We start from the raw sequence: 72089 nt of genomic DNA, 5'->3' as shown, positions 1-72089 counted from the left end.
TATAAAATGTATTTTGATAACTGAATCAAACAGAACAATGATCAGAAACACAATCATTGTGTTAAAATAACATTTTTTCCTCTCATTCTCTATTTTAAAGTAACGATGGAAGTGTCTACTCAGACTGTTGAAGGAAATGTTTTAATTTCAGATAAGCTTTAGGGTTACGTGCTTGAATTCGTAGTCTTATGCAATTGTCTGTGATCTAGATAAGGGCAATAGTTCCATTATTTCTTGAGAAATTGAATGATCCCTGGTGCGGTTATCTTTATATATGACGTATGCAGGCAATACAACACTGTTGTCTATACTTGAAATTGAAAAAATGACTTTTTTCGACTAAAATAATTAACATGACATTTTGATATAAAATCGTCTTAAACAGAAAAATATAAATCTTAAACATGATTTTTATTTTATTTATAAATATCCTGGTGATACTAAATACTGGTGATGTTATTTTTAGATCGAATTTTCAGATAGCAAACAAAATAATACAAACATTTTATATTTAATGTTTTATCTGTACATACCTTCTTTACGTGTTACAATAGTCAATTGAAGAAAATCCTCACATAATTAGGTCAATGTCCACCTTTTTTTAACACTGGTGGAGGCCGCCATCTTTGTTTTCCAATATACTAATTACCGGTGATGAATTAAAAATCTCTCAATGTCAGTGACGTCATATGTAAACAGTAATTTCCTAGTACTGGGTTAAACGTAGCAGTTAAAATAGTAACAGTTTTACCTCTGTTAGACGTGATAGCTTGTGGAGTAGTTCCTTTCTCTCAGACGACATTAGTTGGGTTGTGCTCCATAACTATACCGGTCTCATCAATGTTCCAGATTTTTTCAGGCTTATCGCAAATTTCATATGTGTCCATTACACCTTCAAGAGCAGAGAAATAGTTGTTAAGGACACTCTCTGATGTACATTTTGCCCTGACCACTGATAATTTCTGAGGCTTGCATAACGATAATTAAGGGTTTCTCTTCTTGAAACTTTTAAACCAAGACTGTGCAAATACTGGGTTTGTGATCTTTTTCTTGAGACTCACTGCAAAGTATGTTGCTTATGTCAGAAACTCTTTCCTTGAATAGCCATAGCCAATACTTGCCATATATGTTACATGGCTGACAAGTTGCTTCTCCTCCTCAGTAGAAAAGGTGGGTGATGGCCCAGGGTTTGAAGGAAACACTTCAGTTGTCGAAACAGGTTGAAGGCCAAGAGTCCTGTCTCTTAAAGTACTCTCAGGTACTCCAACCATCTAGGCAGCCTTACAAACTGAGGTCCCTTTCTCAACTACATCTTTGTAGGCTAGAGACAGCAACTTTGGGTCATATGCTCTCCTCTTCTGCTTACCATGGAATTGGAGCTGAAATGCAAAAAAAGCATATTTTTCATATTTCCAACTTAAAATTATTCTTTTAAAGTTTTTATTGCACTTTTAATACATCAAAAATATTGGCAGGAAGTTTAAACCAGTAGTTTTTTTAGACCGGAAGTCAGTGCCTGCAGTTCATATTTGCAGACGGCAGTGAAATAAATATTGTTTTTCGAGGTAATACAATATATTCCAGAGATATTTTGATGTAAACATGACTTATTTTGATGAATTTTTATGATCAAATATAATTTGTATTCATACTTACCCGCAAAAATGACATTGTAACACAACCTTCACTTTTGACAGATAGCAGGAACCAAAGTAAACAAAACGTAGCGGATATTGACACCGGTTAGCTGCGCATGCGTTCCTAATCGGGATCCTTTTGAAATCACCGGTATTTAGTATTCACCGATAATTGGGTTATAGAGGATAATATTTATCTTTTTTTAAACGTTTCTTTTACCAGGAAAAAAAAGAAAAAAAAGAAAAAAACAAAAGAAAAAACAACCAGCAACAACGAGTAATTATCATACTTTTGCTTAAGCTACTACTTTTTTAAAATCATTAACATTACATTGTTATTTATCTTCATATAATTATTTAAGTCAAAGTACTCTCTTCTTAAATTTTGAATTATTCAATTATAATTATCCAATAGAGTATACACATATTTTTCTTTATTTCATATATATCAGAGTAGTCGTACATATAATTATTTGCATGTATTACACAACCAAAATGAACCCGTCAGAGAATGAACTGATCTTCTATGACCTAACTGAAATATTATTACCTAAACGGTTTTATACTTCTTTGTAATACGAGATGAGTTACAAGAAAAGCATTGATGCAAAGCATCAAAGGGCGTCCAAGCAAGAAATGCAGCAGGTGAAGATGAACTAGTAGGCCAACTAGGCATATGATGACAAAATATTCTTATAATCTTTTCAATGGTTAATTGGTTTTTACCAGAATTGTATATCACTTATGAATGAACGGATGAAAGACATTGTTCATTATGAACTTTGATTGACATGCTAGAGATTAGTATATTACTTGTTATTTCTTTATGATCGTGATTATTAATAGCAACGGATATACATGTATACAATCATTTATAATCCATATGTGTAACGCATCCCTTATTATGTTATCACTATTAGCGAAGAACCCCTCTTAATTTAAGGTATCTGTTCACACTTGGTAAAAATATGTCACTGGTTATATTACCATGTTGAGCATAATTGTTTATTATACAATAATTGTAATATCTATTTTAATAAAAAAATGCAGATTTTATGAATATTGTTTTCTTTTCTTTTTTGTGTTTTATGTGCTATTTTAATACTGAATTTTTACGTTTACTACTCTTTTTTTATTAAAAATGTAAATTTTTTTTTAAGAATTCAATTGTCATATTGACCGACGATAATAAGTCAAAACTTAACTGGAAAAAGTCAGTAAATTGTGGTTATATAATATTGTTTATTCTTAAACCATGTACATGCACATTTGTATTTTTCTTTATCATTTTTTTTTAATTATCAATCAATTGAATAATTCATTAAATCTAATTTGTAACTTTGAATAATTCATCGGCATCTTTACTAAACACGAATAACAAATTACATAAAATGTTTCAAAATAGACCGGGAGAGACCGGGAATTACCGATAGGAGTACATCCCTCTATAAATAGATTTTCGAAATGTTTAGGTCATCAAGTCATCATTATATATGCATGTATTACTATTACATACCATAATAACCAACTGTGTACTACAAAGTGATAAATAAAAAAACCCGAAGAGCGCTATTTATTGACGGAAAAGGTTATTCCATTTGAAAATGTTTGCATTGCGAAATTCTCCAGTTCGCTATTCATTGTACATATCGCGACATTTCATTTTTAATTAATAATCAAGCACCCTCATACCGATCGGAATGATCGGCTTTTATCATGACGAAGGCTCGAGAAGTTGCTGTCGCCCTTTCACAAAATCCGATTTCATTCCATAAAGGGCGCCGTGCTTCGGCGCGGACGCCAATCATAAAATAGCTCTTTATGGTATGGTAGTTGTATTCGGCTATTCCTTTACAAGGATGGCATTTATGAGCAAAATCAACTAAAGACACATACAAATTCTGGGTCACTAATCTTATTATGTCTATCATAAAATTTTAATGATGATAGGTGTAAAATGTCAAAAAATCTATTGCGATTATGTAACGTTTGGTTACATTTATTAAAAAGTAACAATGTGGCGTTAAGGAATACCTCAGAAAGATAGCGAGTGATGCCATAAATATTTTCCCACAAATACATCTATTAATTATTTAACTTTCCGCTAAAAGATTGTTTCTCATCACAACTAAACTGTTTCTATTCCCAGAAAGATTTTGCTTCCATGACTAAATAAAAGTCCTTAAGGTATCAAATGTCAGCTCATCAGTCCTTGTTTACTAACTTATATCTTATATCTTATAACTTCTCCGTGGTGCAGGGGTAACGCGCTCGCTTAGTTAGTGAGAGGTCTGGAGTTCAAATCCCAGACGTGGAAACTTTCTGAGGCCCGTATGGAAGATCGGGAAACTGAATGAAAAAATAAAGTCGTTACTTACTTACTTACTTACTTTACTATAGAATCGTTTAAAACTTGAATTCCTATTTATGCCTTCTGATGTCGACAAATATTCTGAACAATGGGGGTAATGTCTTAGTAAAAAAGTGTTATGTTAATTGAAAAAAAACCGGTGATTATCACTTTCTGTTTTACTACATTTTAAATAAACAAAACTAATATCTTATTATTATAATTGTTCATGACATAATGAAAATACTTTTATTTCAACTTTTCAGCGAAATCGTGCAAAACCCCTGTTCGCGATTCATTGATATCCCGGAATTAAGCGATATACCATGGTCGTGGTGGGGGATTGTTAAATTGTTAACAATGTTAAAGAGTTATACTGCCAACTTTTTTAGAGGTAATAAAAATAAAGTCATACTTATCAGAACAGACCATTGTTTGTAAAAACAACATGCAGATTTGATGTGTTTTCAACTGTAACTGAAGGAATATTCCCCTTGTTTACAATAGTTACAAGTTTAAACATTGCCAATAGTTTTAGATAATAGGACGATTAGTAAATATGATGATGATGATGATGATAGTAAGTATATACGTTTAAACATAGTTTATGTCATTATATAATGACTTTTGTGTGGATGATTCAAATTCTTTGTGTTGATTAAATTCCCGCCTTCATCGTACAAGGGTATGATTATCTACCAAATATATGAAATTTAATTATTTTAAACATGTAACTCTATTATTTGCTTCCTTGAGGAAAATGGATCCACCGATAATAGAAAATAAGTAACACAATTATTTATTGTCTTTGTATTTACATTAATTTGCAAGGAGATAGAGAAAATAAGAATCCCTAAAGGAAGCCTAAAAGGGGAAAATTAATATGTGAAGGCTAGGTTTCACTACATGGATTTTTACCTTAGTTACCAAAAATGGTTTGACATTGACGTATGGAAATGTGAACAAGCTTTGTGACACTTCCGTACATTTAAGAAAGAGTTGTAAAAGGTTTAATGATAACACAATTGTGTGTTATTTCATTGAAACATATTCTAGCACAATTCCAACAAGTAAGTTAGTGTTCAGTGCTAATTCGTAACCTTAACAATGCTTACAAATCAAGCATTATGGCAAATGAAACAAATGACAAAGGGAAAACTACAAAGTTATTAGTAAATATAAATATGACCTCATCTTAACATCCTGCATGACACTAACTAAAACATAATTATTGGTAAATAAATAAGGTACAAGACGGTTTCATCAATATGTAAAATAAATATTATTAAATAAGTGCATGGCTATAAAATGTTTCTTATACTTAATTGTAAAACAATACATTAAAACGATCTTATATATACAATGCTTTAGTTTGCGTCTCAGTTTAGGAATACAATGAATGATTGTGTTAGGAAACAAGGTAACTAAACATGTATATAAACTTTACGCATAAGACATCTTAATATTTATTTTAAAATTCAATGACTTTATTTGATATACACCAATAGAAGTTGTTTAATCATTGGTTTATCGCATTCATTATCATGAAGAAAGGTTTCAAGTCTTCTAAAAAATGTGTAACAAAAGGACAATCAAGTGAGAACTTTATATTTTAAGAAATACAAACTTTTACTTGAAACCATATCTTGATAATAAAATCGATATTCAAAAGATTTGTTAGGTGGATACAGTACTTGTCAATAAATGTCACTGTGTTGTAAAGTTAATTTATTTGTTGCTTAAAGGACATCTGGACTATATGCTTATCTAATTATGATTATCTGATTGTCTTGTTTATCTTATAAAAGAAAATATATATTTTCAATATGGTCATTTGCTTGTTATTGCTTATTCATGTGGTATTGTGTAAATTTAGCACTACTTTGTTCTGATTGATGATGCTATAACAGTGGACTGGATAAAAATACTCATTTTGAACGACAATTAAATCATGTATGATGGTCAATTATCTTATTATTCAGGACTTTTAAATGTTATAGTTTATATTGTCAATGTTTGTCATAAATGTCTTAAAGAACGACTTGATAAAAAATAATGAAAAAAGGTATTGAGTCAAACAAAGAAATGAGATAATTTTTGGCAAAATATTGGTAAAGTAAATGGAATAATCATTATCCGTTTCATTGTGTTTGCCGGGCAGAAATATTCACGTTTAAGTAATATTTATTTTATGCCTAGTCTACCTGAAACTAATAAGGTCGAATTTCTTATAAAATTTTTTCGTTTGTTCAGGATCTGCTAGGAGATTAAAAGTTAATACCTGATGTCAATTATTGAACAAGAAATTCAAGAAGGCTCCAACATACTGTAAGAAACAAACAGTAAACATATTATAAGCAAATGCCAGACACATTTATAACTTTTGCCGAAGTTGTTCTTAAAAAAATATTAAGAAAATGGTCATTTGAGACTTATTTCCTTCTAAATTGATAAAACATAATCTAATCGTCTTATACAAAATTAAATATGCATTTTTGGTTTGTTAGGTGTGTTTTCTAACGAGCTAAGTTATTCACCGATACCTAAGATGGATATGTAGCAAAGTTGATGTAAAGACAGAATATTCGATTTTTATATTTAATTTGTCACGTCCCTACAGGATTGCCCGTCTTATACACACAATTGAGTTCATGTTTACTACCGGCAGAATAGCTTTTAACGAATTACTTTCTAGTCAAAGTCTTCATGGAATTGTCTGTCAAAAGAAACAAGATTTAATTTATCATAACTAGATAAACGTTTCCGTCAATATTAAAGTACACCTCAAAAGAACCAAGTAATCCAAGCAAACCATTTATTTTTTGTATTTACCTCAAAATTTTATTCCAACTTATTTCATAAAAAAACCTGATCTATCAAAGAATTGAACAATTTAAACCCAATATGACATACAACAGCTTAGCATAGGACTCCCTTTTCGTTTAAATGCATAAAAAGACATACATTTACAATAGATAATCATGTTAAAGACAATTTTAGAATTATAAATTTACGAAAACAATGGTATTAATATGGCTTTTTTGCCCTTTGCGACGTAAATCATTTGAAAATAATGTTCGTTAGTTATGTTGTTGTTGTTTTAGGGTTTCACGCAGGATAAAAGCAATTACATTTGAATTTTTTTATTCCTATTTGATTTTATGGTACTTCACTTCTTCTGAATAAAATATTTTAAGGAAATCACCTAACAAGAATGGCTTCCTTCGCAGGTTTTTGTTATCCTTTCTTTTTTTGCTGATTCAAAATTACCTTTTTATGATCAGTTTTACATTAAATTTCTCAAAGGCAGGACTCGCATCTAATCACAATATTATGTTCATGACATTAATTTAATTACAGATGTATTACTGCATGATTACCAACAGATCTAAAACGGAATTCTTATTTAAAAATTATAGTGAACTTTGTCTTTTAAGGAAGAATTCTGAATAAGACTTTGCTTTCGTTCTCATCCGTAATTTCCTGACATGCAATACTGATTGCAATGCAAATCAATGTGCATGTCTGTTTAGGAAATATTTGTTTATAGCAGCATGAAAGCAAATTCATGTTAATAGTCATGAATATTTTGAAAATATTGTTCGTGTATGTTTTTAGGAGGTACAGTATGTTATAATTGTAATAGAAGTAGACAAATAATACAGTATTTCTAATTTCGGACACGATTGACAGAATTGCACGATTGTTTACAAAATGGAAAACGATTGATGTTACCATTTACATAGAAAAACATCATTGCTTACAAGATATGAAGAATAATCACAGATAGCATGTCGGTCTTGTTTGCCAGTTTATGAGGGCTTATTCAATTTTGAATTGGTACGCATGGACTTGAATGTTTCGCATTACTAGTATTATATTTACTCGGGCGAAAATATTACTATTTGATTTAAATGATTTTATATTAAGTATAAGTTGAAGAGAAGAAATAGCAGATATTAGAAATTGTTTGAGTTTTTTTTTTGTGTAAAATTAACAATTTGTCTTGCCATCCCATTTCTGCGAGGTCCATCGCTGTAGGTAACTATCATAAATCTTCATTATTAGAGAGTAGTTTGTGTTTCTTTTTCAGGCTTAAAATTGGAATATAACTATATTCTATGATATACGACCTTACACTAGTTGAATACTGCACTTATATGTTTGCGTTACGGGTAATTATATCGTATCTTAAAAATAGTTTGTAATTCCAATGGCAATTCATTTACATAAAACATTACATTTCTACTCCCATTATGATTCATTAAAACTTACTCTCAGTAAAAAAATCCCAACGAATTGTATTTTATAGAAAAAACTCATATCAAAATTAAATTAGGAAATTTAATTAATATATAACACTTTATCCACAAGACATATCAAAACATATGTCATTCTATGGAATAGTACTGCTTAATCGTTTGAAGAGTTCTATTTCTTAAACTTTTGTATAGTTCTATTTGACAATTTTAATTCTCTTGGCCATAAAATCCAGTAACCTAGATGTAATGCAGAAGGATAAAACAGAGGACAAATATGAAACGTTTAGAATCAAACTTTGCAATGGACATCAACGTCAAAAACGCTAGCTTTTATGTCGGCACAAAAAGGCACAGACTACAAATAATTTTCATCAACCAATTCATATTGGTCCATTCGTTCAGTATAATTACAAATTTGCATTTCAAGTAATGACGTTACATTTCCCTGATAGTTTTTAGAACAGACGTATTTGCACGTGTAGTAAACTGTATGTAAAAATTGTTGTAACGCAAATTATCGGCGAAAAAATCGAGCAAAGACGAAAACAGCGATGCGTTAATTGCATTTGTCTGGAATATGAAAATAGTTAAAAAACGATTTCTGATCAAAATGTGAATCAAACATTGATCTTTACGTTATTTTTTACACCGTCGGTTAGAATATTCGAATATATAATGAAAAGTGTTTAGGGTGCAATTGTTTCATTGCCGAAATCGTGAAACCTAAATCATGTTTCTTCATTTGTATTCAAATAGAAAATAATTCCAATAATTTTGCAAAAATCCAATTTGAAGTGCGTTATTGATGTTAATAAGACAACTTCGCATTAATTGAATCATAATGTTCTGGTCAAATATGGTTTCGGTTACTTAATTAATAAAGCTATTTTTGAGTAAATTAAACATTATTATGAAAAATGAATAGTTTGGTCCAACAGTAACATTAGAGATTCGAGTTAGATATCTAATGAATAAGAGTACTAATTTGTATTTTAATTTAAAGGTCATTGCGTGTTTGCTTTCATTATTTGAAATATTTGTTTGTGCATACCACACGATATTAATCATTTTGTCTCTACAATCCTAATAAAAAATTCTAAATTAAATAGAAAAGATAGATTGTGTTTTGACGGTCCTTCCTTAATTTAGTTACAAAAAATGACAGAGTCTTGAAATCCGCGCCGTTAAAAAACGTGAAAAGACAAAATGAATTTCGACCGTATACATGAAACACATACTGATCTTTGTATATGTGCGCATTGTTCAACTTAATAAACGGAAAATATTACATGTCAGGACGTATTTAAATGCAAAAACTGTCGGTGTGTGACATATATGGCAAGCTAAACAAACAGAAAATTCGATTTTATTCGGACCTATTATGACCGAAAATTAACAAACACATTGTGTTAGATTTTGCCTATATTCTAGGTCCATCAAATAATACATATACTGCAAATACTTCAAAACATTGTTGTGTTCATATCACCCCCTTGGTGGGTAGTTTTCAAATTTCCTTTGTGTTATAAATCACCGCCTTAATCTATCGTTGCATATTTTATGCCACGTATAAAAAATCACTCGCTTCTATTAAACTGATATCTAAACAGTTGCTATGCTTTAAGAAAACCGTGTAAATGTGTCCAGAACATCAGCTTCGAATCAAACGCTAAGGATTTGACATATTTTATCTACAGATCTTTAATAAGTGCAAAGAAAAAACATTCTTGTGGAAGTAAATACAAATCCTTATGGTTAAATTGTACTCAGTTAACACAACATCTCAGAAGTTAAGTTCATTTTTCATCAAAGCAAAGGTACTTGCAGTTACAATCAATGGACATCGAACATAAACTGTCAGAACAGAATAGCGCGCAAACCATTTTACATCTTAATTACGCTGTGATTTTAAAAGTATTTAATGGCGAAATTTAAAATGTACGTAAATCTAATATAATTCCTTGAGCGTTAGTCTGTGAAAATAGACTAGATAAATTATATGACCACGCAAGGGATCGAGATATCACCTAACACAATGAATAGACACTTATTTTTTAATAATAAGTTAACAAAAGAGATTTGTGCAAATCATAGAAGCAATGAAAATGTTAAAATTTTAGGATTGAAAGCTAGAAACAGGTAATGTACCAAAAGAAAAACATAGTCTATCTAGGTTGAATTTGGAAGTCTTCTGATGAAGTAATGGGCAAAATTTTTCATGAACAAAATTGACGAATAAACAAAACTATCCAAATACTGAGACATTTGAATAATTTCTTTTATTGAGATAACTTGTTGTTAATTGATGACTCATATGAGTAAAGCTGAACGCTGTTTACGTTTGAATGAAAATCGATCATACATATATTACAAAAAAGTAATTGCAAATATTACAATTTGAAGATTTCTAAACCAGCAATCACTTCTGCTTAATACTAAATAATTAATAATACACAATGTTATTTCCTTTTGTTGTAAAAGATTGCAAGGTTAAAGAATGTTTTTGTTTTTTTTGTATTGTTAAATAAAAACCGAAAGTAACACAGTAACAAAAAAGTTTTATTTGATGTGTTCAGAATTAGATACTATATATATTTATTTCGCTAATACTATTATCGTCTCATTTGTTTGTAGAGAAATAAACAAAACAAATATATTCATTTAAATATTCAAATCAGCTATTAGCTGTTATACTGAGGGGAAGAAACAAAACAATCAAGTTCTGACTGGTAATCATATAAACGTAATAGTCAAAGATATTTGCAATTTCGATAAACAATGCTCGTGGTTGATGAACGTGCACTTACTTATATAACGTTTTTTTGTCAGGCACAGTCTCAAAATATATTAACTACCGTCGCTGTGTCACTCAAATATAATTACTCAATGCACTTCAGCCGATGCCGGTTGTTACATTCCATTGATATTTCTCAGGACATTTAACACGCACGATATCCATAAAACCTAGAAACATCATTGCAAGTGTGAAAAAGCTTAGAATGAACACTTGCAAAAAAGACAACAACTCAGCAGACATCCAATAAATTACATGCGGTGCAGGAAGAGATTAAGAAGAGATTAATATTTTGAAATTGCGAAGAGGACGCATCATACGGAATATTTGTCATTCTTAATCAAGCAAAAGTAAATAATACTGTCAGTAAAAATTCCCCGAAGTGAACAAAAAACACTTGAGCTGATTACTTTTGGTTTGTTAAATGTAAGAGCGTTTGCGAAAATTAAAGTCTGATATAGGAAAACAAAAGATACCAGATCACCAGAAACGTCTCATTGTTTTCAAACAATGCCATCATCATTTAGTGAAATTCCCATATGGAAAACAAAGTTACCGTTTTTACCGGCTATTTTATTAATGCCTAGTTAATTTAACCAAGCTTCTATTGAATTTTGCGCAATATGAGGTGCGAGCTTCTTTAAGTAAAAATATGTAATGTTTAGGTAGCACAGAGTTTTACAGTCAGAAGGCTATTGCCCATTCCAATGCTTCATGATTATGAAGTTCCTCGTTGCACCAACTTTCAATCTACATAAAAAGCCATAATTTCTTAAAGTATCTATCTGAAAACGATAAGATGAAATCTATGTCCCAAATACTCGATAACTTAAAATGTTTAAGAAAAATAAGCAGAAATCAATAACACCTAAATTAGATTCGTTTCTCTATCAATCCAGTTTTGGGAAAATAACGTTTTCAATAACAATAGGCCCTCCTCCATATATTTTTTAATCATACTTAGGAATATTTCCCATATGAATCCCTTTATTAGGAGTACAGGGCCGAGTGGCTGTACACTAGACTGTACCTTTACTTCGGTGATCTCGATTCCAATAAATGACTTCTCTCGTTTGTTTTGAAATGACACCCGTTCTGTGCTTTACCCTGTGGTCCTGTCATTTTTTGTTTGTTGTTCTGCGCTGGGCTCATAAAATTAGTCATGTGTTGCTGAGTTGTACAGGTGGTGTGCTCATTCAATGCGTACCATTTCTTGTTGATTGTCTGATTTTCAGAATTTTATTCATGTGAGGACGTAATCTTGCTAGCTAACGAAACGTCTGTGGTTCTACTAAGGAGCCTGCCCGTGCCACTAATAATTAAGACTAAGATTGTACTTATGTCTGCCATCTAACAATTAAACTAGAAAATTGCCATATTGCCATAAGTCATAAACTTTTTAAATGATCAATTTCATAGACCTAATTTAAATGATAAGTATACATGAAGATACGTATTTGATATGTTTTCTTCATACAGTGTAAGGCACCGCATGAAGAATGCTATACTGTCAATATCAAACTAACATCCGATATTTAATATTAAGGCAAATATTGATGTTAAGAATTTGATGTACGGAGAAGTGAATAAAAAAATTTCTCTAATTTTACGATGACTTTTATAATTATATTTCTCTGTCCAATATTCGGTCGATAAGGTACCAGAAATTATCGATATCATGGACATAATATATAGTTGATAAACATAGATTACACACTATATATATATAACACACATTCATGTCCATTAATATATTTCAATAAAAAGCATTAATTTTTTGTGGTAAAATAATTTGCTAGTTAATCATTGATATATAGCTGCATTTAAGAGTTTTTTTTGAGAAGAACTAATTAGACTAAAAAGTATTAATAATTGAGTTTGAAAAATTGTTTAAAAGTTATGACTATGAAAATATGTGTAAGCAAAGCATTTACAATGTAGTGTGTGCAATAACACGCGATTGCTCATGGAGTCCCCGAAGATCCCAATTGGGCCCTTGAACATATAGTTGTTACCATAAACGAAAACAATTAAATAGTTTACAATATAAATGATGGAAGTTCTCTCGAAAAGAAAAAAAATATCTACATGTTTTAAATTTTCAATTATTTTTGACATAACTTAAAAGCGTGATGACTGATATGAGTCAGACTAGTTGCAGATTAACTACGAGTTCATAGTTCTTCTTGTAATGTAGGCTTTTACTGAGCTTTGAAATGCCAATATCTGTTAAGTATTTTATTGTCTGTAGGCAAGGAATTAAACATGTACCTAGCGCACTTTTGCACAAGGGGAAATTGGCATTAACCTTTCCTTACCAACTTGTAAGTAAGAAATTGTGTTTTAAGAATATTTTTGTTCATTCTCGGTTTCCGAAAATGAATCTTTATACTCTAGGGTCGTTTTTCTGTGTAAGGTACTGAACACTTTTTTTTAAAAACTCTTTCTTTACATATTACACACTTAAATTTCAGACGGGAAATGACCTTAACACATAAAATTATTGACAAACGGATCGCCTGACTAAGAATCATTAATATTTAGGGAATAGTTATGTTAAACAGATTTGTGTGATAATTAATACTAGGTTAATTTGTTAATGATTTTAAAACTGCTTAACCTGTAAAATTTGTTTGGATTCACAATTTTAAGACATTCAGTTTTTCCGAGATGTAATGACAAACTGTTCATCTAGCAAAGCCATGACGTTTTCATTAAAGGAGCGCATTTTTATGACAACCATGTATTTGTTTAGGCACCGGATTAATTTATATCGAAAGAAAAACAAGCTGTTAATACTGAAGCCTGCAAATTTCGTGAAAATAATCACAATGGCACATGCTTTTTTACATAAAGTTATTATATACAAATATAACAACATATTTTTATTTAACTTGATTTTTACGAATTCAAAATAAAACTAATTAACACAACATGGCATTAACTGCTAATATAACAGCTCCTTCAATAGGCCAAATAAAAGAGCATTCATAAGAGACGACGCCCGCTAACCGGCGTCGCCGAACAAGGCAACGGGCTTAAAGCATACTGCAACTGTTAATCAATCACTTAATTCTTTTGTTTAACACATGCATTTCACTAAAAGCTATCAATTTGTTTATAAGTAATACATAATAAGTCAAAATTCTTCTTAATAAGTTGCCAAATGTCCAAAGCAACTTACGTTAACTATATGCAACTATCGACAAATTTATCCTTTTTGACAAAGTGCGTTTAATTTATCAATTAAATTTACATTAATCAATGATGGTTTATTTTCGATCCTCGAAGATCGCTCAGCACGACATTATTGTTGTGTATACATTTTTAGATGGTATTTTAGTTTCTGTGTAATTTGGCCTTTTCAACTTGGTGGCTCCAGTATTTCTTCTTGAATACTGTATAATCAGCCTCGGGATATGTTTACTGCTCTTTACATTGTCTTTTGACGTCTTGGTCTGTGATATGCAGGCTTCAAATAAGCTCTGATCCCTTTTCAAAATTCCATTTTATTTAGTTCCGCCCATTGTTTATTCGTTTAGAGCACACGCATTCTTTTACTTGGGGACCATACGCCGCTTTTCATGGGATGACTCTAACATGTCACATTGAAGGTTCCATGATTACTGCCGTATGAACACATCTGCGGATGTTTCAAAATTCAAAAATTCACCATTTTTGTGTTGAAATGTTGAATTCTGCTTAAGCCGGTGCTAGGGCGCGTGGACGGTTACTTGCAATTTCCATTACCGTCCATGAACAGACATTCTCAATCAAAACGAGCCTGCAACATTTTACAATTTTGGTCGTGTTGGGCTTTCTTTAGGGATTCTGTTTTTCTCTATTTTAATAGAGAGGAATCGGGATATAAGTATAAAGAAGCGATAGTAGATTTGTTTCCGGTGATTTTCTACCTTTTCATTTCCTTAAAATAGAGACCACGGATCATAATTACAATTGTCATATAGGTCCGTGATCGGGACAAATGAAATAACTATGTCAAAAGCGTAAGCTTAAAGAGGAATTTGTTCTTGCAATTTAGCGTTTGTTGATGCAGAAGTTGACTCTTCGAATCAAAATCTACTGCAAGCATTTTATGCAAATATATGATGGCCAAAGAGGTTAATGACGTTGTCTTTAAGTTATAATATTGATATATCCATGTAAAAGGATTTACCTGCTTATAACTCATAGGATTTACCGTTAATCCGTTGTTAGGTTGAAATGTTAAATGTGGAGCAAATTTCCACATATTGGTATTTAAATATTTATGCTGCAATTCCCTTTCAGAAATAGTCAATCTAAACGTGTATATACAGTGTATATCACAATTACTGTTCTAGATTGTTTGGTATTTAGTTTCTGCATTTGGCACACCCTTAATCCATTAAAACAAATATTTGCAAAAGTCATAATCAGATAATTAATTGCCATGGCATCAATGGTAACACTATAAAGATAAAACAGAAGAGCCAAATAGATTTTCTTTCTTTTTTCAATTCATTTGTATGTATATATATCTCGAATCGAAAACCCTGTGGTTCATTTCTCTTCAACAATGCGCTCCATAATCTTATATTTATATGTACATATTTAAGGAAACCTTAATACTTTCTAAAGAAGCACATTACGTCATCCACAAACGTTGGTTCCACATGTATCATCAGTACACTTACTATTTAGCTGCATCTCAATTTCTCTGTATAAAACAAAACATTGACAAGACTATAAACCTGTCGATGGTTTCATATATTAAATGTATGCAGTACTACTTGCATTTGCAACTATAAACTAGATTTTTTGAATTTTATACCTTTAATATGTATATACAAATTGATAGGATTTTTTAGAAATGCCTGAGTTAAACAGATAATTCGGTGATTGATTAAGAGTTGCAGTGAGCCTCAATCCTACAATCAGACCTTTGCCTTGTTTTTCCTTAATATGACTCAATCCGGTGCCCTAAAAATATAAGATGGTTGTCATAAAAATACGTCATACAAATTCATTACTGGACAAAACATTTTACTTAAACCACTAAATTATCGCGGAATGATTATTTGTATAAAATGAACATAAACTTCCTGAAAAATCAAATTACTTTTTTGGTAATTTAATGCTAATGTGCTCTACTACTTCAGTGACATGTGAAATTTGTCGTCACACTGTATTCTGTTGACTATCATAGGGAAAGTATAATTGTACACTTACAATCAATTAAATGTACGTCAAAATTCAGAACAGTGGAGATCCTTCAAATGATTAAAATGATGGGTAGCGATACAATTGTGATGCCATTACACCTTATTTTAAGTAAATATTACAAACAAATTAATTGATAATTAATATAATTATAAAGAATTGAATCATTAAAATGTTTAACTTTTATGAAGATCAAAGAAGCTTAAAGCATACTTAAAAATGAGATCTTTGAACTTAGAAACTATAATGCTTAGAGCTTTTATATTTCACATAATATATCATCACGATGTGTTTATTTACTGAAATTATATAAATTATGTCCTTTTGATTACAATTGATTTCGCAAGAATTGAATACGCAAATAAACATGTTGCCGGCTTTGTTTGATTCAGCTTGTTCATAGACGTCGGTGGTAGTTTTTTTAACCTATTCTTCTTTTGAATATATTCAACTACAGCATCTTCGCATTATACAGGAATTGTCATGCAATTTTGAAACGAATTTGTTATATTTTGTCTGGACAAGTATCGTGAATTTATTCACTAAAATTTGTTGAGCCATTGATCAAGTAGAATACTGTCTGAAGGGAATATTTTTATTTGACTTGCTAATAAGGTAGGACATTTCAGAGAAAAAGGTCACCAGTTTATAGGGAATAATATCACTGGTAATGAATAAAAGAAAAACTGTTTTAAACAACATTTCGTATATTTGGCGTCTTTTTTCTTTATTATTAAAATAAATTAAGATAATGGATTTCTTGAAATTGTTTAAATCTGCTTTTTTCTGCATTGAAAGAAATAATAAAAAATAGAGAACGATTTAAAGGCTGCACTTATGTCATACCTCATCTTAATTATTATTATGTTTATCTGCAAGTGATAATTAATTGATACTGTGCTAAATATCTGATAAATATAGAATGTTCTATTTATATTTGACACAAATATATTGATATTTTATCAGCTTGTTTTCAAAATAAATCCTGACTGAATAGCAAAATGTGCATACCGTGATAACATCTGTGGATGTTTCTAAATTCAAAAGTTCACCATTTTTATGTTTAAACGTTTATCCTTAAGTCAGCGATAAGTGAGGGGTGGACGGTAGCATACACTTTCCAGTACCATCCATGAACTGCCTGAAACGAGTCTGTCACATTTTCAGTTTTGACGTTATGGTGTTCTTAAGAGATCTGCTGTTTCTTTTTTATTTTATAAGACTGCAATAATGTGTCGGTGGATGTTATTCTGTATTCGTTGCATGTGTAGAATTATGTGAAAGACTCCTAAAATCGCATATATGTATTATATATAATAATAATAAAGATACCAGAGTCTTCTTACACAGCGGGAAAATAAACCAAAGTCATTCTCAGCTATCTAAATATACATGTTTCTGATAAAACTGATAAACAACAGGATAAAATATTATGTTACCATTTATTCATATACAATTGTTGTGAGATACTTCTAATTATTACATACATGTATATATACAAATTGTTGATCTATTTACAACTGTCATTTTTTTACAATGAAAGACAATTTTGAAATATGTGAACATTATTTAATATGTAAGATGAAAATGAAAATCATTTGCAAAGATGTTTTAATTGTTTATTAGTTTGGCTTTTAAACCTTCGCACAATTCAATGTATAACCAGATGCCTTCAAAACCAGATTTGCGCTCAGACAAATTATGATTTGGAATACCAATTAAAAGCCAATAAAATGTATGCGTGAAAAACTAATAAGTCGTTACGAATTAAACGTTCCTGTTTTAAATTTTGTATAAAATTTCAACATTGATCTTAAAATTGATTTGCTAGGTAAAATGATAGAACTATGCTGACTTTGTTATACTTTTGTAAAAATGCATTTATTTGAAACATACTTCACTGGCATGTTTGACCATATTGTTACAATGTGCTTTACCATAAGTATCTTTTGAATTCTTTATTTGAAAATCCTTCATTGCATTTTTCTTCCTTTTTTCAGTTATTTTTGGACTGGCTTACAGTTGACGATAAAGAAGCAGGGATACTCAACCCGTATATATGGGTAAATTACAAATGCCTACAATATGTACCTTTTTTGTTACCGTCTTTGAAGGTTTAGTCAGACGTACTGGAACAATAAAATTGACGGTTTATAGTTCTGAACTTTTAAAATACTTATTTGTCTGAATAATTTGAATAGTTGTAGAAGAGAGACAGGAAGAGAAGTGAAATATATAAACACCATCTTGTGACATTGGTTTAGATGATCTGTGAATATGTTTGTATCTCTTTTACACATAATAACGATATTACTTCGTTTACAAGTAGGGTAATTATACAAAAGACTATCAAATAACAACAAATGTGAAAACTTCATTAGAACTGAAGAAATTGAATGACTGTCTGGGGACTTCTAGATTGAAAATGGACTATCGTATAATAAATCTTACAAAGAAGAACTTATTTGTCTGAACAATTTGAAAAGATGTTAAAGAGAGACGGGAAGAGAAGTGAAATGTGTAAACACCAGCTGGTGACATTGGTTTAGATCTGTGAATGTGTTTGCATTTCCTTAACGCATTGTAACGATTATTACCTTGTTTACAAGTAGGCTTTAAGAAAAACTATCAAATAACAACAAATGTGAAAACTTCATTAACGCCTAAGAACTTGAATGACTGTCTGGGGACTACTAGATAAAAAATGGGCTATTGTATGATCAAACTTATAAAGGAATATATATTTCACACGGAGCGGCTTTTCAACTTGTTGCGGTTACAAAAGGCAATACAAGGAAAAGACTTTGTCTATGATGCTGAAAGTATTCTCTGACAAAAAAAAGTTTTACAAATAATGACCAGTATTTTTTTAAAAAAAAAAAGGCACAAGCTTCATTAAATTTGTTAACAAAAAGAAAATTATATGTTTGATAAACATATATCAATTCATCATTAAAAATACAATACGTTTTGGCCTATCTTAAGAGTTGTTTTGAAGCTTATCGACCTAATCAAGGCCTGGTCACTACATCTACCACATGTTTTTGTTTATAAATATGTTTTATATATCTCAATGGCCTTCCTTCCAACAGCGATTTTCGAAAGCTAATAAAACTAGCAATTATGCTGAATAAAAGATTATCATATTTTAGATGTGTTTAATTTTTTTCCAAACAACACACAATCATGGTGCATTGGACCTAAACCTTCCAAATTGTTCATGAAAATTAGCATCAGTCTTGGGACATGCTGCGTTAAAGGAATTTCTTATCGAATAAATAGTAATATGAGACTATGTAAATAAATGAAGCAATTTAACGCATTGTTTTCAATCTAACATAAATAACCGGCAATACAGTTCTTCTTGCATCCGGTTTATTATATTTATTCCTGTTAAGTTCCCAAATTATCCAGTATCTATTTAAGTTTAATGATTTTCAATTTTTTTCATTGATTGATTTTCAGTTAGAAATATGTGTCTTAATGTAAAAAGGTTATACTTTATTTTCACATGAAATATCATTATAAAAACAATGGTGCAAACAATGGTGCATGCTAATTATATCAACTTTACAGGAAATGAACTCAAATAAGACGAAGTCAATATAATTCTGTAAAATAATAAAACTACTATTGTTCAATGTTCACTTTAAAACACAATTAAACATTGTAGTTATACAGTATCCTGTAATAACGTTTTAATTATCTCTAGACAAAAAATTTTGATCATGGCTAATAGGCTCATCCCTAACTTATTTCAGTTAAAAAAGCATAATCTGATGTAAAAGCCTGCGTAATTCCGCCGGGTAGTCATTTGTATATTGCTGTAGGTATTTTATAACAACTTTACATAATCAAATATGTCTTTATTGTTTCTAGAATAGAAAAATCTAATCAAATGTAATATTTGAACGATTTGAAAATTACTACGAGTGGTATTTCAGAATTGGTGCGGTTTACCCTGTTAAACATATTGTATAACATTTAGACTTTTACTTTATTCTCATCAAAGTGCGATCGTTAAACATGTACACGAATTTTCAAATATTTTAATCCAATATAAAAGTATCTACCTTTTTATCATCCTCATAAAATTAACCCTTTCAGACAGTAAAATGAGCCCACTGCTTTTCGTAATTGTACCAAACAAAAATTAAAATTGCATAGAGGGATGACGAAATTAATCACTTAGGGCTAGAAATGCATAAAACATTCAGTGCAATAGCTTTCGCACAGCAGTAACTTTCGTTAATTCTTAACCAATAACTGATCCTTAATATACTTATAATAGGTTGTCCATATCAATGCACATAGTTTTCGAAACACACCAGTATTAGGTTTAGAGAACATTTTTTTTGTCGCACGTTCGGTACAGACTGTTATGAGCAACATCGCTTTCTGTTGTTTTTTTTCTTAAATGTGGTATACAGTAGAAAATCATACCTGATCTGTAATTGTCATAAATTTTTGTTATTCTCTTTGATTCCGATCCCCCAATTACGATATTTTTGTTTAAAATGAGGTTCTCTTCAATCATTTGTCGGAAAATACAGTTTTGCACTTAATGCTTGAACTTTCAGTCCTACACAAAAGCATTTAATCTAGATCAGGAAATTGATTTCGTTATTTGTTGGAAAATTGAATGATTCCATATTGGCCAGTATTGTTAAGTTGATGGATATATGCAGATAGCAATATTTTACACTCTCTGTACTCGTAACCAGATAATATAAATAGATTTGGTGTATATGAATTATGAGCATTTCTGAGAAACATCTCTGAATGGTAATTTGTTTGTTGAATCGATTGAACTATTCTCTTCACTCTTTACCTATAGCATATCATATTCAAGAGTTCATGTAGAATAACCTTCATTTACCATGCATTGTATTCGTATTTTATTTATCTAATTACCGAAACATATTTTTGAGTTCTTTTATAATGCAGATATTATGTATATGTTTGTGTTCATCCGTGCTGTTCTACAGAAAATAGAAACTTCAACTAGAGTGATATCGACAGCAGAATATTTCTCATTTATGTAGAACAGCTACAAATGAATACTTACATACTTAGTGTCTTTATTTGGCTTCATAATATTCACTTATGAAAGCGGTTCTATGACGTACTATGAACAATGGAAGGCGACTATGATTTAAATTTGATATAGTATCGACTTTTGTTATTCTTCCCATGAACAATTGTAGTTTTACAATGCCATTGATTTACCGGCTTGTTTTCTTTTCTTTTTTTTTGCCTTTTTTAACCTTTTTATTTTTTATTTTTCCAACCGTTGATTTAACATGAAAAATGAGATTTCCGTGACTATTAACCAAAACTTAGCAAACAGAAATTTTAAGAAATACGGCGTTTTCACTAGATAACAAATAAAGCTGAACATATAGTGAAAGACATAAAACAAACCAGTTTAAAGCCGTATTAACAAACGCGTTTTAGTAAAAGAAATATTGCCGGCAAGGGTGCTACGTAATTTGTGAATAAATTAACTAAGTAATATACAGTAATAATCATTATGGAATGCGCTTATAACATTTTATTACTTAGGATTTAATCAGTCATTTAAATACTTCCCATGAACAATTGTAGTTTTACAATTCGATTGTTTTACCGGCTTGTTTTTTTTTTTTTTTTTTTTTTTTTTTTTTTTTTTTTTTGCCTTTTTTAACCTTTTTTTTCCAACCGTCGGTTTAACATGAAAAATGAGATTTCCGTGACTATTAACCAAAACTGTTATGTTTAACTTCAAGTGATTTCAAGATACAAGATTGTCTCGACTGGTTGAAAGTTATTAATAAATAAGTAACATATCTTACTGTATTAATTTCTGTACAATTTTACTGGCGTGCAAATATCATTTCTTATGTAATAGTTAAACTTCACTTTAATCTATACCAACAAAAGATATTACAGATACTTGTTCATGACTTCTTTGATTATTTAAACAATATTTGGATTCTGAAAACTGTAAAGTGTACCACAATAGATCCAGATGGAATTCTAACTTCTTTGCAGTACCATTGTATTGCAAGCATTGGCTGTTATACAAACACAAATTGATTCTTAATTGATAACGTTAACCTCGACATAATATGACTACAAAATCTGTTAAAGCTTTACTTTTGTAACTAAATGTGTCATCAAAAGAAATGTGATAAATGAAAAAGCACAAACCAGAAACACAATGTCAAAACATTTTCTCTAATTATTTTCTTTAAAGTAACCATGGAAGTGTCTACTCAATCTGTTGAAGGAAATGTTTTAATTTTAGAAAAGCTTTGGCGCTGCGTGCTTGATTTTGTAGTCTTATGCAATCGTCTGTTGTCTAGAGAAGGGCAAAACATCCATTATTGTTTGACAAATTGAATGATCCGAGATGAGGTCTCTTTTTTATATGAAGGATGTAGGTAGATAGCAATACAATACTGGTGTCTATACTTGTAATTAAAAAAATAAATTGACTTTTCTTTCTTCCTCGGGGAGTCTGTTCAAAATGTACAAAAACAAGCATGCAATTTTGCCATAACTTACACCAGAATATTTTAAACAAAAACATATATACCTCAAATATGATTTTCATATATTCAAATTGATCTGTTTTGATTGTTTGTTTTATTAGTAAAAATACAACCACAAAAACTAACAAGTAATTCCGCTATGCACACTATCACACATTTGCTAAAGCTACTACTTTTTCAAATCATTAACCTAACTGAATTTTTTCTCTTCCTATTCAGATTTAAGTGTAATATGTAGTACTTTAACTAATTTTGAACGTGAATACGACAGAAAAAGACCTGAAAATTTGTGATATAGGATGAATTTACTGATGTTATATTTTTACGTAAGCGGTTGAAAATAGTTGAAATACGATATGTATGATAAGAAAAAAAACCCCTTTTAAATGCATTATTAATGTATTATAAAAGAATTCGGCTATTCTGACTTAAGTAGTCGTAAAACGGTTCTTGCGAGCTAAATCTACAATTTTGGATCACAATAAAATAACAATATTATAATTGTGTCTATCATAAAACCTTTAAGTTATTTATGCACGTGTATAGTCATTATATGTTCTACATTAAAGTGACGTTAAATTATCTTTAAAAAAGTGATAATGTGATGTTTGAGTATCTTTTGCAAATAAAGTATGTCGTGCCATTTATAGTTTTGCGTATACAAATCTATCAGTTATTTTACTTTCCGCTAAGAGATTATTTCTCATCACAACTAAACTGTTTCTATTCCAATAAAGAGTTTGCTTTCATGCCGAAAAATAGTCTGAAGGAATCAAATGCCAGCTCATTATACTTTGCTAACTGTCATATTAAATCGTTTAAAATTGAATTCCTATTTATGCCTTCTGATGACGACAAATATTCTGAAGAATGGGGGGAAATATCGTATATTACGTAATGAAAGATAATAAAGTCGCTGATTGAGCAAACAAAAATCACTCACACGGTTCCCTCCCTAATTAAATTCCCTTTCATGTGTTCTAAACCGCATTTTAATTGCTTGTTTATTAAAAGAAGTTATGCCGATTCAAATTTAGTCAGACGCGCATCAAACGAAGTGTCATAAATCGGCTGTTCTCTCTCAGACCCCTTCGTGATCCGTTAAATTATTGTATAACACGCAAAAATCACACCAAAGGGGTGACACGATGCTGTTACATACTCTAACAACTTGTTATGACCCAGAGACATCTGGCCAATTAAGCTGCTGATAAATATAATTTTATACCAGATTTCTTCAAATCTTGACGTGATTTACTGTCCGTCTGGTATCTGTCCACATGTCATGTGACTATCGGTAAAATATGAAGCACTCAGTTGGGTAAAATGGAATGCATTTAACGTTCGTATTGCTATCGGGTAATTTGATTGTTTCATTTTCGATGTTGTTGATTGTATTATCCCGAATTTGATCTATGCACGGCATACATAGATTCAGTTTCGTCTTGGACATACAATAAATTGTGCTCGATTTACTGGTGAACAATATAATTATTCAAAGCGTTCACTGAAAATATATTTTCATATCTTTTTCATTGATGCATAAAGAATTAATCATCCGAAGACTATCGTAAAAATATTTTAGAAATTTGTAAGGGACACCTGACCACCTGTCATAAATAGGCGTTCACATAAAAATGTTGTCTGTTTCTTTTGACATTGTAAGAAAACGAGGTTGAATGTAAAGCAAGCTCTAGAATCCGTACTTATGTTCATAAACTCAATATAATGTATACCAGATAAATAATTATTTCACACATTATGGATAAAGGCAGCTACATTGTTTTAACCATTTCCATTGTCGTGCGATTTACCGCTTTGCTAAATCATTCGTAACATCTTGGCCGACAATTTCTTAATTTATAAAATGGCTACTTAAATGGTAGACGATATAATGTTGAAATCTTCATAAAAGATGTACAGCATTTCTATGATACAGGTATTACGAGTAGTATCGACTAATAACAAATAAACCGGTAATTCATGGATATATGGAACTAACGATGTCCCTCATTGATGCCTCAATAGGGGGCGGAGCGTTATCGATAATTGGCAGGTTACGCGCATACCAGCTAAAAATGGTAAAGGTATCCTTTTAAAACGTTTAAAAACATAGTTTCTGGACTAAATGCTTCCAACATTACATCATGAATGTAATCAGAAAAGGTTAATAAATCTACTTAGAAAAAAATCTCATTTAGGTTTTAATTGACTCCATTGTCACTTTAATTTTGTTTGTTATTGTTCATGACATGGCAATCTTTTGATAATATATATGCTTATGTATGTATTTTTTCTTTGGAAAAATTGATTATGATAAAGTGATGATGTACGGCATGTTTAATTATTATTTTGAATTAGATTACTGAGTTTATACATTATCTTTCACATTTTCCATCATTTTAAAATTATAAATTATAAAATAAGTTTTATCATGATGTGCATATTATTGTGTATTTTCCTGAGAACTTAATGAGCTTTTTCTTAAAATAATGAATTTGGAACCAAGATAGCATGATATTATTTGTCCCGATACTATATTAATATATGGTTTTTAAAGTTTTAAGGACATTCTTAATATTTCATGTTTGATGTTGAAATCTGTTTGAATTTCGTGGTAGAGGCCATTTCCATTTCAGTGCATGAACAGGTAAAATGAAACCTAGCCTTAAAAATCAATTTGCCGTTTAAGAAGTTCTTTAGATATTCTTTTTGTCTCTATTTTACTACAATTCGCAATAAGTATTTATAAATGACACACAGTAAGAAATAAGCAAAATATTTAAGCTGTTGTCAACATTTTAAATATATAACAATAAACAATGTTTATGACAAACTTTCTTTGATATATAACCACGACACATAATCGTTCTTACTTTAATTTTAGCTATGATCCGATAATGTACAATAATGTTGTAATTATAATATGAGGATGCTCACGTTAATGTTGAAGTGTATTTTTAAGGTTATCTTTAACATTGCAACTTTTTGCAATTTTATGTTACTTTTTGTAAAATTCAGATGAATTTCTAAACGCATATAATGAAACGCAGTTATTGAAATATTCTTGTAAACTTGATATACAAAAATAATATTATAGTCAAAATTGATGATTGATGATATCTGTATTCAAATTCGGAGTGGTATGACTTGACAAAAGTATGACATATTTGTAGGTGATTAAAGTTGATTATCTTCCTTACATATATTATATAAATTTAGCGTAATAATTTAATCTTTATAAGTTTTATTATCGGAATCTTTCATTAAATAGGCTTAGCTCGATTCACATAAAATGCATATTAAATTACGTATTTAATTAACACAAGTTGGTTTAATTTTTAAAGTAAACAATTTGATTAGAGCAGCAAACCTGTAAACCATGAAAAAACTCCAGATATTTATAAAAAATGCTTCACATATTAGCACTCCGTCTAATAAAAGGAACAAATGTCACTGTTATGGATATTATGCTTAGGTTGAAGAACTTCATGACACTTAAGGGATTTGCATATCAAGTAAAAACAGATAAAATTTGCATGTCGACAGAGATAATTGTAATTTTGAAGAGAAAGAAACACAATAAAGAATTTTCATTATAATATTTTGTGTTTTCCAGAAATGCTGTTTTTTGCGTGCTATTATCAATCAGATGATATCTCGAAATATTCTGTTTTAATAAACATTATTTCCAAAGTCAACACGGTGTGAATATTTATTTATGTCTGACTAAGACTAGCTTCTTAACGACAATAACGAAATAGCATTATCTTTTATTGCAAAATCTTAAGTATGATTAATACAGGAACGGGTGCGATTTCAATTCAATGATATATCTAGAAGCCCCATATAACTAACTACATGCAAATGTTATGTTTTGTACACTTGACATATAATAATAAAACTTTTTTCAAATAATTCTCTTTTTTTTTGCTTCTTATACTTACAAGCATTCATTTAACTTTGAAGTGAAAATGCCTGTTTATAGCTAATAATATCAAAAAAAATGAAACGTTTATATTTTTACTGCTTCTTCAGCACGTTATGATTGAAAGATAGATTCAATACAACTTAAGTCTTTGCTATGGTACGCATTATGTCACATGCAGTCTATATTTTATATGGTACTGTCGTTTTCACTGCTTTCATAACTTGGTCCTTTGTCCAATCCATTTCATTGAACTATTTTCAAAACTTGTTGAAAAAGAACAAAAAACGTTTGAATCGAGAATATATTTGACACTTAACGATCAATAGAAGATCTTTGGAGACCAGTGACTGTTGAAGACCGGAGACTGGAGGAGGGCGAATATTAGGTCACAAGTTTGTATCATTCATTAATGGCGTGTAATATCGATAAAGGTGTTCTTTTTATTTACGTGAAATAAAACAATTATTTCTTCGGAAGAAAATGATTAAATACCATTGCATGAATAATTCCGCGCAAAATATAAACACACAAGTTTACGCAGAAAATATCTATTTTGGCAGATGCCACTACAAATGTTTTAATTTTATAGATTTTCATTATTAAGAATTTATTGTGTGTAAAATATTAGATAAATGTTAAACAATATTCAAACACAAATTCTCCCACCTTAAACGGCAAAATAATTATAAAAAATAGAAATATAACGTTAAAGCGTTATGTACTTAATTAGGCGTATTTCCCCAGAGCTTAATCCGTGACGTACCGCAAACAACATTTAGCTAGGCTTTCTAAAGGGCCAATCAACCAATTATGTAAGGTTTACAGATCACGTGCTCATCCATGTACCTAAAAAATGTCACACGCTCCTCCATGCCACAAAAATTGATCGCGTATCAATACCGGAGTCGACTTTTCGTTTTCGTTGTTCTATAGTAAATCAGTTACATTTGAGGCTTAATTCCCAATTCCACGGTTCCTGATGAATTATATACTGTCTTCAACTTAAAACATCAACACCATCTACGTCAAATGAGGTCCAAAATATAACATGTTAGCCATCTACTTTTTTCAGAAATCTTCATGCTGTTGTAACACTGTTTAAATTCACCACTTTGAAAACTTTTGACTGCTGGTGGGTAGTACATTTTAATGCTTCCGCCAACAAATGAGTTCCTGGAGAATACACAAAAAAAACTTTCAAAGTCATCCTATAACACACAAAAACTACACACATGCAATAAACACACTTCAAATATGACCATTCAAACTAGAGAGAACTTAAACTGGGCCACTTCAAAAATTAAAAGAACTACTTTCTAGACTACAACGGGTTGGGTCTAATTCCGTACCGGGGTGAGACCTACCGTGCAGGCTTCAACACTGAAGTATGTACGGAATATAAATCGTGGGTAAATAATGTAGTATGTACGGAATATATCCCTTGGGTAACCGACGACGACGGAGAATTAGTTGTTCGCAAGCCTAAAAGTGATATGATTATAAAAGACAAATTGTGCCATCTTCAGTAGATAATGTATTGCAACGAATGATGTAACAAAACGACGTTTGCATGAAAGCGGAAATCACTAAAATACTACACGTAACAGCTGATTTAGATAATTGTGGTTCATGTATTCATTTTTAACTTTAAAACAAGAAGCGCCGCAATGCGACGAAAACCAGGTTTTCAACAACCAAGTTTTGATGTGACAACAATCAATAGGTCAAAGTGCACTGAAGTTATTGAGTAGATACTGAAAATTCTATTGTAAGCAAATTACCTTGACCTTGTACCCAGATATCTAAGTGGCAATCCAAAGCTGCCACTCAGCAAGTTCAGTGTCAAAAGGTCAAAGCAAACTCAAGTTATAACATGAAAACTAAATGCATTAACCTTGATCACAGACACCTGGGTAGCAATCCCAACCTGCCTCTTGATATAAGCTCCCCATTCATCAAGTTTGGTGTCAATAGGGCAAAGCAATCTCAAGTTATTGAGCGGAAACTGAATTTCTATTTTTAGTAACAGTGACATTGACCTAGATCACAGACACCTGGGTACCAATCCCAAGCTGCCTCTTGATATAAGCTATCCATACACCAAGTTTGGTGTCAATAGGCCAAAGCAAACTCAAGTTATTGAGCGGAAACTGAATTTCTATTTTTAGTAACAGTGACCTTGACCTAGATCACAGACACCTGGGTAGCAATCCCAAGCTGCCTCTTGATATAAGCTATCCATACACCAAGTTTGGTGTCAATAGGCCAAAGCAAACTCAAGTTATTGAGCGGAAACTGAATTTCTATTTTTAGTAACAGTGACCTTGACCTTGATCACAGACACCTGGGTAGCAATCCCAAGCTGCCTCTTGATATAAGCTACCTACACACCAAGTTTGGTGTCAATAGGCCAAAGCAAACTTAAGTTATTGAGCGGAAACCAAAAGTTGACGCCCGCCCGCCTGCCCGCCCGCCGACTTTGGCATTACAATAACCCGGTTTTCGTTGAAAACCTGGTTAACAAAACAAATAATTTACTTTACTTGCCATTTGTCATAGTGATATCTTTACAGAAATTCTATGAATATTCCTAGAAAGAATTACATGTATTTCAGATATTTTCATTTGGTAACTTATTGCCAACTCCTTAATTACAATGAAACTTACACTTAAAGTGAAAGTGTTTTTCAAGATCAAGAATCTAATTCTAAAATTAAAGATATAAATCGTGATTTGTCTTCATAAAGTATTGAATGAATACTTTTTCTGTTTAAAATTGCCGTAATTTTACTTATTTCTGTTAATGACGTCACATATCTTTGTAAATCAGTATTTTCAAAATTAATTTCCAGACTCAGATATTCAAATAACAGTCTGCTGATAAAGCAGGAAAAATGAGATTAACCAAAATCATTTTCCACTATCTACTCTCAAATATACAGTTTTCTAATACAAATTTTTGTAATACAACAAGATGAAATATAGCAATTTATTCATAAACAGTTGCTTCGATATACTTCCAATTATGACAAACATGTATTATACAACTCAAATGTGTGAATATTTTGCAACTGTTTTTTTTTATTTTTAACGAAGGACCATTATAATACAGGTGAACATTATTTAATATGTAACATGAAAATATATTTTTTGCAAAGATGTTTTAATTGTGTATAAGTTTTGTTTTTAAAACCAGGCACGAATAATTATATAACCAGATGCCTTATAACACCTAGAAATGCTCGCAGACAAATTATCATTTGGAATATCAATTAAAAGCCAATAAAAATGAATGCGTATAAAACTAATTAGTCGTTACGAATTTAACTGTTCCTGTTTCATATTTTTTATAAACAGAGATATTGACTTAAAATTAACTTGCAATGTCAAGTTATAAAACTGTGCTGAAATTATTATACCTTTGTATAAATAATGCATATAGCTGTTACATACTCCATCGGCATGTTTAACCATAATCCAACAATGTGCTTGATCGTCGGTATCTGTTAGATAATTTATAAGAACATGTATTTAAAAATCCTTCATTACACTGTTATGTGTGATCTTGCTTACAGTTGATCGTAAAGAAGCAAGGATACTTAACACCGTATACATGGGTAAATAACAAATACCTACAATATATACCTTCTTTTTGAAGTCTGTGAAGTTGCAGTCAATAAAATTGACGGTTTATACTTCTAAACGTTTACAACACTTATTTGTCTGAACAATTTAAGTTGTCGTTAAAGAGAGACAGGAAAAGAAGTAAACACCATCTGGTGACATCGGTTTAGATTTATGAATGTGTTTGAATTTCTTTTAAACGCATTGTAACGATTATTACTTTGTTTACAAGTAACAAATAACAACAAATGTGAAAACTTCATTAACGCTTAAGAACTTGAATGACTGTCTGGGAACTTTTAGATTGGAAATGAACTATCGTATGATAAAGCTTATAAAGAAGAACTTATTTGTCTGAACAATTTGAAAAGATGTTAAAGAGAGACAGGAAGAGAAGTGAAATGTGTAAACACAATATTTCACACGGAATGGCCTTATTTACTTCTTGGAGCTGCTTTTCAACTTTTACAAAAAAAGCATTACAGGGAAACAGACTATGTCTTTTTATTCCTTTCATGCTTAAAGTACTCCCCGACAAAAATAATAATGTAAAAAATTATACAAATAATTACCAGTTTATTTTGAAGAAAAAAAGCCTCGTTAGAAATGTTTTCAAAAGGAAAACTATATGTGTGATAGACATATATCAGCTCATCATTTAAAAACCAATACTTTATGTGATTGCTTTATTCTCATTATACAATAAACTTGCTATCCAGTGATAAACCATTTTCAAAACCTTTTTAGCTTCACTCTTCAAACTAATCCTTATTTAGAACTTGAATGACTGTCTGCGGCCTTCTAGATTGAAAATGGACTATCGTAATTATAATAAAGGAATATACATTTCATACGGAAAGGCCTTAATTATACTGTCTTGGGGCGGCTTTTCAACTGGTTGCGGTTACAAAAGGCAATACAGGAAACATAATTTGTCTATTTATTTCTTTGATGCTGAAAGTATTCTCTGACAAAAATGATAATCTAAAACATAAAAGTTATGCAAATAATAAGTTTTTTTTAAATAAAAAGGCACAAGCCTTATTAAAAATGTTTACAAAAATAAATCTATATGTATGATAGACATATATCAATTCATCATTTAAAAAATATTTTAAATAATTGCTTAATTCTCATAAAACAAAACAAAAAACAGAAAAAAAGAAAAAAAACTTGCTCTCGAGTGATAAACCATTTTAAAAACAATATGTTTATATGATACAAACGATAAACGCAAATCAATAAAAGTCAATATTTGAATATTTGGCAGAGATTTAATTTAATATACATCAAATTAAACTGTGAAAATACTTTGTAGCATTAAAACCTTAAGCTTGTACCAAATAACACACACCTTGACACACCTTCCAATATATTGTTATCTCTCAACAAAGGAGATAACTCTCTGTACTATATTTTTAATAACTCACCTGAGCACAACGTGCCAATGGTGAGCTATTGTGATCCCCAACAGTCCTTCGTCCGTCATCGTGCGTCGTGCGACGTCAACAATTTCTTTAAACAACATCTCCCCAGAAATCAATAACTGCACAGTAACTTTACAGAAAAGATCCTTTGGCGGTCCCCTGCCAAAGTTGTTCAAATGGTTCCGGTCTGTTGCATAAGTAGGTTATTGGCTCGAAAGGGAATTTAAAAATTGCAAAATTAAAAAAAAATTTTGTCTGAAAGTAGAAGGCCTAGTGCTTTGATATTTGGTATAGGTCCTTTACCAAAGTTGTTCAAATTATATACCTGGGGTCAATATTGGCCCCGCCCCAGGGGGTCATAGGTTTTCCTTATATGTATATAGTAAAAACTTTAAAATATTCTCCTCTGAACTGACAAAGGCTAGAGGTTAGATATTTGGCGTAAGACATTAAGTAGTAGATCTCTACCAAGGTTGTTCAAATAATAGCCCTAGGGTCAAAATTGAATTTAAGACCAGGTTACTTCACTTTGTTTATCAATTGCATTTAGTACATTGGGGCCAATTGTAAAATATATAGTCATTTATAGTATGCAGCGCATTTGCTCGGCGATTTGTAATTGCGTATGTCAGTTATTGAGAACGATTCATATCTTTCCAAAATAAAAACTATTATAAAGCGTTATATTTTGACATAATAAATCATCAAACATGACACTTTGAAGAAAAGATTCAATATTCTATTTAAACGATACTGTTATGCAATATCTGAATAACTCGTTTTTGTTAAAGTTTCATTTTCAATAAAGACAAATACTTTCATAAGTATAGAGGGAATGCCATAAGATTGATTGCAATCTTAAGAATCTAACATTAAGATAGAATAGATGTCTTCCTATAATCAGTTGTATCTTATGTAATTCAATTTCGTCAGACTAAATGGAGTTGTCGTCCTTATCTAGATAGAGTACCATTGTATGAGTCTAGAAAATAAGATATTTAGTCACTGGGGTTATCACAACCTAGTCAATACCATATTCATATTGTTTCCCTTTTTGGCACGATGAGCAACGAAGAATTTATAAATAATTAAAGATTATTATTTCATTTAATCAATTTAATAAAATGATCCCAATCTGATATAATTTTAAGTTAATGTTATCGTTTAACATAAAACTGTAGTGATTTTAAATAAAGAATAAGTATACGTAAATTTCAATCGATTTATCTTCTCGACTGAGTGTCATTTACTTGATATCGATCTTTATCATTACAAATGCCTAAAGTTAATTTATATATGAAAAAATCAAAAATCAAAATGCCATTATTGTGAAATATGTTAATGGACTTAGATGATAGCCGGCCTCTGTTTGAGCACACTAAGTCAGACCGGGTTGGAATACTTTCATATGACACGTTTTGGTCTACTTTAAGGGTGGTTATCTGATTAACCTAATCATGACCTTATCACAACATCTTCCACATAATTATTATCTGTTTTAATATATGTTTTATAGTTCACAATGTTCTCTCTTTCACTAGCGATTTTCGAAAGCTAATAAAACTCCTATTATGCTGAATAAAACATGTTTTACATAATAGATGTGTTTGATTTTTTCACAGCAATTAAAACTCATGGTGCATCAGAAGTAAACTTAAAACACAGGCACTGTTTTTCACAAATAAATGGACGATTACTCTCATTTTGAATTTGCAAAACTTCGCTTCTTTGCAACATCTCTGATCCACATGCCTCACAGAAGATTATTTAAAAGAAAAAAACAAACAAAAACAACCAACAAAAGAAAAAACAACAACAACATGCTTTGTATTCCCGTTGAAAATAATTAATTAAGAGTAGCAAGGCTTTGTCATGTTATACTCTCCTGATAGTTATAAAACCTCTTAATATGCTCACATTGGCTTTTAAACAGACAAACGTCAGAGTTAAGAAGATTAAGATTGGCGTTTGAGAATTTTAAGATACTTAAAGGGTTAACACATCAAAACAGAAGGCTATGAAATTCGGAAATTTCCATCGATAATGATAAATATTATTAGGTCACACGAGGCATAACAGATCTCAAAAACTTTCAATAAAATTTAGTTAATCATACTTCAGAGAAAACGAGTTTTAAAATGCCCCAACAATTTATTTACTTGTTTGTTTATTTGGAACGAAATAGATTAAAACAAAATCTTTAACGTAAAGACAAAAAACAATTTCAATGAATAGCTAGCCTTTCTGTAGTAAATTTTAAACATTCTACCGAAAACTGTTCTGTGAAACATAAAACATTTATTATCGACACAAGTTCTTGTTCGTTTTTCATTAAATATTAATTTATGTCTGCAAGCCGAATAAGCAATGTTTTATACAAATTTGTGGTTTTCATTGCTTCAAAGGGATCTCCCCTTGTCCAGGTTTTATCAATTTAAACAGCAGGTTGTTATGAAGTGCATTGTAGTATGGAAGCGTATATGTACCCCCCTGATGTGGTGTTAATGTAGTTATGACGAGTTGTGTTAACTCGAATTGTTGTGATTATGTAGTATATCACGAGAAAAATTATTTCGACAAACCGACTTAATCCACGTTTAGTCGCAATAAAAACTGTTGAGAATGTCGTAATATCGTAATGAAGATATTGACAAGTTGTGTTATTATGTCGATATGTTGACATGCATCTTTTTGACAAAAAATTTTATATCGTTTTTTGAGTTACATTTTCACGATATAGCACAAAACATAGATATCTCAACAAAAACAATTTCGGTATATTAACAAAATTGCGTAGATACGACATAATCTTTTACGGCATCTGCAAATCTGAAAGCACGTGTCTTTTGTTTTATTTATTTATTTATTTATTTTGCATTTCCACTGCATAAAATGGCGTTTTCGGTAAGTCTTACACTTTTTTTAAAAAAAATTCATTATTACCCCGCCGATGGCGAAGGAATATAGTTTTGTGTTGACCGAAGATCCTTCACGTCCATTTGGGGTCAAGACTTAGTAACAACTAAGTGCATTTTCTGGAAACTCTAACATTTAACTGTTCAGTCTGATGAATGTAAGAGCTTGTTTCGATTTGTCCAGTTATACATGCGTGATATTTCTTTGTATGATACTCGAAATATTGACTTTTACTTATAATAAATAATTGTTTTCATAGATACAAAATGTATTTTATTCGTACATTATACATTCGACCAATTCAAGTTTTTTTATCAAAAGGAAATATGTTACACGCATGACCAAGTTAAATGTTTTAGAGCAAGGTTAGCCCATATTTTTGTGACTTGGTTTTAAATGCCTTGGCAGAACTGAACATCACTATGGATGCCTGTATCATTCCTCTAAGGTCAATGTCCTTATTTTAGGTTGAAACACACCCGGGCCGTACCTTTGTCATTTCTGTTTACCATATAAAATCTTAGAAATTAACGAATTCTATTAAGAAATGTATGGTGTTTTATTTCCTTTTTAGTGTTTGCTGTTCCTGGTGATGGTCCAACCAGTTTCGTCGGTTCTGACAGTGGATGAAAGAAACGCCTGGATAGTCTTTTATTACCAGCAGGGGCTCTCATACACAGATATCTGTGGTTTTTTATTGTTTACACACAACACCGTAGTGACTTTACGTCAACTGAAACGAATTCTTAAACGCTTATGTCTCAGAAGACGAAATATGCCGTCTTCATTGATCGATTGTTTGAGTTGTATATCGAATCTTTATCAACGGGGGTTTGCAGAGTGTGGCTACAGGACAATATGGAGAATGATAAATATTTCGACAAATCTATGTGTTACACAAGATACGGTTCGGCGAATATTAGGCATTATAGATGCAGAAGGTGTGCAATTGAGAGGTCGGCACAGACTGCGCCGTAGGCAATATCAAAACAAGGGGCCAAATTTTTGTATACATGTTGACGGATATGACAAACTTAAACCTTATGGTATCGCAATTCATGGTGCAATTGATGGATTTTCCAGGAAAATTTTGTGGTTAGAAGCTAATTATAGTAATAATGATCCAAAGATAATTGCTGGTTATTATCTTAATTACGTAAAACGTATAGGGGGCGTACCAAGACTTGTAAGAGCGGACGCTGGCACAGAAAACGTATTGTTACGTGATTTGCAGACGACACTACGATTTAATGATGTTGATGTTATATCTGGATTTAATAGTTATCAAACTGGGCGGTCAACATCCAACCAAAGAATTGAACGCTTTTGGGGAAACCTACGAATAGGTTTTACTGTATTCTGGAAAAATTTGTTCAGAGACATGGTAGATAGTGGCATGTTTCGCATTGATGATAATGTGCATGTAGAAATATTACGATTCTGCTTTATGCATCTAATACAGAGGGACTTAGACTCGTTTGCCGAACTTTGGAATCTTCATAGAATTCGCCGCCAGAGAAATGTTGAAATGCCGTGTGGTATTCCATCTGTATTGTATCACCAACCTGAATTGCTTGATACCCATGACTATTCGTATCCAGTTCGTTGCAGTTTCCAGTGTATAGAGCTTTTACAAACAACGTACACAAAACCAAAGGCCAGACTAGGTTGCAGAGATTTGTTTATACCGGTTTTAGAGAACCTGTGTGATATGGAAGCAGACACTCTTCCAAAACCAGACACAGTTGAAACTGCCAGGGAATTATTTGCTGCTCTATGCGAACTTACTGACAATTTGTGATTAATAACTGACTGCTTTTATTTCAAAATCGTGTGAAACCCGTTAATATGACTGTAAACAACTGTTTATAATCTGTATCCATTATTGTATTGTTCAGAAAAGTTTAACCTTTTGGTTTGATTTGATTTGTTTGGTTTAACACCCATTAGACCACAGTTACCCCCTCTCAGGCTATCAAAGTATCGGAAACGTGTTGTCTATATCATATAGACAACTTTCGTCTAAGTCAGATAGACAATTCGTGCCCTGCCCTATGAAATGTGTCCTCTCGCTAAGCTCGACTCCAAATTTCATAGTCCACCGCTATTCATTGTCTATCCTATACCGTTTCTTGATCATATAAAGGGGGTATTGTTTTGGCGTTGTCCGTCCGTCCAAATTCGTTTCTGGGCTATTTCTCAGCAACCACTCACTGTATTTCAATGGACCTTTATAGGAAATATTATAATTATCAACTAGAGATACGCATATTACCAGCAATTTTCGATCTAACCAATTGTTACAGGGTTCTATTTCTCAGCAACGACATGTTTGATTTCAACAAAACTTAATTGAAACAATGAACAGGAGATGTGCATATCTTTAGCATGTTTCCATCTGACAATTAAATACGAAGTTATGGCCAATGGACTAAATTTCGCTTTTTGCTTTTTTGTCTGAATTTTATCAACAAAACTTAATGAATGACATTTGTCAATTATAATGTGATTTGTGCTTATTGCCGATATCTTCTTATTATGCAGATTCATGGCCCTTGACCCAAATTTCATTTTCCGGCTATTTCTCAGCTACAGTTTGCCTGATTTCAACAAAACTTTTTGGAAACTGGCAATGCAAATGCTAGATATGCATATTGCCTGCCAATTAGAACCGACTTACAGCCCTTGGTCTGAATTTTATTTTCAGGCTATTGCTTAGCTATGGCTGGCTGGATTTCAACTATCAATACCGAAGGGAGTTGGGCATGTGTTTAACCATTAAAGACAGAATTACGGCCCTTGGTATGAAATTTGTTTTTGGCTATTTCTCAGAAACAGCTTTCTTAATTTTGACGAAACTTTATTTATAATAAATATCAAAGAGAGATGGGCATATTGTTGGCACACTTTAATCCAACCTCGTCTTTAGTGGTCTAGTGATAGAGCATCAACCTGTTGGCCGGGAGGTCGGTGGTTAAATCCCTGGTCTCGACATACCAAAGTCATTAAAATGGTACTGGTAGCTTCCTGTTTGACTCTCAGCAAAAAGGGTAGTTCCAGGACTGGGGTTAGTATCTCGAAGCTATCGTTATATTTGCGTTAACGAACGTGCTAACGATTGACAGAGGGTTGGTTAACGAGAGACTAGCGCGGGTATCTCGAAAGCAATAGTTAAGCAATCGTTCGTTGCTTATTCGTTAGTTATTAACGATTGTGTTGTGTTATCATTTGAATACATGTTCCGCGAAAATTGTGTACAGCTCTTGTTTATATTCATTATTTTGCGTAGACGAAGGTGAATTGAAGTAGAAGGTTACGATCATGCTAGACCACACAATCACACGACTCATGCAGGATCCGTCTGAGGTCTATCAATATAGACTTGTCTTGCGAGAAAATCCCGATTGCCTTGATAATATTAATTGTGATAGTGGTAAACCTTCGAAAACGGTTCCTTTAAAAAAGAGAACAGTCATTGGAATTACCCATGTTGGAAGTTCCAATGAAACAGGCGTGATTCAATTGAGGGGATAACCATTCCTCATTCTTCAGGCTATAGCAACATGTTGTTTTAGGTTGTAAGTATACTGTAAATTTTCAAATTTGAAAATGATGCTTTCATTGTTGCTCTCCGTTTGAGTGAAATATGGACTATATTTTCACGAAACAATATAAAATGTTACCCTTTAGACAATCATAATTATGTACAGCATCTCTTTCTTAAATCCCACTTGCTACACAGATGCAAAGACGTCGTGCGCCTAACAATGACACCATGAGCAAAACAATGACTTCATAAGCATAAATATATATTAAATATGTAAAAGTCGATTTTCATTGGATAATCATGACGTTTATATTATTAGTTAAAAAGATTTTTGACAGGTAATATTGCCCTATAAAAACCATGTAAAAGACTGCATGTTTGGAAATATAACCTGAGCCGCTAGGCGATGGTTATATTGCCTACAACCGTTTGTATATGATCATTTAACATGTCAGGAATTTTTATAACGAATTTATAAAACCACAAACTTCCCTTTTTGAGAAAAAGGTGAGATTTCTTAGAAAATTGCCAGAAACAGTGTATATAAAACTATAAAAATGTCACGATTATCCAATGAAAAATGACGTGACAAACGTGCAGTATTATAAAATCTTTTATAATACTGCACGTTTGTTACTGCAAGTTTGTAACGTCAATTTTCATTAGATAATTTTGGCGTTTATATAGTTTATATACGCTGCTGCTGTCAATTTATCAAGAAATCTCTCTTTTTCTGCAGTATTGTAAATTCGTTAAGAGATTTTTAACAGGATATATGGCCGATATAATTTTGTTTGCAATATAACTATCACCTGGCGGCTCGGGTTATCGTTTATATACGGCCATATAACCTGTCTAATATCTGTATAACTAAATGATATTATATACATGACTGCTGTTAATTAATATGGATAAATTTCCATTTTGTCTTAAACATAAGATGTTTGCTGAATTATAAATTAAAATTAAATTATAACAATTGGTTTGTTTGTTTGTTTGTTTCATTTTACGCCTTTCCCAACAGTATTTCAGTCATATATGCGGGTAGTTTCCTAACCATCGTTCCTGGAGAATTACACTAGTAATAGACTTCCTTCCTCCGCGCTAAACTACCAAAGCATCTCCCGGGGATCGAACCCACGCCAGAGAGGTACCTGGATTAGAAGTCATCGACTCTAACCCCTCAACCACGGAGGCGGTTACATAATAGCTGGTGTTCGAGAGTGAAATATATGTTAATCTGAAATGATAAACAAACAACATTTCTATATATTACATGCCTTTTTGTGGTACCGATTTTTGCAGCTGACGTAATGCACTTTTCTTCACGATGTCATTAATTTCACAATTTACTTTTCGAAATATAATTCTGTAACAAGTTTGAATTTATATTTTCTTGTGCAAAATTACACATTACAGAGTTTATTCCTTTTGCTGTTTAAGTTTAGATATGATTTTTTTCATCCGCATTCAAATATAAGTCTTTAATTAAACTGTAAAGAACCTTTACATATGTTTGATATGTGAGAAAAAGTTTGTTTGTTTGGATTTTAAGGCACGTCAACACATAACTGGCCATATCTTGAAACTTGAAACTTGAAAACTTGATTTAACGCCTATTTCTACATATAAAATACATATTCAATGGCGTTGTACAGCTATATACCTTATATGTGCTACTCCCAGTGCTACCATACACAATACTCCCAGCAGTGCGACGGTCACAGTGATTGGGTCAATCCCCACCAACATGTAACAATCTACACCCCTGCACCCCTGCACATGATAACACATGGGCTAGACTTTATTATATTATTATACAATGAAAATAATAAAAACACTAGAAATATACAAACATGCACAAAACAATTAGGAACAGACAATGGCTTCAGCGTCACTTAAAAAAGTGCAAAAAAGTCCTTGAAGTAAAATGATTTCAGTTGTCTTTTGAAAATTTCAACAGATTCACATTTTCTCATATTAATAGGTAGTTCATTCCACAATTTTGGTCCTATCGTGCTAAAAGCTCGTGCCGAATGCTATAATAGGCTTTAAATGTTATGTAAAACTTTGTAAATGACAATAAAATTGAGTCAATTAGATCCAAGAATACAAGTTTATCTCTTTTAAATAATCAATGATGTTTTTATAGATTTGTAATAAAGAGTTCTTTGAGTGAATTTACACAATAAAATCTATTACGGGCCTTTGAAAATTCATGAGAAAAAGAAATACAATACTATATTTATGTCGGTTCATCATTTTTTATCAATAAAATGATATAATTCTAACTTTTTATGTACTTTCAAATCGCACCTTTCTTACTTTTGTGTCAAAGTGATAATAACGAGAGACTAAAGATACCCTCTAGGCATCCGTTAATAATTGGGCATATTAACGATTATTCGTTAATAACGGACACGGCCTTGTCCATTTTCGCCCTTCTTTAATCTATAGTAAATCTGTCACATTTAAAGCTTCATTATGGACTTCTATTAAACTCAGCAGAATTCTGTATTTTATAACTTTAAACATCAACACTACACAAGTTAGTCGAAGCCCGAAATGTCCTATGTTAGCCATCTAGATTTCACAATATTTCTTAATTTGTTAAGTCACTGTCAAATTATCAAAGTTTCAAATGTCATGTATGCTGGCGTGTAGTACTTCTCGAATCCTTCCACCAAGAAATGAGATCCTGCAGAATACACAAAAAAACAACTTTTAAAGTCATCAGAAATGACACTAAATGTACACTGTTACAATAAATACACTTAAAATGTAACCAGTCACATTAAAAATGACTTGAAATAGGGCACTTCAAAATTTCAAAGAACTATTTTCTAGCCTACAACGGGCTGGGTCTAATTCCGTACCGGGTTGAGACCTAACGAGAGCGTCGAGATAGCTGTGAAAACCTTAACGAGAGGTATACGATAGTCGTTATGCTTACGATAGCTTCGAGATACTAACCCCAGGTTGACCCGATGTCAGGATAATGTGTTTTTTTAATGTTTTTTTACCTTATGACATAGTGACAGAAAATCAATGATCCCCGGGTTGAGGCCAATTTGACCACAGGGCTATAATTTGAACAATCTTGCTAGAGGTTCACTACACAATGTTTCATGCAAAATATCTAACATCTAGCCTTTGTCAATTTAGAGAAGATGATTTTTTAAAGTTTTTACTATACACATATATACATGTTGTAACTCTCCAGGAACGATGGTTAGGAAACTACTCGACTATATGACTGAAATATTGTTGTGAAAAGGCGTAAAATGAACAAACAAACAAAGTAATTGAAAAGTTATGACCCCCGGGGCGGGGATTATTCTGACACAAGAGGCAAAATTTGAATAACTTTGGTATCTATAGATGATATCATATACCAAATATTAAAGCTCTATACCTTGTAACTTCAGACTATAAGATTTTTTAATTTTTTACTATATGAACATAGTGAAAATCAGCGACACCAGGGTAGGGCAAATTTTGACCCCTGGGCTATTATTTGAACATAAAATGAACAAATATCTAATCTTAAGCCTTTGTCAATTTCAAGATAATTTTTTAAGTTTTAACTATTTACATATTAGAAAAAAATATTATAAAGTTTAAAGTTGCTATCTTGACTGGTTAATTAGTTAATATGTGAAAAAAAGTTGAAAAAAGGGGAAAAAAATCAAAAACCGACAAAAAGCCATAACTCAGATATGCTATACTTTACTATTGTAAGTTATCATTCATTTCCTTTTTTCTATAGATGAATGGTTTTTATTAGGCACAGATGCCAAACAGTGTTACAGTATTCCAAGTCCGTACATAGGTTTTGTCATGATTCTAATTTTGCCTCGAGATTTCTTTTCGTAAATTAGAGTATTCATAGATAACGAAGAGAAATTTTCAGTGTGCGTTTTCCATATTCAAAATTATCACTAATGGTTACACTCAAGTATTCCTAATTTTGTGTTCGTTTTAGCTCAAGTTGGTTTGAATCAAACTATTATACCTACTGAATGTGTCTAACGACTATCATGATGTTGATAATGCACGGCATACCACATTAGAATGTCACCGATGCCTAATGCCAATATAATGCCAAGTTTATGAGGTAGCTTTACTTATTACTATATAATAAAGATAAAAGTCAAAATCTGAAATCAGGTAATCTGGTTTTATTTATACATCACAAGGTAAAATAAGGAAAACAGAAGAGGAAAAATAAAAAAAAACCATGTCATGTAAACCTTTCCTAGGTACAATAAAAACAAGTGGTGTAATCCGTTTAAATTATAGACAGCTGTCTCCTTAACAGTACAAATAAATTTCAACTTCTGAAAGCTACAAACTAAAGCAAAAGCACATGTTTTGTGCTGGTGGCTTAATTTGACAGTTATGTCAAAGATAGACTATTTACATAGCAAAAAACACAAATATTGAGTAAAACTTCAACTAAACTGTACCTCTAAATTATGTGTTACATCTTCCTATAAAGTTTCAACTTGTTCTTTCATCATACAGGTCATATGCTTTGAGCCAAAATTAAGTATGAACAATGGGGGCCATAGGTCCCACCCAAAGCACTCACCTGATGACTAGATAAATGCACTTCCTTGTGTTTTAATAAATGTTTTAAATATTTTTCTGGGAATTGAGGACACTCAAGTAGAGGACTAACATTAAATGAGTGCCAAAATTTTAACAATGTTGATTGATCCATTGACACTAGTTTTGTCTAATACCACAGTCGTTTGATAGCTAAAAGATTGAAATTAATTATCTATAATTTAAAAAAGAAAGCCCATTTTAAAAGATAAATAAATATACATTTGTAAAACTTTGGTAGAGGACCTATGGATATCACATACCAAATATATCATTTATTTTTAATTTTGACCCAAGGGCCATTATTTGAACAATCTTGGTAGAGGTCATGCCAACAATCTATAACCTGTAACCTTTACCAATTCAGAGAAGAAATTTTTATTAAGGGTTTATTATATACATTTAAGGAAAAACATATGACCCCCATAGATTTGCGTAAATAAATTTTTATATTCCCTTTTCTAAGAGTTTTCTTAAATTGTATGACATTCAGAGCTGAATTCATAATCAAGTATCAAGAAAAAAGCATTAAATATCGAAAAAGGAAGTGTAAATATAAAATTAGACTAATTTTGACCATAAAGCGTTAGTAACACCTTACAATTTAGAGTTTTAAAGATGTATATCAAATGATAAAGATGTTTCGAAGTCTGTAATTTTGCTGACTGGAAGAATCAAGTCTGATGCAACGATAAACATCCAAATAATACAATATTTTAACAACTGTTTCTTGTGACACAATAACTACACAATAGTCATTTTAACTATTACAAAGCAAACAATTAATAAGACATAGCACAACTACAGAATAACTATAAAATCTGAAACATAAAAAACATTGCACATGTCTTGTGCAGGTGGTTGAGCATGATTGAATTATAAAAGAACACAATATTCAGTAACTTTAAATCTTTAAAAGCTAACAATAAAATCATTTGTTTAGTAAAAATTAAAAACTAAGAAAAATAGCACATTTTTTGTATTTCTAAAATAACTAAACTAATCATGAGGATGCTTCTTGAAACTACAAGTGCTGTTACAAATTGTAACTAATACCATCTGATATCAAATTGGACGTGACAATATGTAATCAAATGAAGAAATTGTTGATGGTTGACTAATGCACATATGCAGGAAAGACGACAGACACAGGCCCACAATATAGCTCACCCTGTCAGTATTTTGTGCTCAGGTGGAAGTAAAAATATAAAAAGAATATAACAATTTTAGACAACTGTCAATGGCACATAGTAATTCTTTAAATGTCATTGTAGATGTTTCTTATGGAGTTTATTGTCTGCCGGCATGTTGGGCACTTCTTTGCAGTGGTATTTTCAAACAAGTGTAAAGCACATGGGAGACAAGAGGTGTGTCCACAGGGAAAATAGTATGATGTTGGTTCTCGATCGAAGCAGACGATGCAAAGTCGGGATCTTAAAGCCACCTGAAACAAATGAACAAAAATATACATAACAATTATTGCAACTCTACTGAAACTAAACAAAACCCAGTATATCTCTTTCCATACAAAGCAGACTGTAAATTATAGCTTTGTATTAACTGAGATTGTGGCACTGACATTGGTTTTGAAATGAACTTGAACAAACACATCGAGAGGTCTAAATATTTGACCTTGCAAATATGTGGTCTGCTTTGAAGTGTCATCATTTGATTCTTGTTAAAACTATGACAAACATTCTTTTTCTTTAATCTGAAAAGAGTTGTATGCAATATCAAACTGTACAACTGTGTTTAGTAGAAGTAAAAATACATTCACAAACATTTTATACACAAAATTTCTTAGTTCAATTATCTCCCCTTTCTGAAAATTTGATTTTAGATTTGTCTCCGTATATATACACATCTTCATGTCATGGTTTACCATTATGTGAAAGTTGAACCAAAGATGTCCAGTGCAGTAGGATTTTGTATTTATGGTTTTGAAATAGAGTTAAGTGACCCCAAAACTGAACGCCACCATATGGATAAGAACAATTATACTTCTATCTCCTCGGACCACTTTATTCCTCCAGGAAGTTGAGCTTCCATAAAATATACTTACAGTAGGGGTTCCTGCTTGTTCGAATGTAGACAGCACATCAGACTGAGAACCAACCTGCAACTGGCGCTGTAAACAAAATGACATTTTTTTATATATGCTATAATTAGAATCTGTCATAAGACACTTCAGATATCCTTTGAGTTATCTTCTGGAAATATAATATAAGCATGTGTATTTTCCATCATGACAGTGTTATACATGTATCTTTAAACAGTTCAAAATGAATTTTGACTGAAATGTTTTCACCATTTAGGCCTCGACACTAACTTTTTTAGCAGGTGGTAAGCCGAACCACTAGAATTGAAATTAAGGTGGTCCTTGCAGCAGTCAGGTGGTCATTTTTTTATCATATCATTTTACTGCAAATTTGGAAAAATATATGCTTTAATTGATGACAAAAATGTATTATTAACCTTCAATAAAACAGAAATTTTAGATATATACTTTTATCTTATCAGAAATTAAGTAGAGCAAGTTAGTAGGTATTCTATCGTGAAGTTATTTGTTTGTTTCTTTATCTCATAAAAAATAAACAACAGGACTCTTATTTATGTTAACTTTAATATTGAAATGACTTCTGCCTCAATTCAAGGGAATAATGAAACCATTTGTGTATGTTATTTTCTGACTGTTATTCAAATATACATTGCTGATACGGGGTACGTCTTAATAATCATGATAATTGCATGTATCTTTTATAGATAAACATTTTTAATAAAACTAATAAATTATCTTATTCTTTTCTTTGAAAACAAAGAAATATCTAAAGAATAAAAAATAATAACAATGTTATATATAACTATAGTTAAGCTTATTTTTCTCACTGATTTATTATGAATACAGAAGTTGATATTTACTTTTGACATTGAATACTTAACCTTTTCAAGTAATTTTAACTCTGGATGAAATGGATCTCTTATCGTTAAACAGTTAAAATAAAATAAAGAAAAGTAGCACAGAATTACCAGATGTATTTTTTAACAGTTCCTTTCGTTTCCTGCCATTATTCAAGTCAAGTGTATGAAATTTTAAGTTTATCCGATACACCATATACTAAATACCATCGCCATCACCCACGGTTGATTAAAATGTAACAGAACATGAATATAAATGGTTCTGTGAGTATCCGACGATGCATAATTACTAGCATCATTTGAATGAACTTTGTACCAAAAATAATATCACAAATTCTTCACTTGTTTAACTTGCATAAACAAAATATATGCGTCTGAAAATGAAAGTTATTGATGACTTAAGAACTTCTTTAACTAATCAGAGATTAATGTATTTTGTATTTTTTATGAACCATATACATGTACATGAAACAAATGATTTTAAACAAAATGTATATGACATGTTTTTGGCCAACAAATGAGCCTTGCACCAACCAGAAAGTTCAAGTGGTCCGACGGACCAGTGGCTTTTAAAATTAGGTGGTCCTTGAGAAAATCAGGTGGTCTCGGACCAACGGACCACCGCTTATGTCGAGGCCTGCCATAACATCAATCATTTAGCATTAAAACCATTTTTATAAATACAGACTACTTGTTTTGTTTTCATACAGATAAGCAAAAACAGTTGAAATTGCAAGAAGTTCAGGGGCCCTGGATGATGACTAACCCTGCTGTTGTGGTAGCACCTATCAGTCTATCCCTTAGACTGTTTAGTTACCTAGGTGTATTAAGGATTAGTGAGGGCATAAATTAGAGCAAACACAGTACATGAATAAAAGAACTGCGAGCCATCTTTCCAGGAGAAAATAAGCTTTCTGCAAATTTTTAAAATGATATTACTAAATCCAATTTTCAAGAATATATGCTTGTCAAACCAATTATACCAAAAGACATCTTGCCATTTAAATTTCTGCATGTTGTTATAAATCCACATCATGTCAAACATTTTTGCAATAATGTCAATTGACATATGAAGTTGAATACATTACACTGATGATGTGTTGGTCTTTTTTAGGTTGAGGGTTGAACAAAGCAGCCTTTTTAATCAATAACCTCTCCATTATTGTAGCATCAGTACATAATTGAGTATGAATAAATTCTACTTAATTACTTACAGAAGGTGTTTCATCAACATATTGGATCGGACTTGGTGCCTGCACTTCCTGTGTGACTTGGATCAACTACAAAGACATCAGGACAAAAATGTTCAATTTTTCGTAATTAACTAGATAATTACTGATGTCATAATTTACAATCTCTTTGAGATGGCAGGTTATCCCAGAATAATTTAATGTGATCATTTTCATGCATGTTACTTATTTGTACTTAAAATAAATACCTCTAGATTTGACTGGAACAAATGATAAGACTTTTCTAAATTATTGGAGTTTTAATTTCTGCTTTAGTTTAGCATACTGTCATAGGAGAAGGAAAATACTTACCGAAGGTGTTTCAGCAACATACTGAACTTGGTTGTGACTTGGTTGTGATGCCTGAACTTCTTGTGTGACTTCCTTTAAATAAAAAAAAAAACATGTTGTTATTCACAAGCTAATGGTGGCTTATCTCCAATTCAAATACTGCGGAATCACTTACGTTTAATTTTCATGCTTTTTGCACTACGATGTGTGTGCAAATATTCAGACACATCGTATTTACAACCATAAATACGTTTTCATACATGTTTGACGTTTTAATTGAATATTATACTATAATTAATGAATATAACCACTTGTGTACACCTTGTTTTTGTAACTGGTATGAAGATGTTTAAGGTAGGCACATGGTATAAAAACCAGATTGTTTCGTTTTCCAAAATTTGAAAGGATGTTAGGATTTGTTTAATAGGCCCTAGTTTTTAACCTTTTCTATAAATAAGAATAAATATCAAAAGGGCAGACAGTTTTGAAGATTTTGGTGGAAATATTGGAGAATAATTATATTGCTTTCACAGCATTTGCTTAAACTTTAAACCGCATGAAATGGTATTTAAGCGTGTTTGTGTGAAATTTAGGCTCACGAAAATAAATGATTTCCCAGGTTTCCCAGTAAGTTGTTATTTGTGTTAATAGGTTGTCAACCAAGGATCATTATTGTAATGTCAGGTCAAATTCCACAGTTTGAAGAACTACTTGACGATTGACAAACATGCAAGTAAGAATGAAAACAGCTGGCTATCCCAATACATGTACTTTTAAACATGCAAAACATGCTCAGGTGAGCAAAACAAGAGGACCCTGTCTCATTTGTCTCAGACAAATTATCAAGACGTTAGGCCTTATGGTTGTTGACAAAAGGATTTTTGGGATAATTTCACTGGAGAAATCTATGTAAAACTTGTGACCCCAGAAGCGGGGCCATTTTAGACCCCAGGGGCAAAATGTAAATAATATTCATAGAATACCACTCCTACATACCAAATATCAAAGCTCTAGGCCTTATGGATTACTCTTCATAGAAGACCACTAGATGATGCTACACATCAAATGTTAAAGCTCTAGGCCTTATAGTTGTTAACAAGAAGATTTTTTTAAGATTTCACTATACAACTCTTTGTGACAGGTGAGCTAAAAAGCAATCAAAATCAAAGTATATTCGCACTAAAGTACTAGTAGTGACTGACATTTTCTGCCAATATACAACAGTCATTCATTGAAATGGTTATATTCTGCAATAGTCACATTACTCAACTTAAGCTAATATATCTTCACACCTTTCCAGTGAGCAGACAGTGGGTTACAAGGTATAAGGCAACTGCATACCAACATCTTTATGTTAAAATTTAAAATGAGGAAATGTTGTGTTTTATTTCAATCAATTCTTTGTCCTTTTTGCTATTAAAATAAAAATAGCATGGCATGCCTAAACCAACCTTAGTATTGTAATTATATGGAAATACCTCATTTAACGTTGATATTGTGCTTCCAGCTTCACCATCTCCATCTAAAGCATCCTAAAAACGTATAATTTATAATTATTCAAAGCTATGACACATTGGTCACTTACTAACCTACTCGAGAAATGAATTTTGTTTATGTCCCTACCTTTTTAAGACAAAATACAAATTTTCAATAATTTAAGGCAAAGACATACATATATTTTCACTTCAAACTGCTCTAGTCACTACTGTCTTCGAATCAACATGTCTTGTTTTTCCATTTGTTATATGCTCGTCTAGGTCTTAATGACTTGTATGGCTTAATCACATTTACAGTGCTTTTTAATTATTTATTTGTATAGTTATCAATATATACCAAATATACCATAAAATCAAGGGTCTCTAAAGACTGAAGATGACACACAGTTGACATGACAAGTGTTGACCACAAAACTCTACGCTAAGGTGAACTGCAATAAGCTGGTCAACCATGACAAAGTAAACTTTTTGAAGAGAAATGTCATATAGAAAATTTTACCGCTGAAGTAACAGTAGATGTGGCAGTGGTTGTTCTCTTCTTGAAGGAAATGCTTGGTAAATCAAAATCATCTGAGTCTGAGCTGCTATGTAAATCCTGTACAGTCAGTGGAGACTTCTGCAGAAAATGAGAAACAAATTTTTATAATTAAAAGCCTAAAGCACTTTCATAGTAACATTTTTATTGAAAAAATAAAACCTATTGTTCTAATATAGCCACCAAAATTTGACTTCACAGCTAGAGGACTGCAATGTCAAATGAGATTGATTCAAATGAAGTCAATACATATAGTAGGTTTATATCTAGGTATATTGTTACCTGACAGAATTTGTGACAATTAATAAATAACAGGAGCTGGAACCCTAATTTATAAAAGTAAGCATAATAGAAGAACAAGCTGTTTTAATAAAATTGAGAACTTTATGTTTATTTTTATTCCATTCATAAAAGTGACTAGTGAATAACACAAGGAATATTTAAGCATATTTACCAGTCTAGAGAAGAGGTATAGTCTTTTTTGGCCCGTTCTTCTTTCTTTGAAGTATTCCCCAACTGTTATAAAGGGCTCAATTTTTTCCCCATTGTAGTTTGCCACAAAAAACCTAAATTTACTTTCATGGCCATACACACTTCTTCTACATGGGAAATAAATTCCTTTTAGTTGCTCCTCCACATTTTCGAGGGTTGCAGTGGTTTCAAATTTTTTGGTCTGAGGACCTGAATTCGGTCTCTGCTTTGATGTCTTTACTAGCTTAAATCTCGACTCCTTGAAAGAGTAGTCCATCCAACCAACATGAACCAGTATGTGTCTGTCTTTTTGTGACTGAAACATATGATATAACTTTTCTTTGTAGAACAGGAGATCTAAATAGCAATAATAAACTAGAAATGTGTCCATAGGACACGGGTGCCCCCACACTCCACCGATTTGTCAATCTTATGTCTGTATTTTTTTGCTACATGTGCCCAAGTTGAAAACTTAAAATCTTTTATAAGTAAAGGGCAAATATTACAAATACTGAATAAATCCACAAACAAGAGGGCCATGATGGCCCTGAGGTCGCTCACCTGTATATAGGCCCCCAACATTGCAAGGCCAATTTAACCCAAGGGCTTTTATTTGCACAAACTTGGTAGACACCCATAAGAAGATGTTTCATGCTAAACATCTAAGCTCTAGCTCATTGGGCTTTTTAAAAGAAGATTTTTTTTAAGTTTTTACTATACACATATAGTTTAAAACAATGACACCCCTGGGGCAGGGCCAGGGCTTTTATTTGAACAAACTTTGTAGACACTTACTAGAAGATGTTTCATGCTTATATCTAAACTCTAGCTATTTGGGTTTTTTCAAAGAAGATTTTAAGTTTTTGCTATACACATATAAAGAAAAAAATGACCCCCGGGGCGGGCCAATTTTCACCCCAGGTCTTTTATTTGAACAAACTTTGTAGACACTCACTAAAAGATGTTTCATGCTTAATATCTTACTCTAGCTATTTGGGTTTTTTCAAAGAAGATTTTTCAAGTTTTTGCTATAACACATATAAGGAAAATCAATGACCCCCGGGCGGTGCCAATTTTGACTTTTTAATTTGAACAAACTTGTAGACACCTATTAGAACATGTTTTGATGCAAATAATCTAGCATAGCTTCTTTGAGTTCTAAAAGAAGATTTTTTTAAGTTTTACAATATGGCATTAGGAAGACATGAGCCCCCGGGGCGGGGCCAATTTTTGACGGCCAGGGCTTTTATTTGAACAAACTTGGTGACACTTATTAGAACATGTTTCATGCTAAATTATCTTAGCTCTAACTCTTTTGTTCTTTAAAAAGAAGAATTTTTTTAAGTTTTTACTATATGCGAATAGGGAAAATCAATGACCCCCTGGGGCGGGGCCAATTTTGACCCCAGGGCTTTTATTTGAACAAACTTGGTAGACACCTATTAGAACATGTTTGATGCTAAATATCTTAGCCATAGCTCTTTGAGTTCTTTAAAAGAAGATTTTTTAAGTTTTTACAATATGCATATAGGGAAAACCAATGACCCCCCGGGGCGGGGCCAATTTTGACCCCAGGGCTTTTATTTGAACAAACTTGGTAGACACTTATTAGAACATCTTTCATGCTAAATATCTTAGCTCTAACTCTTTTAGTTCTTTAAAAGAAGATTTTTTTAAGTTTTTACTATATGCAATAGGGAAAATCAATGACCCCCTGGGGCGGGGCCAATTTTGACCCCAGGGCTTTTATTTGAACAAACTTGGTAGACACCTATTAGAACATGTTTGATGCTCAATATATATCTTAGCCATAGCTCTTTGAGTTCTTTAAAAGAAGATTTTTTAAGTTTTTACAATATGCATATAGGGAAAACCAATGACCCCCCGGGGCGGGGCCAATTTTGACCCCAGGGCTTTTATTTGAACAAACTTGGTAGACACTTATTAGAACATGTTTCATGCTAAATATCTTAGCTCTAACTCTTTTAGTTCTTTAAAAGAAGATTTTTTAAGTTTTTACTATATGCATATAGGGAAAATCAATGACCCCCTGGGGCGGGGCCAATTTTGACCCCAGGGCTTTTATTTGAACAAACTTGGTAGACACCTATTAGAACATGTTTGATGCTCAATATCTTAGCCATAGCTCTTTGAGTTCTTTAAAAGAAGATTTTTTAAGTTTTTACAATATGCATATAGGGAAAACCAATGACCCCCCGGGCGGGGCCAATTTTGACCCCAGGGCTTTTTATTTGAACAAACTTGGTAGACACTTATTAGAACATGTTTCATGCTAAATATCTTAGCTCTAACTCTTTTAGTTCTTTAAAAGAAGATTTTTTTAAGTTTTTACTATATGCATATAGAGAAAATCAATGACCCCCCGGGGGCGGGGCCAATTTTGACCCCAGGGCTTTTATTTGAACAAACTTGGTAGACACTCACTAGAAAATGTTTCATGCCAAATATCTAAGCTCTAGCTCTTATGGTTCTTTAAAAGAAGATATTTAAAGTTTTTTTCTTTTGGTTGCCATGGCAACCAGAGTTCTACATGGAATTAAATTCTTTGAACAATTTTTAAAGATGACCACCAAAGATACATTCCTGTGAAGTTTGGATGAAATTGGCTTAGTGGTTTATGAGGAGATGTCATTTAAAGTAAAAGTTTACGGACGGACGACGGACGGACGGACGCCGGACGAAAAGCGATCACAAAAGCTCACCCTGTCACTTTGTGACAGATGAGCTAAAAACCGAAGGCGCATATGTACACAAGCTGACCAACATTCTTATAACTTTTCAGGCCTACAGGTTTTAAACTTTGTGAGTTACATGCAACACAAGTTGAATATTGTAATATTTTACTAAGTCAAGGGCAATTACTCTAAAAATACTAAAAATAACCACATGAAAATACCCAGGTGCACAACTACGCATGCTGAGCAACATTCCTGTAAGGTTTCATGATTCTAGGTCAAATACTTTTTTAGTTACGTGCGACACAAGTTGAAAACTGGAAAATGTTACTTAGTCAAGGGCAATAACTCTAAAAATGGTTCTTAAAAAAGACACACAAAAAAGACACACAAGTAAAAACGGAATGAATAGGATCAAAGAGAATTTACTGTTACCCATTGAGAATGATTGTTCTCCAAGTCACATAATTACCTCTGGGTTTGTACGGACTTACAGATGGACGGATGGACAAGGGTAAATCTAAATGATCCCCGCCCTCTAAAGTGGGGGCACAAAAAGAGGGCTAAGATATGGCCCTGGTTAACTCACCCGAGACCAAAAATCAGTTTCAGTTTGGAGACAAAAGGTCAATGTAACCTTGAACTTTGATCTACAAACCTTGTTGAGGTATGTATGCATACCATTTAGTTTTAAGTCATTCTGACTTCAGGTGACAAAATTATGCCCCATCCAAAAAAAAATGCATCCATAACTAAAAATGGTATTAGCTGAAATAATTATTCTTGGGCTCTGCACTCCCTCTTATTGTGATAAGCATGTATACCAAGTATCAAGTCATTCCCACTTTAGCTGTCAAGTTATGAATCGGACTTACCTACTGGATGCTGATCAGCCCACCAGCCTGCCGTGGGTGATCATATGATACATTCCATTGTGTATAAAAACTCAATGTGAAGGGAATTCAAACAAATCTATTTTTACAATATTATCTATAACTTTAAAGAAAAATTGAAATTGAAATAATAAAATGTCAAACTAAATCAAACAAATCACTCAAATCATTCCCTTACATATGCTTAAAGTTTAATACATACATGAGAAGCTACCGAGGGCTTGTCCGATTTATTTCTTCTTAAGTCTTGAATCAACTTCATAACCCGAGCATCTGAAAGGTTGAATATGAAGCAAATGAACAATTAAGAATCTATAGAAAACTGGGGGTCATAAGGCCTTTCTACTTACATGTAAATAGCTTGTTGCTTTTCCTCAACATTTAACTTGAACCATGTCTCTATCAATGTCATTCATTAATGCTGTTGTTTTGTGCTGATTTATTTTTTGACATAGCCATTTAACTGGTCACAAACAACAGTATTATAGACAGTTGATGCAATTACATTTAAGTACTTGAAACTAAATGATGCACTAATGGCTAGCGTTAATTTTGTAATTTATAATTCTACAATTGTTGAATAAGAGACAGTTAACGTAGTGACAATAAATATTTGAAACAATAAATTTGTATTCATGTGTTTGTTCATGTATAAACAGGACGCCAATGTAAGCTCCCTGAACCGAATGTTTGTGGAAGTGAAGAATGTAATTGTAAAGACGCATGTTTTACTTGGACGAGAATTTTGTTACTGTAATTAACATCATTATAACCAAAAGTAAAATTCAAAGAATAGAAAGAAAAAACAATAAAGCATAACTCCAAAATAATAAAGTGAAGAGTTAATGTTCTTATGCACTGCAGCTCTCTTCCACCAGATCTATCCTCCTATGATGCTTCAAGTCAATATTCCTTGTTGAGTTTATGAGATTTGCCTTGGACAGAAATTGCAATGGACCATCAGACGGACAATGTGGAGATTATTATAGTCTATATATGCTCTCCAATGTTATTTAAAGGGTAGTGTTTGTCCTAAAACTCAATCATGTTTGTGAATTAATGTGATATATTGTTTATGTAAAATAATAAACACACTAATAACAAAATTGGTCCATTATCTAAATGTGCAGAGTCAGGTGAAATCCTGCATTGACGGCATAAAATAAGAATTTTAGATTTTCAATGCATTTTGTTAAGTGAATTTTCCTGAACAAATGCTGAAAATTTCTTAAATATAGCTTTTTAAATTGAACAAGATATGAATGTTTGAACATTAAAGCAAAATTCTTACATGACATTAAAACAACAGGAAAAGAAAATGAAGTCAAAGATATAAGCACTATGTTTAAATGATTTTGTGAACAAAATTACAATCAAACTTTTATTTCATATTTTGAAATATATTTTAAGTATTTCTGAAGGCAAAATTTACAGATTCTTTAATAATTGCAAAATATGAAAATCTTTATAGGTAACAACCTCCTGTTTTCCTTATATGCACCATGGTTCAAACGTCTTGTTACCATAGCAACTAAGGAGAGTATTAAAGCGACATTATGCCCATCCAAGGGTATATAGTTACTGAAGAGGTCAAAGTCAAAATACGTTTAAATTTTCCAGTAATTATTTTCAATTTTATAATTCACTGTGCATGAACTATAGATAACGCACATGACCAAAAAACATTTCCATAAATATCCATCAGAAATTACCTGTAACGTTCAATTTACAAAAAGAGTGGGGCAGTCTTTTCATATTCAGGTCATGTCTAAATTTTATCCTACAGACTTTCAAATATCAACTGTTGGTCAATCACCATTATAACAATCAAACTTTTGAAATATATAGAAAATTCAGCTCAACTTGACAATTAAAAATTGAGCAAAATGTCACTTTAATTGAAGTGTATAACTATAATAATGCGAATTGAAACCCCTATGCTATGAAGGTGTTGCTTGAATAAGATCAAGTGCATAAGAAGACATGGAAAAATTAGTCATTTTTGCCTCAAAACACTTCATCATTACTTACATATAGTAGATGTCATTAATGCAGGTTTTGTCATGATGCGACACAAATGTTTTTTTATAGGAGAATTTTGATTAATTGGATTTACACATTAGCATAGTGATGACTCACTTTTCAAAAATTTTATCTGATGTTTTGTCAAAGCTACAAATAAATGACTTTTTTACCTTCATTGGCGACACCTGTTGACTCTGCTTTCCTTGGGGAAGTATCTTTAGATTTCTCTGAAATAATTCATTGACATAATTTGTCATTATAATAAACAAAAGCTGTCAATAGAAAGTAATGAAAACTAAGGCATTAAAACATCTGAGGTGTGCTGTTGAACTTAAGGGCATACTAACTGTCCTAGAATGGAATAGGACTAAATCACAATAATCTATGCCTTTCGTCACTCAAATTCATAGTCAAACTAAATAATTCTTGCTAGACCCATTGCGGAAATAATGTTACATTTACATTGAAAGAAGTATCATCAAATATGATCCTTCCTGCACTAAAATCAACAAGTGTCAATTTCCATCAAAGAATTAACCATCTGCGGCATGACAATTGAATAACACCTTTTAAAGATCCATAGAATCTCAGTTAATAACCGGCATTTGCTATCAAAATAGCACCTCAATTTAGTACAACAAACATAATTTGAAGCATTCCGTAAATTGACGCCAAATAATGAAGAAATAATGAAGATTCAACTTGATACAAAAGCCACTCTCTAATTTTTTGTGCACCCATAAATCCCATTCCAAAATTGTCGGATGACCTTGTATTTGATCAGGATGTGTCAGTAAAGTCACTCTTTTGTTCTGCCATTGTTAGGACACAAGCATATGCATTACCACATGATTTTACAGACGCATTTGACCATGGTTGTTGACCAAAACCATGAGTTAATAAGTGGCAGCATGGCATTCACACGTCACCTTCATAATTCTTTTTCACCCAACCTAATTAAGTAAAAAGCCAAGTTATTAATTTTGAACTTTGGTAATGACCTTGGCCTTTTACAGAAATGGTTGGTGCTTAGGTTCTGTATTAATAGGATGTAAGCTGGTGACCTTCACCTTGAAAACTTAGGGCAAGGAGGTTATGGTTCTTAAAGGGATTCCAGTAGTTTGATTTTATGCTGAGATATTGGTAATTATAGCAGATTAATTTTTTTGCTAAAACAGATTAAAACTAGAACTGTGTCCAAAGGACACGGATGCCCCCACTGACAGCATATATATATTATATAGTTAAAAAATCAACAAAGGGCCATACTTCTGTTAAATTTGGTAACAGTAAAAAATTCCTTCCTTTACTTCAATCGACATATTAAGGTTGTTTATCCCTTGAAGTTTAAGCAAAATCTGCCATCCGGTTTAAGAGGAGTTGCGTTCACAAAATTTCTATATGGTATATACAACGTAGTGAAAAAATCAACAAAGGGCCATTATTCTGTTACATTTGGTCGCAGCAAAAATTCCTTCCTTTACTACCATCTACACATTAAGGTTGTTCATCCCTGGAAGTTTAAGCAAAATCTGCAATCTGGTTTAAGAGAAGATGCATTCACAAAATTTCTACATAGTATATAGTAAAAAAATCAACAAAGGGCCATAATTCTGTTAAATTTGGTCGCAGCAAAAATTCTTTCCTTTACTACCATCTACTCATTAAGGTTGTTCATCCCTGGAAGTTTAAGCAAAATCTGCCATCCGGTTTAAGAGGAGTTGCGTTCACAAGCTTTCGGGACATACGGACAGACGGAAAGACGGACGAACAAGTGCAAAACAATATGCACCCATTTTGTGGGGGCATGAATACTATGGTACCTTCAAGAGTATCCCCTGGCATTGCACAATATATCAACGTCCCACCTTCCAGTGTGTCTAAGAATTCATTGTCTGCAATCTCTGTGTTGTCCTCCAATAAGAAGCGTATATTGGTATCTAGTTCTTCCAGGTTAAACAGCTTCTTACCTAAAAATCAAAATCACTAAGCACTACTAGTATAATTTTCACTCATATTTACAGCACATACACAGCTTTAAGCCTCACAGGTGACCATTTGTTTTAATTTTGCAATTTACTTTATATATGTTAGTACCAATTGAAGTTAGAAGAATGTAATCAAATGGGATCAAATTTTACCTTATGTTTGATATTTTACAATGACATACCAAATATGATCTCAGGTCAGTTATATTTGAGAGGATACTGCAACTTTAATGTATAATTGTCAGAATCCATCCACATTTCTTTAGATGGGAGAGTAAAATTAGTTTAAAGTAATAATAAACTGGCCTTCTAAATTGTGCTGAAAATTGTACAAAATATTATTTCATTCTCAAATCAAGCCAGAGGAACAATTTAATTACTTACATTTTGATGACAATTCCTGTAAGTTATAAACCATCACGGCAAACTTTCTCGTTTTCCCCATGTCACTGACTTTCAAAGCAAACTTCTGAAGTAAAAACATCTTGTAAAGCAGGGCAAAATCAGAGCAACTCTGGAGTCTCCCGTTATTATGGATTACACAGCTTTATTTACTGATTTTTTTTTCGTTTTAACAAATTATAAACATTTCTGTTTGTATCAGAAAGTACTATATTCTGCAATTTCTAACTTTTCAGTTATCTTGTCATTCTGTTTTGATTAATAATTAATTAAAAAGAACAGCTAGTATAAAAGTAATATTCAAATTGTTATTACTTTTTAAGTTTTTACTTCTACGCAGCTATGCCTTGTTGTTTTTTGTACAATGCTTAACTAACCCTAACAGCGTTAAAATCTTGGTCCATGCTTCCAGACATAATTTTTTCTTTTACTGCCAGACTGTTGTGATTTAAGTGGAATATTGTATTGTACTGTAATTTGCTTCTTTGTTTTACCTTCTCTTTTAAATGTACCTTGTTACATAATTTAAATGCTCGACAGAGCTTGTGGTTGATCATTTTCAATGAATGTCAATCACTATGATCCTAATCTTAAATACAATGCCTGCTTAATTTGTTTCAAATGCGCTTGAATTGTTTGGATTAAGGAACGGGTGTTGAGTTAATTAGTGAAAATACTTTTGAAAATCTTCCAAGCAACTGATGTCCAAAAACGTGTAGTTAGATACAAATACACTTGCCAAGTGATTTGGAAATTTTCCACACAGCAGTTACTTCCCCTCAAGGCTCAATATACTTTTTATATAGTAATCACTGCCACAGTGTAGAAAACTCAGTGATATTTGGCCGGATTTTTTTTTTACTTTTTTCCGTATTTGTCTGGCCATTTATTACTCAAAACCCAATCAGTGATTCTTGATAATATTTGGTATGTGGCTTGCATTAACGTACGAGCAACAATAGGTACGAAAACGAATCCGGGTCAGCTTGGCCCTGTTCTAACTCGGCACGGGTCAACTCTGCCCACTTTTCAATTATCAATATTTAGGTTTGTGTTATCACTATTTATTTTAATTATTGTAATTATTTATAATACACTGATTGACAGTTTCCAAACTAGCAGCAGACAGGCTTTTCTTATCAGTAGAATTCCAAGTAAAGATAACCGATTGCATATCTCACTGTATTTCTGACTCGCGGTAGGTTTAACCGTAAATTTAAATACTTTGAGTGTCAAACAATGTGTTGAAATATATACTGAGAGGAAACTAAGATCACCAGCTTTTAACTGATGTAATAAATTTTAAAATCGGGCATTTAATTGCCCCAAACTAGAGATTTAAACAAGGCTAAATTTGCATTCTTTTGCAAATAAAGGGAAACTAAGGGAAACTACTCTTATTCCAGAAACAAGCCATATACAATAAAGGGACTCCTATTGTCACAGGCTATTATTATCAATCAGTGTGTATGTTAAGGATACCGATTAATTAGGTGATAATTATGATTGATGCATTTATTCAAAATTGATTAGTGACCACCTGCAATTAACAAGTCTAGGATTTCATGAACTGTCCGTAAATTTATAGACAGTCTAGAAATTTAAAGATTTTTCAATCCATAAATTTACAGATATTCAATGTGAAATTTGCTGTTTTTAGTTTTACAATAAAATGTGCAGCTTAAAACAAGTTGTTTTATTGATTGTTTATATTTACAAAGGTAATGGGGTGAGTTTCATCTTTGTATGATGATTTTGAAATTTTTGCTAAAAGTGAAAATTGAAAGTCATCAAACTGTTCTGAATCTTAGCATACTGTTACATTTAATCATATAATACCTAACCTTATTCATTTTAACCTGCAGTTTTTAAATTTCAATGCAACTTCTACTACTGTATTTTCTTACTTAATGTCTGTAAATTTACAGATAAGAAAATCTGTAAAATTATGGATCGTCCAAAAATTTACAGACTGTCCGTAAATATCATGAAATCCTCGACCTGATTAATTAGAAGCTTATGTTATTAAGTAGGGACGTTTTTGTTTCATATTTTTTTAATAATACTTTACAAACAAAATGCATCTAATGCATCTATTGAAACACATTTTTATTAGATCTATATTAATTTTATCGAATCTTCAAGACAAATAAATAACATTTTTTTTTTCTAAATATACTTTATTTCTGCAGACAATGTATGATTATATAACAATAAGATATTTCTTATTATTCATTTACCTTAACAACATGCAAAGCAAAGTTAATACGTTATATATATTTTTGTAAAGTGGGCCGAGTTGACCCGTGCCGAGTTGGTATAGGGCCGAGTTGACTCTTTTCCTACGAAAACATCACAAGCCCTGCTGTGTGGAGTTTGGCAGGAAACAGCGGGTGAATGCATATTTTCAGAAAGACCTACCATAGAGCATGATCACTTTGCGGTTTTCAAAAGAAACATTAAATGCATATAATTCTACCTTTTTCTTTTCTTTCATAGGAGTCTCCATTGCGTCTGTTCTACACTCTGAAATAAAATGGCGGTGATAAATAAGGGAGGTAACTTTATGATGATACAGTCTGTAGTTTATACTGCGGACCTATGCGGGTCTTTACGGAGCCGGGGGCCTGTGTGTACCAACACGAACATTACACCTTTATAATGAAACAAATTAGGATATGTAACTGATCAGTTAGTATTTCATTTTATTTAGTTATTTTCAATGCAGATTTAAAAGACGGTAGATTGTTCCAGGGCCCACATGTACATCAAATATGATAAAGGCCCTGTACACAGTGCGCTTAAAAAAGTCACAGTCTCAATTTTATGCAATAAATCTACATATAACACTTATTACAAGTATAAATGATCACATTTGTTTATATTATTGCGGAAAAAAACTTGAAACCCGGTATATATGGCACAGACTCTGGTTTCCGTTTACAAGGCGTATTGTAAGGGATTATCAACTGGTATAGATACTCGATAACACAAAACTGTAATTAGTTGAAACGTATCTTATTGCCAAATATAAAAAGAAAATACATAATACTATACATGTTCCTGCAACTTAGTTACGGCTCTGTCCAAGAGCCCATTAAGCAGGGAACTCACATAAGCTTATAGTTGTCCCTGACAAAAGGCAAAACAGTACTTGAATACATATACTGCAGTACAACTGGTCTGCCGACTTGAATAAAATCAAATAATGTACAATAAAAAAAGTATTAGTGTATAGATCTTCTACTAAAAAGAATTAATATCTATTTAAAATGAATGCTTATTATCCTTACCTATTTGGAATTCATCCATCATGGCGGCTTTTTTTCCAGGTCTAAACTTAATACATATTGCGTAAACATTTATATCAACATCCCGCGATTTTTACGTTTTTCGTAAAATGTCGAAAAGATGCATGTTAACATATCGACAAAATAACACAACTTGCCGATATCTTTATTACGATATTTTGACATTCTCAAGCGTTGTAAACAATTTTTATTGCGACTAAACGTGGATTAAGTCGGTTTGTCGAAATAATTTTTCTCGTGATATACGACATAATCACAACAATTCGAGTTAACACAACTCGTCATAACTACATTAACACCACATCAGGGGGGGTACATATACGCTTCCATAATTGTAGAGACTTTAAAAAAAGTCACCTACTTCACTTTTATGTATACGGTTATACTGTTTGATTTGGAAAATATATTGCACGTTTACATAACCTCTTACGAACCGACCTAGTCAAGCCAAGTCTGAATTATTTTTATGTTTTAATCATATCATGCAACGCGTATGCAGAAATTGTGGCTACACGGTATGGAAACGTTAATTGGGCACCTGAAAGTTGATACTTACCTATGTTATTGTATGTATTTTGTCCACTTTATCACCATATCTCGTGAAAATATAACACTACTTGATGCATTGATGTTTCAGTTTTATACCAGAAGTTTTTTCTCTTCAATACTATTTTTAAAACATGTCGATATATCGGAACTGGTTTTGACGAGAAAAATGTAATTGGGTACCTGAAAGTTGACATATATCTGTGTTATTGTATGTAGTTTTGTCCACTTTATCACGGCATCTCGTGAAAATATAAGACTACTTGATGCATTTATACCAGTTACTTTTCCTGTTATATCGATATTTCATAAAGAATATTATTGTTACTTACATTATAACGGCATTCCTCAAAAACATATGTTGCCAAAGCCTAAACATGTCGCGAGGAGGCGATTCTTTTTCTACTCTTGACCGGTTCCGTTATATCGACAAACCATAAAGAATAATATTGCGGGAGAAAAAAACTTCTAGTATAAAACTGAAACACTAATGCATCAAGTAGTCATATATTTTTACGAGATACCGTGATAAAACGGACAATACCACATACAATAACACAGGTAGGCATCAACTTTCAGGTGCCCAATTAACGTTTCCATAACACGGTCTTAAATGAAGTAATACCACCGATGATGATTCACATTCAAATGAACAGTTACTAAAACTCTTTTTTTTGAGATTTGGCTCTACATCTGGGTTCATTATGTGCTGAAGAGATCCATATATTCAAGACATAAATTTAAAATATTATGTTGATAATTGGTATATGATAAACGTATCGTGACCACCACAGTAAGAGCTATGTTTTACATATTTTAAGCCCTCTTTGGTAATTTACGTGGTGCTGTTTTCAAGGAATTACTTATCGAATCAAGAGTAATATGCGACTATGTAAATAAATGAAACAAGTTAACACATTGTTTACAATTTAACATAAATAACCGGCAATACATTTCTTCTTGCATCAAGTTTATTATTCTTATTCCTGTTAAGTTCACAAATTATCCATTATCTACTTAAGTTTAAAGATAAACACTTTTATTCATTTATGATTTTCAGTTAGAAAGACATGTATTAAATTTTGTCTAAATGTAAAAAGGTTATACTTTATTTCCACATGAAATCATTATAAAAACAATGGTGCATGCTTATTATATCAACTTTACAAGAAATGAACTCAAATAAGACGAAGTCAATTTGATTCTGTAAAAAAAATACTATTGTTAAATGTTCTTCTAAAACACAGTAAATGTTTAAAACAATTCCTTTTTTAAACATAATTAAACATTGTAGTTATACAGTATAATAATATTGAAACATTTAAATTGTCTCTAAGAAAAATTTTTGATCATGGATTATTGTCTGTAAATTCTCATACATTTCAGTTACAAGAAGCAGAAACTGATGCAAATAGCCTGCTTAATTCCGCATGGTAGCCGTTTATTTTATATATTGCTTGAAGTGTTTTCTTATTATTTAGAATGGCCTGTCGTTTCTATTAATAAGAATGTATAACAAATATAAATATCAAATATTTCTTTATTGTTTCAAGAATTGAAATTTCTAATCAAATGTAGTATTTGAACGATTTCTAAATTACTACAAGTGGTATTTCAGAATTGATGCAGTTTATCCTGATAAACATACTGTATATCGTTACTTTATTTAAACCACAATGCAATGATCGTTTTACATGTACACGAATTGTCCAATATTTTGATCCATTGTAAAAGTGCCTACATTTTGAACATTCTCATGTTAAAACCCTTTCAGATGGTTAAACGAGCAGACTGCGTTAGGTAATTGCACCAAAAAAATCAAAAATTTCATTCAGGGCTAGGTCTTAGGATTCAGTCGTAGCTGATGCTGTTCACTGTTTTGTTAAATAAAAAAGAGTTTTCGCACAGCAGTAAATGTCAATAACTGATCTTTAAGATAGTTTAATTGTCCATCTAATATAACTTGTCTATAGTAATGCACACAGTTTTCGACACACATCAGCATTAGGCTTAGAGAACCATTTTCCGTCGCACGCTAGGTAAAGACTGTTATGCATGTATGAGCAACATTTTAAATGTGGTATACAGTAGAAAATCAGAACGAGTCTGTAATTTTCATATAGTGTTTTTTTATTGATTCCGATCTCCGACTTCCGAGATTTTTGTTTGAAATGAATTTTCTCCTCTGTCAATTGTCAAAAATTGTTGACGTTAAGTTACAGTTTTGCATTTTATGCTTGAACTTTCAGTCCTACGCAATCATATTTAATCTAGATCAGAAAATTAATTTCGTTTTTGTTGGTAAGTTTAATTATTCCATATTAGTCGTTATTGTTAAGTTGATGGATGTATGCAGATAACAATATTGTGCTGTCTGTACTCGAAGCCACATTTTAAAAATATCAGTTGTCTTTTTGAAAGAACATTCGACTGCGACAGAAAGCTGAATTAGTTACTGATATAATATAAAACAATCATCCTTAAAATGCAATAAAGGTTGTTATATTGTACCCATTTTATTAACCTTTTGTTTGTTGTTCAAGATAATTCGTGAAAATGACGAGCTGTCTAGTGTATTGATGGCAATTTTTAGTTTCGTTGATATCGCTAAATACAAAAACATACATATGACTTTATGATTTTTTTTATATTCGGTGTGCCTAAGACATTTCCAAATCTACTCGTGTCATATTACACTTAATTTAGCAGCTTAAACGTAATTGAGACCATTTTTACGAGGTAACGCCGAATTCGTAAATGAAGCACTGAAGCAACGCCAGTTATCTCATTTAAAGTATTGTTTTACGACATAATACTTAGACATTCTTTAATAAAGGCAATAGTATCATGCTATCAACATTAAGATTAATGAGTCATCATCAAAGGAGAATTTTTTTATTTAACTCTATTAACCCATTACTAATGTTTCAAATATCACACAATTTAACGGAAATATATTTTGATAGTAGCTGCACTCTGTTTTTGTTTTTTTTTTTGAAAATCAACCAAGTACTTTAGACACTACTGTTAGAACATTTTTATCCTGTTAATAGGCTAATTATCGTTATTTTTACACTAACCTTCAGTAAAAGGAACATTATGTATTCTGTATCTGTATGAAATTGACAGTTATGGTTCTCTTATATGGTGTAAATGAATAATGAGCAATTCTGAGAAACATCTGAATGGTTATTTGTTTGTTGAATTGAACTATTTTCTCGACTCTTTACATATAACATATCCTGTTCAAGAGTTCGTGTTGAAGAATCTTCATTTAACCATGCATCATATTCGTATACAATAACCGTTGCATAATGTTGAATTTGATATTTATAATGTAGATATTATGCAGGTAATGAAAGAGATAAAATGAAGCAGTTTATTGGCGTATTAACAAAGCGTTTTAGTAAACGAAATTTCAATGCATGACATGACATAACACCCGTCGACTTAACAAGAAAATTGAGATTTTTGTTAATATTAACCAGAAGTGTTAATTCGGGTGAATTCCAGATGAATAAATTATTGTATATTCAAATAGGTTGTGTTAAAACGATAAACCAGTTATATTTTCATAAGAATTATTTTTCATTCTTGATTTTTTCCTAAAAACTCATAAGTATTCAATTGAATTCAGAACATTGATAAAATGTAACACATTAAAAAAAGAAAAAAAACACATACATTTATGGAAAAGTACTGCTTAACTTTTAGTAGAGTACAATGGTAAAATAATATGAAATTAAAATTCCCTTGCGCCATAATATTGAGGAAACTAGAATTAATGGAAAAGCAATTTGAAAAAATGAGGACAAATATAAAACGTAAATTCTTAGCCGATAACTTATCTTTAACATACGATCTTTCTTTTTTTTAAATTTGTGTATTTATTTTGATTTTTTTAGGTTACTCCTCAATCAATTGTCGGAAATTGTTGATGTTCAGATACAGTTTTGCAATTATGCTTGAACTTGCAATCTTACACAATCACATTTACTCTAGATCAGGATATTGATTCCGTTATTTGTTGGAAAATTGAATGATGCCATATTAAACGGTAATGTTAAGTTTATAGATATATACAGGCAGCAATATATTACAATGTCTGCACTGGAAACATATATTAAAAAGATTGTAAGAACATCCGACTGTAACGGAAAGTTGACTCAGATACTGATATAATACAATACAATCATCTTTATAACGTTATAAAGGTTGTAACATTGTTTCTATTTAATTTACCTTTTGTTATGTTTTTAAGAAGTGATGCATACATTAAAATATCATAGGATTTACTAACATTCAACGCATTTTGCAATATGCATGTGCATGCATTTGACAGATTTCACGGTACTACAAAAAGTGCCGCCGACCAGGGTAAAATGTAAGAATATAAGAACGAATGTTGGGACACACACGTCATATTAATAGCTATTTTGTCGTCTGTCGACACACACTTTTTCACTTAAAGCGTTAATAAAGTTTGTAAGAAGAACTTTAATCTCCTCTTATAATTTGTCGTTTTCATAGTAATAAATTTACAACGCCTGAAAAAAGTTATTAATGGCGTCAAAACAGTATTGATCGAGTTGCATAGTTTTGAAGGAAATATTTTGCTTCTTTGAACTAAGTAGATTCAAGGGTTTCACATTTGTACAGACTTAGACATTCTTTAATTAAGGCAATAGTTTCATGTTATGAATGTTATGTATCAAAATCTATTAACCATAATAATATCTGTCATATGTTGCGGTTCGGATCGGAATATCCGTCCCGAGGTGACCCGTCTATTGGGCGGTTACGAGGCTTGCCGAGTTACCGCCCATGGGCGGGTGACCGAGGGGCGGATATTCCGATCCGAACCGAAAACATATGTCAGATATTTTTTCTTGCATTTTTTATCATATTCCATTATATTTTAAATTCTTTATCTTTATTTTCATTGGAAATTTTTATCATGACAACCGTAACTACTTTCTCACAACAGCGTATGAAATTGCAACTTCATTCATAACGGTAAAATGACGTCATCCTAAGCGTGCCATTGTACAGCACGCGACTCATCTGGCACCCCCATGCCAGATGAAATTTTCGGCATGGGTAAAACTAACGGAAACGCCAGTCCGCTATGCAAGAAATGATATTTCTTGCATATCAGACTGGCGTTTCCGTTAGTTTTACCCATGCCGGAAATTTCATCTGGCATGGGGGGGTTCCAGATGAGTCGCGTGCTGTACAATGGCACGATAAAGATGACGTCATTTTACCGTTATGAATGATTTTGTAATTCATACGCTGTTAAATGAAAGTAGTTACGGTTGTAATGATATAAATTTTCATTGAAAATAAAGATAAAGAATTTAAAATATAATGGAATATGGTAGAATATGCAAGAAAAAATATCTGACATATGTTTGCTGTTCGGATCGGAATATCCGCCCCTCGGTCACCCGCCCATGGGCGGTAACTCGGCAAGCCTCGTAACCGCCCAATAGACGGGTCACCTCGGGACGGATATTCCGATCCGAACCGCAAAATATGACAGATATTATTAACCTTTCAATTAACACACATTTTAACGAAAATATATGTTGATAGTAGCAGCGCACTGGTTTCTTTGAAAATCAACCAAGTACATTAGACCATACTGTTAAACCATTTTAATTATGTTAATAGGCTAATTATTGTTACGTTTATACTTACCTTCAGTGAAAGGAACATAAAATATTATTTTATAAAATTGACAAGTATGGTTATCTCATGTGGTGTATATGAATAACGTATAGCATTTCTGAGAAACATCTGAATGGTAATTTGTTTGGTGTATTGAACTATTATCTCCAATCTCTACCTATAATATTTCTTGCATATCAGACTGGCGTTTCCGTTAGTTTTACCCATGCCGGAAATTTCATCTGGCATGGGGGGTTCCAGATGAGTCGCGTGCTGTACAATGGCACGATAAAGATGACGTCATTTTACCGTTATAAATAATTTTGTAATTCATACGCTGCTGTAAGAAAGTAGTTACGGTTGTAATCATATAAATTTTCATTGAAAATAAAGATAAAGAATTTGAAATATAATGAAATATGGTAGAATATGCAAGAACAAAATATCTGACATATGTTTGCGGTTCGGATCGGAATATCCGTCCCGAGGTGACCCGCCCATTGGGCGGTAACGAGGCTTGCCGAGAAAAGATAATTAAAATATGACAGATATTATTAATCATATTTAAGAGTTCACGTTGAAGAACCTTCAATTAACCATGCATCATATCGGCCATTCTCAGTTAGAATTTACACCCCAATCAAAATTTGATAAAAAATACAGATTAGCAAAAACGCAAAACTGTTAGTCTTTTTACAAACTTAAACCATCTGTGAAGTTCTACTGAAATTATTTTCAACATCATATAAGTAGTTTTTGTAAATCGGCGGTTTGAAAAGTGAATCCATTTTACCTTTTTAAAATGCCGGAAATGTTCGTGACAAAGTACCTTTTACTTTAAAAAGGGCTGCTTATAATTGCATTGATGATATCTTATTGGAATTGATTTTTAAATATCACATGATACATAGATTTCTAATTGTACAATTGATATCACGAATTACTTGCCTAATTAAGCTTCTATACTTTTTTAAAAACTCATATGCAAAAAGTGCAAATCAAGATATACTGCTTAACTGTGATTACGATTTGTCTCATTATTATAAGAGCTACGACCCAGTGTAATTAGTATAGTTCTTGGCATAAATAAAAACCGTAGTATCCCTGCTAGCAATTGTATGCAATGTATATGCTTTATTATTAGGTAAATGATCACCTTGCTAAAATTTAAGTACTATGTAAAGCTAACGAACCTTTTTTACCATAAACGCAAACAAAAAAGAAGCCCACTTAATACCCCAAAGCATACATATAGACATCATACAATGATATTTAGTATAAAACCCATTATCTTTCTTGACTTTATATTATACTGGTTCACAATTTGTAGTAAAATAAAGCATCGAATAGTATCTAATGTAAAATGGTAGTAACTAAAGACATAGCAATACAGCATATCAGTCTAAAACAATTGAAACAACAACACCTTAATTAAAAGATAAACATGTATCAAGAAGTAGAACAGTTTACCAGATCAAATACATTGCTGGTGCTAAGATTTTAATCATAAATTCACTAACTTTTTCAATTCAGATATGGTATATAAAATAACGAACCTTTCATTGTCAAATCAAAATTTTGATGCTAATATAGATACATTTATATTCAGATATAAAGTTAGGATATAGACATTCGAATACAATTATATTCATTACCTAATGATAGCTATAGTAATCTTTTCATTTCTCAAAAATGATATTAAATACGAATGGCGTCTGTAGTAAAACAATTTATAAATGTTTTCTGAAATCTATAACAACTAATTCAATCCAATGAAAACGTATCCATATGGTAATAATACTAGATTCTACTTTTAAAACAAATAAACATAAGCTTTTTACGAAGAGAAACATTCGTATTTAATAACCGATTCATAATGTTGAATTTATTTATAATGTAGATATTATGTAGATAGTAAAAGACATAAAATAAATCAGTGTATAGGCGTATTAACAAAGCGTTTTAGTAAACGAAATGTTGCCGGCAACGGTGCTAAGTAATTAGTGACTAAATAAACAAAGTAATGCAAAATCTGTACTGTAATAATTATGGAATGCGGTTATAAATTGTTATATGATATTGAAATAAATGCCGTCTTTACAAATGTAAGGAAAACATTTATTATTTTAAAACTTGAAATGTACTTTGTTTGCTTGCAAAGGATTTTGTTAACAGTCGCTTAAAGATCTCCCCTAAATAGTTGTAATTGTGATTGTTTTACCGGCTTGTTTGAAAATTGAGATTTTGTGAATATTAACCAGAAGTTTTAATTCGGGTGAATTCCAGATGAATAAATTATTGTATATTCAAATAGGTTGTGTTTAAACGATTAACAAGTTATATTTATATAAGAATTATTTTTTTTATTCCTAATTTTTTACTTAAAACTCATAAGTATTCAATTGAATTCAGAACATTGATAAAATGTAACACATAAAAACAAACGAAAAAAACAAAACAAAAAAAAACAAAAAAAAAACATACATTTATTGAAAAGAACTGCTTAACTTTTAGTAGAGTACAATGGTAATTAATATTCCCTTTCGCCGTAATATCGAGGAAGCTAGAATTAATGGAAAGGCAATTTGAAAAAATGAGGACAAATGTAAAACGTAATTTCTTAGCCGATAACTGATCTTTAAGTTAAGAACTTTCTTTCTTTATTTTTTTTCTTGTAAAATGAGGTTACTCCTCAATCAATTGTCGAAATTTTTGATGTTCAGATACAGTTTTGCAATTAATGCTTGAAATTGCAATCTTACACAATCACATTTATTCTAGATCAGGAAATTGATTCCGTTATTTACGGAAGCGTCCTGGTGCCAATCTAACACGTTCTATAAAAAAAGATAACTCCTACGTAGGACTTTGTAACTTCTACGTAGGACTTTATAACTCCTACGTAGGAGAAAAAAACCCTAATTAGGAGTTCATAACTTCTACGAGGACTTTATAACTCCTACGTAGGAGATTAAGAACCTAATTAGGAGTTTAATAGTCCTACGTAGGAGTTTATAACTCCTACGTAGGACTTTATATGTGTAGGAGTAGGAGTTATAAAGTCCTACACAGGAGTTACAAACTCCTAATTAGGCTTTTTTTAACTCCTACGTAGGAGATATAAAGTCCTACGTATCAGTTATAAACTCCTAATTAGGCTTTTTTATCTCCTACGTAGGACTTACAAAGTCCTACGTAGGAGTTAAAAAGTCCTACGTAGGAGTTTAAAAGCCCTACGTAGGAGTTATAAAGTCCTACGTAGGAGTTATAAAGTCCTAATTAGGCTTTTTTTACTCCTACGTAGGAGATATAAAGTCCTACGAAGGAGTTTGTAAGTCCTACGTAGGACTTCAAAACTCCTAATTAGGTTTTTATATCTCCAACGTAGGAGTTATAAAGTCGTACGTAGGACTTCAAAAGTCCTACGTGGAAGTTATAAAGTCCTACGTAGGACTTACAAAGACCTACGTAGGAGTTATAAACTCCTAATTAGGCTTTTTTATCTCCTACGTAGGAGTTATAAAGTTCTACGTAGGAGTTACAAAGTCGTACGTAGGAGTTATCTTTTTTCATAGAACATGTTAAATTGGCACCAGGACGCTTCCGTAGTTATTCGTTGGAAAATTGAATTAAATTAAGGCAATAGTTTCATGTTATGAATATCATTTCTCGAAATCTATTAACCAATCATATATTGTTTCAATTATCACACAATTTAACGGAAATATATTTTGATAGTTGCTGCACTCTTGTTTCTTTGAAAATTAACCAAGTACTTTAAACACTACGGTTAGAACATTTTTATTCTGTTAATAGGCTTATTATCGTTACTTTTATACTAACTTTCAGTAAAAAGAACATTATGTATTATGTATCTGTATGAAATTGACAGGTGTGGTTATCTCATGTGGTGTATATGAATAATGAGCATTTCTGAGAAACATCTGAATGGTTATTTGTTTGTTGAATTGAACTATTTTCTCAACTCTCTACCTATACAATATAATATTTAAGAGTTCAAATAGAAGAACCCTCATTTAACAATGTATCATATTCGTATTTAATAAGCGATGCATAATGTTGAATTTATTTATAATATAGATATTATACAGATAGTGAAATGCATAAAATCAAAACAGTTATTAGCCGTATTAACAAACGCGTTTTAGTAAACGAAATGTTGGCGGCAATGGTGCTAAGTAATTTGTGACTGAATGCAAAATCTGTACTGAAATAATTAGGAAATACGGTTAAAAATATGATAGTGAAATACATACTGTCTTTATTATGGAATGCGGTAATAAATGGTTATATGATATTGAAATGAATGCCGTCTTTACAAATGTAAAAAAAACATTGTACCTTATATTTTAGCACTTGCAATGTACTTTGTCTGCTTGCCATAGGATTTAATCAACAGTCGCATACAGATCTCCCCTAAATAGTTGTAATTTTACAATGCGATCGTTTTACAGGCTTGTCTGTTTTTGTTTTTGTTCTTTTTTTTTTGCAATACCACATGACACTCGTCGACTTAACATGAAAATTGAGATTTTTTGTTAATATTAACCAGACGTGTTAATTCGGATGAATTCCAGATACACATGGTAGGTAATGATTAAATGAATCAAAGCACAGAAGGCGCTGAATTTATTTGGGTCTCAGAATGTCAGAAAGGTGAAGGTTGTGAGGTTATAAACCAATTTGTTTGTATAGTGTCACAAATGTTGTTTCCAGTGTTATAACTATAGTAATTGGCTATAACATGTATAAGACTAAT

The 72089-nt window shown here is 31.7% G+C and overlaps 1 protein-coding gene across 1 annotated transcript; it reads right to left on the bottom strand.

Moving 5' to 3' along the window:
* Positions 1-42423: 42423 nt before the first annotated feature.
* On the bottom strand, positions 42424-57861 carry LOC132733620 (uncharacterized). Its single transcript, XM_060720282.1, has 11 exons — positions 57762-57861; positions 57213-57359; positions 55560-55616; positions 53567-53637; positions 49759-50091; positions 49269-49385; positions 48752-48805; positions 47295-47366; positions 46968-47033; positions 44900-44965; positions 42424-44281 (listed from the first exon to the last, which is right to left on the bottom strand). The coding sequence occupies exons 1-11, from the start codon at positions 57859-57861 to the stop codon at positions 44096-44098; spliced, it is 1269 nt and encodes a 422-aa protein (XP_060576265.1). The 3' UTR covers positions 42424-44095.
* Positions 57862-72089: the final 14228 nt, after the last annotated feature.

This window comes from Ruditapes philippinarum, unplaced genomic scaffold (assembly GCF_026571515.1).
Source record: "Ruditapes philippinarum isolate M1 unplaced genomic scaffold, ASM2657151v2 ctg1089_1_1_1_1, whole genome shotgun sequence".
NCBI lineage: Eukaryota > Metazoa > Mollusca > Bivalvia > Venerida > Veneridae > Ruditapes > Ruditapes philippinarum.
The sequence above is the reverse complement of the archived record's forward strand: the minus strand, read 5'-3'. Positions and strand labels throughout refer to the sequence as shown.

Coding starts and splice junctions, on each gene's coding strand:
- LOC132733620 (XM_060720282.1), bottom strand. CDS start 57,861: ATGTTTTTACTTCAGAAGTTTGCTTTGAAAGTCAGTGACATGGGGAAA. Junction 57,360..57,761: donor ACAGGAATTGTCATCAAAAT/GTAAGTAATTAA, acceptor TTTGATTTTTAG/GTAAGAAGCTGTTTAACCTG. Junction 44,282..44,899: donor AACAAGCAGGAACCCCTACT/GTAAGTATATTT, acceptor CATTTGTTTCAG/GTGGCTTTAAGATCCCGACT.